This window comes from Vigna radiata, chromosome 5, assembly GCF_000741045.1.
Source record: "Vigna radiata var. radiata cultivar VC1973A chromosome 5, Vradiata_ver6, whole genome shotgun sequence".
In the NCBI taxonomy this organism is placed as follows: domain Eukaryota; kingdom Viridiplantae; phylum Streptophyta; class Magnoliopsida; order Fabales; family Fabaceae; genus Vigna; species Vigna radiata.
The window spans coordinates 16,385,809-16,455,733 of record NC_028355.1 but is presented as its reverse complement, the minus strand read 5'-3'; the positions used below and the strand labels follow the sequence as shown (position 1 = coordinate 16,455,733).

General features: G+C 34.7%; 8 protein-coding genes and 1 long non-coding RNA gene across 22 annotated transcripts in view; 5 read left to right on the top strand and 4 right to left on the bottom strand.

Annotated features, from left to right (window-relative positions):
- LOC106759631 (amino acid permease 8) overlaps positions 1 to 1,276 on the top strand; it is a 3,111-nt gene extending 1,835 nt beyond the window's left edge. Inside the window, exons 6-8 of the mRNA XM_014642907.2 lie at positions 102 to 241; positions 320 to 547; positions 688 to 1,276. Coding sequence (XP_014498393.1) covers positions 102 to 241; positions 320 to 547; positions 688 to 1,110 — 791 coding nt within the window. The 3' untranslated portion in view covers positions 1,111 to 1,276. The remainder of the gene's footprint in view (positions 1 to 101; positions 242 to 319; positions 548 to 687) is intronic.
- A 4,315-nt stretch (positions 1,277 to 5,591) lies between these two features.
- On the top strand, positions 5,592 to 10,279 carry LOC106761264 (amino acid permease 8). The gene is made up of 7 exons (XM_014644795.2): positions 5,592 to 5,920; positions 8,027 to 8,260; positions 8,357 to 8,450; positions 8,548 to 8,765; positions 9,127 to 9,266; positions 9,389 to 9,616; positions 9,723 to 10,279. The coding sequence occupies exons 1-7, from the start codon at positions 5,842 to 5,844 to the stop codon at positions 10,143 to 10,145; spliced, it is 1,416 nt and encodes a 471-aa protein (XP_014500281.1). The 5' UTR covers positions 5,592 to 5,841; the 3' UTR covers positions 10,146 to 10,279.
- Positions 10,280 to 13,387: 3,108 nt separating this feature from the next.
- On the top strand, positions 13,388 to 16,742 carry LOC106762696 (receptor-like protein kinase HSL1). Its single transcript, XM_014646730.2, has 2 exons — positions 13,388 to 16,088; positions 16,177 to 16,742. Exons 1-2 carry the CDS (start codon positions 13,460 to 13,462, stop codon positions 16,602 to 16,604), a joined length of 3,057 nt encoding a protein of 1,018 aa, XP_014502216.1. The 5' UTR covers positions 13,388 to 13,459; the 3' UTR covers positions 16,605 to 16,742.
- Positions 16,743 to 17,027: 285 nt separating this feature from the next.
- On the bottom strand, positions 17,028 to 23,111 carry LOC106761954 (nuclear poly(A) polymerase 4). Of its 12 annotated transcripts, XM_022780768.1 has the most exons (15): positions 22,780 to 23,110; positions 22,594 to 22,671; positions 22,221 to 22,328; positions 21,705 to 21,767; positions 21,457 to 21,618; positions 20,656 to 20,769; positions 20,494 to 20,556; positions 20,066 to 20,395; positions 19,827 to 19,991; positions 18,841 to 19,554; positions 18,548 to 18,754; positions 18,352 to 18,448; positions 17,893 to 17,955; positions 17,737 to 17,781; positions 17,028 to 17,645 (listed from the first exon to the last, which is right to left on the bottom strand). In XM_022780768.1, exons 1-12 carry the CDS (start codon positions 22,915 to 22,917, stop codon positions 18,413 to 18,415), a joined length of 2,178 nt encoding a protein of 725 aa, XP_022636489.1. In that variant the 5' UTR covers positions 22,918 to 23,110; the 3' UTR covers positions 17,028 to 17,645; positions 17,737 to 17,781; positions 17,893 to 17,955; positions 18,352 to 18,412. The 12 variants fall into 12 exon arrangements, with proteins under 12 accessions (XP_022636489.1, XP_022636484.1, XP_022636485.1 ...); XM_022780763.1 differs by lacking the exon at positions 18,352 to 18,448 and having other exon boundaries at positions 22,780 to 23,111; XM_022780764.1 differs by having other exon boundaries at positions 17,737 to 17,955.
- A 2,296-nt stretch (positions 23,112 to 25,407) lies between these two features.
- LOC106762554 (ATP-dependent 6-phosphofructokinase 6) lies at positions 25,408 to 33,699 on the top strand. The gene is made up of 13 exons (XM_014646530.2): positions 25,408 to 25,860; positions 25,973 to 26,019; positions 26,118 to 26,157; positions 26,511 to 26,573; positions 26,663 to 26,800; positions 27,939 to 28,097; positions 28,249 to 28,302; positions 30,191 to 30,259; positions 30,388 to 30,517; positions 30,887 to 31,152; positions 32,326 to 32,374; positions 32,541 to 32,695; positions 33,107 to 33,699. Exons 1-13 carry the CDS (start codon positions 25,756 to 25,758, stop codon positions 33,386 to 33,388), a joined length of 1,557 nt encoding a protein of 518 aa, XP_014502016.1. The 5' UTR covers positions 25,408 to 25,755; the 3' UTR covers positions 33,389 to 33,699.
- LOC111241667 lies at positions 28,609 to 32,318 on the bottom strand. Its single transcript, XR_002667811.1, has 2 exons — positions 31,757 to 32,318; positions 28,609 to 28,798 (listed from the first exon to the last, which is right to left on the bottom strand). It is a non-coding gene; the product is annotated as an uncharacterized LOC111241667 (long non-coding RNA).
- A 545-nt stretch (positions 33,700 to 34,244) lies between the features above and the next one.
- Positions 34,245 to 36,914, bottom strand: LOC106760912 (serine/threonine-protein kinase Aurora-2). Its single transcript, XM_014644357.2, has 9 exons — positions 36,753 to 36,914; positions 36,476 to 36,595; positions 35,857 to 36,003; positions 35,669 to 35,764; positions 35,340 to 35,435; positions 35,158 to 35,254; positions 34,937 to 35,054; positions 34,601 to 34,673; positions 34,245 to 34,514 (listed from the first exon to the last, which is right to left on the bottom strand). Exons 1-9 carry the CDS (start codon positions 36,789 to 36,791, stop codon positions 34,413 to 34,415), a joined length of 888 nt encoding a protein of 295 aa, XP_014499843.1. The 5' UTR covers positions 36,792 to 36,914; the 3' UTR covers positions 34,245 to 34,412.
- A 17,525-nt stretch (positions 36,915 to 54,439) lies between these two features.
- On the top strand, positions 54,440 to 66,981 carry LOC106762021. 3 transcript variants are annotated; one of them, XM_014645698.2, is made up of 19 exons: positions 54,440 to 54,736; positions 54,834 to 54,908; positions 55,112 to 55,231; positions 55,306 to 55,346; positions 56,116 to 56,327; positions 57,036 to 58,903; positions 60,385 to 60,591; positions 60,703 to 61,362; positions 61,466 to 61,701; positions 61,845 to 62,055; positions 62,188 to 62,343; positions 62,755 to 62,912; positions 62,999 to 63,191; positions 63,416 to 63,747; positions 64,074 to 64,254; positions 65,095 to 65,324; positions 65,457 to 66,120; positions 66,396 to 66,465; positions 66,537 to 66,981. In XM_014645698.2, the coding sequence occupies exons 1-19, from the start codon at positions 54,734 to 54,736 to the stop codon at positions 66,755 to 66,757; spliced, it is 5,838 nt and encodes a 1,945-aa protein (XP_014501184.1). In that variant the 5' UTR covers positions 54,440 to 54,733; the 3' UTR covers positions 66,758 to 66,981. The 3 variants fall into 3 exon arrangements, with proteins under 3 accessions (XP_014501184.1, XP_014501183.1, XP_014501185.1); XM_014645697.2 differs by having other exon boundaries at positions 65,457 to 66,129; XM_014645699.2 differs by lacking the exons at positions 54,440 to 54,736; positions 54,834 to 54,908 and having other exon boundaries at positions 55,207 to 55,231; positions 56,243 to 56,327; positions 65,457 to 66,129.
- A 1,841-nt stretch (positions 66,982 to 68,822) lies between these two features.
- Positions 68,823 to 69,925, bottom strand: part of LOC106761987 — a 13,126-nt gene continuing 12,023 nt past the window's right edge. Inside the window, exons 20-22 of the mRNA XM_014645644.2 lie at positions 69,624 to 69,866; positions 69,406 to 69,494; positions 68,823 to 69,324 (exon numbers count right to left, since the gene is read on the bottom strand). Of these exons, the coding sequence (XP_014501130.1) occupies positions 69,177 to 69,324; positions 69,406 to 69,494; positions 69,624 to 69,866 (480 nt within the window). The 3' untranslated portion in view covers positions 68,823 to 69,176. The remainder of the gene's footprint in view (positions 69,325 to 69,405; positions 69,495 to 69,623; positions 69,867 to 69,925) is intronic.

Below are 69,925 nucleotides of genomic sequence, written 5' to 3'. Positions count from 1 at the left end.
AGATTTAAAGTCCATCTCATTATTCTTAACAAAGTAAAGGAGATAGAACCTAGTGCAAACCTGACCCACATTATCTAAGCAAAGTCTGTTTGTGTGAACAGGTAAAGGAGAACCAAGCCGTATATTTGGAAACAAAGTAGGGCCAGCACTATCAGAAGCAGATAAAATTTGGAGGGTTTTCAGTGCTTTGGGAAATATTGCACTTGCTTGCTCGTATGCAACTGTTGTGTATGATATAATGGTAAAAATGCATTATTTTATAGTGTTAAACAAATAGATTTGACTGGTATAATCATTTGATTATTTGTGAATTATATAGGACACTTTGAAGTCATATCCTCCCGAATGCAAACAGATGAAAAAGGCCAATGTGTTAGGAATCACCATAATGACACTACTTTTTCTGCTATGTGGTGGCCTTGGCTATGCTGCTTTTGGGGATCACACTCCTGGAAACATCCTCACTGGCTTTGGATTTTACGAGCCATTCTGGTTGGTTGCTCTTGGCAATGTGTTCATTGTAACCCACATGGTGGGAGCATATCAGGTTCCATTTCTCTTCCTGTGACATTTCTTGAGTATGAAAGGTTCAAAAATAGTGAACTTAAATCATACAACTAACTAAACATAAATGTTTTCAACTTGTATATTTTAAACCATGATGTCTGATTTTACGTGATGGAACAGGTGCTTGCTCAACCACTGTTCCGTATAATTGAGATGGGTGCTAACTTGGTGTGGCCACGTTCAGATTTCATAAACAAAGAATACCCAACAAAAATAGGCTCCTTGACATTCAGTTTCAACCTTTTTAGGCTAATTTGGAGGACAATATTCGTGGCAGTGGCAACAACTATAGCCATGGCCATGCCGTTTTTCAACGAGTTTCTAGCTCTTCTTGGAGCAATTGGGTTTTGGCCTCTCATCGTGTTTTTCCCCATACAGATGCACATTGCACAGAAACAGATCAAAACATTATCATTGAAATGGTGTGTGCTCCAGCTATTGAGCTTTGTGTGCTTCCTTGTTTCAGTAGTCGCCGCAGTTGGTTCCATTCGTGGAATTAGCAAGAACATAAGAAAATACAAACTTTTCATGTATAAACAATAGGCTATATTGCGCATTATTACCACCTGTATCATGTGCATTTAAGATATATGAATGAATATATAGGAACAGCAAATGGAATACGGAACCAGTTATTATTGGGCTGCAAATTATGCAGATGTAACATTATTAAATTGATCAAAATTATAAGAACTTATATTAGATTTTTCTTTTCATAGCAGTAATTCATTGTGTTAAAAAACAGTGGTCGGGTCAATAACAAATACGGTGTCTCAGTATTAGTATCTGGTTAAATGGATTGAAGAAGTTGTAGAGTAATAACTATTGATTAAAAAAGAAATTGCATAACTAATTGCAATCTGAAACTAAATCTAACTAACAATTGTTCCTACCAATTTTGGTTTCCGCTTGGAAGATAATTTGGAAGAAAGAGAGAATCAAAATAAGGCATCACGAAAGAACTGAAAATGAAATATTGCTACTTCAAAAACAAATGTTCATAATAGGATTGACAACTTTTCCTAGTGATTACAGCAAAAGCCAACTAATATATATTGTAATCAAGATTAGGCCTAATCCAATTAATTAATCTTAAGTTTTCCTATTGAATAATTAGTGTGTGTATATATATATATATATATATATATATATATATATATATATATATATGTTTCGGGTGTAAAGTAGTGCCGAGTGGTGACGACCGGATGGACGGAGTTTGGAGCATTCCAAGTGGTGTGAAAGGCCGGACGGTCCGTGAAGGCTGAACGCTTTTCCTGGTGTAGAAGGCTGAACTATGACCGAACGGTAATATCAAGGGATGAGAGTAATACATAATCTGCAGCAAATGCAATATGGTATGAAGACATACCTGATACCTCTATTTATACTAGTTGTAATGTGCTTTTATCTTTCATGGGTCTGACAACGGTCCAATCACACCTTAACCTCCATTAGGGGCTTTAATAAGTTGTTATCATTTATAACATAATCAAATGGTCAGCAGGTCTGATGAATGATAGGCCTTGGATGTCCCGGTTACCTGTCTTAACGAGAACTGTTCGGTCATCGGGAAGAAACCGGCCGGTCGATATCCAGAAAACCGTACGGTACAATATATATATATATATATATATAGTTTTGTTCCTTTCGCTCTCAATAGTTTCAACTCTCACAGATTAATGATTGTCTATATCAAAGCACGTACCATTGAAAGAATCTGTGGTTCATAGTAAGTTCCCCAGCAACACTATATATGTTTCAACATCTTCCACTCAACACTGATCCAAAGTAATTTATAGTATTTTGGAATTGGAAGTGATAGTGAGATAGCATTATAAATTAGTTTAATGAAAGAGAGCTAATAAAACGAATGGATTTGTTTGTATTGTTTTAAATCAATTTTCTATTCAAAATATAAACAAATCAATTAAAATTCTTAAAAAAACTTATATTTTTGTATTTAAATAATTTCTATATATAGCACAGTTCCACAACCATACACGATGTCGATGTTTCATTTTTTTCCCTAATAATGTCTACATTTTTTAGTTATATTGATCACGAAGTATTTAAGTGGAATAGTTTCATTTGGATTTTGAAAATTTTTTAGTGAACCTAAATCAAACCAAATAGTAAAATGTTTCAATTACATGCATTTAGTAACAATAATGGTACTATGAATCTAAATTAAAGCAATTTTTGTACTATTTAATTTATGCATTTAATTGTATTTATTAATAATAATGATACTTTGTATTATTATTTATTGTCATTATTATTAACACATCTTAAAATCATTTATTTGTTGCCACTTTTAAATATTGAATTATTTATCGGTTCATTTAATTAAATATATGCTTTTAAAGGTCAACATTTACAAAATATCGATCCAAGAATATAGAAAACTCAAAAGACTAAGTGAAATTTAGACTTTTATAAATTTAAGAAAGTTTTCTATTTAAAGTAATATCTGGCCTTTTAATATTTACCACAAAAAAGGTTATTGTCCTTTCAATATTCAAAAGGCTACTTAAATTTTCATTAATATAAGTTAAATCAAATTATCTCACTTAAAGACAAACTCTTTCAACATTTACTTTTTTTCGTTTCCGCTATTAAATTCTTTCAAATTTATCTTCAACTAGGATGATGATATTTAGACAACATTTTTTTGACAATATTTGAACATTGATTACGTGTCAATCTGTGATTGGTCGTAAATTACTCCATAGTAGTGTTTATGATTATTATTATTATTGATTATGGAATAATTTACGACCAATCACAGATTGACACGTAATCAATGTTCAAATATTGTCAAAAAAATGTTGTCTAAATATCATTATCCACGTTATTAATTCGTCCGAAGACCGATCACCTGTAAGTGTCAGTGCTTCTCTAATCATTTTTATGCAATTTTGTAATAATTCAACATTTTCTTTTTTACTTGGACAGGTAAAAAATCTAAGTTGAAGAATTAAAATACTTTAGCTACTATGGTTGGTGGGAAATTATTTAGAACTTTTTATTTATTTTGATTTGTGTTAAATTTAGGAAAGTACAGTTTTTCACTTTATTAAACAATAATTGATATTATTTGTAATCATTTTTTTTTACCGAATGTCTTATATTAAAAAGTAAACTTGTGATTTTGATTAGGAAGACAAAACACTTATTACTAAATCAATGATTATTTATATACTTAAAATGCAAATGCAAAAATATAATAATTTCACCTTTATGATTTAATCGTGATTCATTTCATTTCAAATTTAAAACACTTTATGTCATTTATAAACGATTAAAAATATATATTTAAATGTGTAATAATGTGATTAATAACTAATTTCAGACTTGAATATATTTTTTAATCTCTCATCTCAAATTTTGTATTCATCTAACAGTTAATTAATTATTTATTCTTTATCGAACTTGATGGCCTCCTTGCTTTAAACTATTATACATTTTTCAAAGTCTTTAGGACTCAAACATTGATAATTTTTCATATCATAAGTATCAAGACCTTTTGAATAATCAGAATTAGTCAATCACTAAATCATGCTTCCTACACTAAGGGAAAAAGTCTGAATTAACCCTAACAATAACATTATCAAAATTATCAATAACCAATACAATTAATTTTTGTTGGAAACAAACATTCGTCATCTACTTTTGTCAAATACATGATAATAAACAAAAGAAAATATATTTCACCTTTTTCATTAATAAAAAGGTAAATTTTTGACTAAGATCAAGGTTTTCCACCGTACCCAAAAAAAAAAAACAAAGTTTTCAACGCAAAAATGTTAGAATCGTTCTCCTCTCCACACCAAATTTTTCTCCCTTTAGTTTGTTCCTTTTGTTTTATTCTAATCTCTCTCCCACTCACACAGTTCACAGACATTTTATAGTCAGAATTGGATTTGTATTTTTTTTTATATAATTGTTAGAATATTTATTTTATTTATCATTATTATATTGTGTCTAAAATTATCTTATTTATCATCATTATGTTGCGTTTAGAATCATTTTATTTCTCATGTATTTTGTATCAAAACTTTCTTATATAAAGAAAGAGAATAAGACATCTTTCAAACTCTCCAAAATTGTTTTATAGTTTGAATCTCAAATATAATTAATAAAAAAAAGTATAGTTCTAATCTTTTGCGTCAAATAATATTTTTTTTATAAATGATATTTTCTGTAGGGTGTCTTTTAACATACAAAAGATTGGAAATAATTGTCTTAGTCTTATATAAATACAAGTTAAATCTCACATAACAAAACCATAAATCATATATCTAATATTTCAATATTATATATATATATATATATATATATATATATATATATATATATATATATATATATATATATATATATGCATCTGGCACGCGCATTTGATTATGTTCTTTTACAAAATAATGTTTCTATGGTCATGCACTATAGGTGGTGAAAGAATTGTGGGTAATGGAAAATTTCGTCCATAGTCACATAAATTGAACAATGAAGATCAAATCGTTACAATTTTAATTGTTACAAAATTTTCTTTTATTTGAAATTAGTGTCCAATTATAACCTAATGACTTAAATTGGCAGAGATTTGAATTAGTGTGTGATATAATTATTTCTCTAAAATCATGAAGTAATAAGTTTATAGATTTTTTTCATAATCCTATTATTTTTAGTTAATTTAAGATTCAACGTAAGATTTATTTTTAGTTAATATATTTAACGCTAAAATTTATTTTTAGTTAATACAAGATTCGAAGGATGGTTGTTTCTTACTTGTATTTGTTGGATTAGAATTGTATAAGTATCTGATTTGCATATCAATAATGATCGGATCTAATAAGATTGAAGGATCTTGATTATTTCTATATTCGTTTTTAGAAGACTCTAATTACAAACACCAGTGATAGATTTGAAACTGAAATAGTAAAAAGTAAAAAAAATACTGTGACGTGATAAACGTGATGAATTAAAACACGGGACACGTAAGACATGTTTCATTACAATAATTCATCTTTAAAAAAAAATGTTATTATTTGAAGTATGTGTAGTGTTGGAAAAGGGTGAATTAAAAATAAAAAGAGAGCATAAAAATAGGAAGGAGAGTGCAGAGCGATTAAGACAATGAGACAAGTAAACTGAAGCACCAATGTCGCATGCAAAGCCATTTGGCTATCACACCACTTATATAAACTCATTGCCTCTTCTCAAATTCATCTCATTCATCACTTTCATGCTCTAACTTTTCACTGCCCAACCATGGACGTTGAAGCAGCCAAAAACGCTCCCGAGAGAGACTCCTCGAGATTCGATGATGATGGAAGAGCCAAAAGAACCGGTTAGTATATATATATATTTGTTTCTCTCTTTTCTTCTTCATTCAATCTGTTTCACTGAACGCATCTTCCTGTTGTCCATGGATGCCATCTGAAACAGATGTTCCTATAATACGACAAAAACGTCAATTAAAAACCGTCTGTTTCACGCTTGGATCCATTGATACCGTGTTTTTAACATTAATGTCTGTCATAAATATAGAAAACTCCTTTTCATGGACGTTTCTGAAGGCTGATTTGCATGACAGAAGATTTTCATTTATGTATATACTTGGATCAGTACACGCTATTTGAGATATTCCTTTAACGCGTGTTCATGCATGAGTGGGTGAGATTCTTAAAATTGAAGCTAATCTTGTCATGTAAGAAAATGCCACTTTTTGTAGTATTGATTCTGACAGTGAACGTGTACAGACTGTTAAGTGTGACACTGAGGAAAAAATGAGAATGATGTGTAATGGAATTCTTGAATCTAATCAAATCTTAATTCACGCTTTTTTTTTTTTGCTGTTAATTTTCTTTTCAGTTAGCCTCTCCTATCTCTCTGCTATCTCCCTGATTATTCGAATCTATCAAATTTTTTTACTGAGTTTTCTCCTTCTTATAAGGACTCGGTATTCCTTCCGCATATTTCTCATTTCCCTATTTTCATGTATCTATCCTTCTCAGAACATTTCATCTTCTGCTATATTACCTGCATATCTGTCGGCGTTTATCGTCACTCCGAGATTGATTAAAAAACCGGAAGCAAAATTATTTAATTCATGACTAAGACGGCAAATTTGGAATATTGAAATTTTGGGCTGTCTTCTGCGCTCAACCAAGCCTCTTTTTGTTTTGTCGTGTAATGTAATGTAGATATGCCCTTTAGAGCACTGCTCAAGTCCACGAGAAATGAATTCACCTATGTGTTTAATTAATAATTTAGCCCTTTAATTAAAAATGATTTAGATTAATTAAATTTTTAATTAAGAACTTATGTTTTTAATTAATAATTTTTGTTTTTAAATATAATGAATTATATATATTTTGACTGTATTAATTATATTTATAATTAAATTATTAAAAAAAGTGAAGATGTAAGAGGTATACGACTTCAACTATAAAACTCGTATACTCTCTTATATCTTATTTTTTGAATAATTTAATTAATCTAATTTTTTTTTTCTTATATGCCCTTTAGATATGTAGATGTGCCCTTTAGAGCAAGTGTATGTAGATATGCCCTTTAGAGCACTGCTCAAGTTCACGAGAAATGAATTCACCGACAAATGAAACATACTACTAACTGTGTAATATGAGAGTTGAATTGAATTTTACATCTAAGAAACTGGTTGAACGAATAGAGTGTTATTTTATTGGGCTAGCTGGTCCAAAGAGGCAACTGATCAAGTTTCTTAGCAACCATGTGCAAAGTTTCATCCTTTTATAGTTCAGACATCACAGAGTGTGAAGATAAAGATGCTGACACACTTTCAGCAAATGCCAGAAAATCTTCTGGCCATTTTTAACGCACCCTATACAATCAAGACGCGTATTCTTCTGTGTTGCCCAACTCATTCACTCCATTTCCACAGGGAAATGGACAAGTCCCATGATCACGGGATATTTTTACAGTATCTCTTGCTTATCCTGCAAAAGTTTCACGCCTCCCTTCCCCTTTTGAAATGGGTGTCTCTTAGAATATTCATTCTGGAGTGAAAAGAACAAATAATTTTTTTTTTGAAAGACAGAAGTTTAGGTCATAACTTTCTCAATGAACAGTCTTCTTCTAAGTCATGTATTTAATATTTTTAGACACGTGAACTGAAAGAAAAATGGAGTCACGCGTTCGATTTGACCAAAAGTTGGAAAGTTCGTCATAAGTGTTAGTTTCATCCAAATAAAAAAAGTTCGAGCATAAACAACTAGACAACAATTTGTCGAAAGTGATTTTATCTATTGATTGTTTCTTCCAATGTTCAAGCTTAGAGAATGTCCCTTAAAGTAATGATTTTTTTAAAAGAAAATACATTCTTCAAGTAATATAAATGACATTGTTTCATTGTTTCACCTGCACCAGAATAAACTGAAAAAAAGTTTACGTGGGTTGACATGGTTGGTTGCAGGGAACGTGTTCACTGCTACGACGCACATAGTGACGGTGGTGGTCGGAGCAGGAGTGCTGGCTCTGGCATGGGCCATGGCCCAACTTGGATGGCTTGCTGGGATAGGTGTTATGGTCACATTTGCATGCATTTCCATGTACACTTACCATTGCATAGCTGATTGCTACAGATTTCCTGACCCAATCAGTGGCAAGAGAAACTACACTTACATGCAAGCCGTCAATTCATACCTAGGTATCATAATCTACCTCCTTAGCAACTCATGTGCATAAATTCTTCACTTGCCCATTACATGTTTGATGAGTTTCATGTTGCCATTTGATGAATTAGGCGGAACAATGCACCTGTTTTGTGGATCGGTTCTGTACGCGAAGCTCGCTGGGGTTACAGTGGGCTACTGTATAACTAGCTCTATAAGCATGGTGTACGTTTTTGTTTTGTTTTATCACATTCTTCAACTACTTAATTCTATTTGTGTTGGTGAGTGCACATAATGATAGTGCTATGGTTGTGGCATGCAGGGCAATAAAAAAAGCCATTTGCTTTCACAGAGAAGGCCATGATGCTTATTGCAAGTTTTCAAATAATCCCTATATGATTGGTTTTGGGGTCGTGCAACTTTTATTGTCTCAAACCCCAAATTTCCATAAGTTAACGTGGATTTCAACCGTTGCTGCCGCTACCTCTTTTGGTTATGCTTTCATTGGAAGCGGGCTTTCTCTGGCAGTGGTGGTCCAAGGTACTATAGCACTCACCTATATTAATTCCGAGTTTATACTATATATATTTTCAAAGAATGCCGCTAGCTTATTAGACGTTTGCACCCCTGTAAACAAGAGTGTTGTATACAACGATTCTCTGTATGATGCCACTAACATTCTTTCAATTGAGTAAGTTTAACTGCTTATGATAGCGATCCAACCAACGTTACACGACCCAAAAGAACTACCAGGAATCACATCATCCTATGATTACAATGGTTATGCGAATGGGCAGCAGAGAGTTCTTCTAAAAATTAGTCCTAGTACGGAATAGTCATAGTTTTTCAATATAGCAGTGTCCTAACAACTTACGATGGAAACAATTGGGGTTGTGAACAGGTAAAGGACAGCCAACAAGTTTATTTGGAAAAAAAATAGGACCTGACCTATCTGAAGGAGAAAAAGTTTGGAAGGTTTTCAGTGCTTTGGGAAACATTGCACTTGCTTCCTCTTTTGCTACAGTTATTTATGATATAATGGTAAGTGAGCAAGAACACATTATTAAAGTAAGCTAATTATACTAAGAAAATAGTATATAGAAAGAAGTGATTTCATTAAATTTGCTAATATATGGATTTACATGCATGCATATACTATTTAGGACACATTGAAGTCATCTCCACCAGAAAGCGTACAGATGAAAAGGGCCAATATGTTAGGAATCATAGTAATGACAATACTTTTCATCTTATGCGGTGGACTGGGGTATGCTGCTTTCGGAAATGACACACCTGGGAACATCCTCACTGGCTTTGGATTTTATGAGCCATTCTGGTTGGTCGCTCTTGGCAATGTTTTCATTGTAATCCACATGGTGGGAGCATATCAGGTTCGACCCTTTGATTTATTTATTTATCAAGTTTTCAACCTCTCTCTCTCTCTCTGTATGTGTAATCTCTATTCTGCAGTGTGAGATATAACATTATGTGACACAGGTAATGGCTCAACCACTATTTCGTGTAATTGAGATGGGAGCTAATATGGCTTGGCCTCATTCAGATTTCATAAACAAGGGCTACCCAATCAAAATGGGGTTCTTGTCATGTGAAGTCAACTTTTTTAGGCTTGTTTGGAGGACAGCATATGTGATAATAGCCACAGTTCTTGCCATGGCCATGCCATTTTTCAATGAGTTTCTTGGCTTGCTTGGAGCATTTGGGTTCTGGCCTCTCATTGTTTTCTTCCCTATACAAATGCACATTGCACAGAAACAGATCAAAACACGATCATTGAAGTGGTTTATGCTTCAATTATTGAGCCTTATGTGCTTCCTAGTTACAGTTGCTGCTGCAGTTGGATCCATTCGTGGAATTTGCAAGAACATAAACAAATACAAACTTTTCATGTATAAACAATAAGGCCTTTGCTTGCACGTTCAAATGACTTGCATTTGAGATGTGTGAAGATAGCTAGAGATAGGCAGAAAAAGACAATTTATCTGAATAAAGTGGAGTTATATATATATACATAAGCTGCATTATTTCATTTTATACCCTCTGTGAACAGCCTTATTCCAACTAGTAAAAAAACTCTCCTGGTTACATTAAATTATCTTCGTTTTATATTTATTTAATTATCTCTTCTGATTCATATTTTATCTACATTTGTTATGGCATTTAGCTGGTCAGATTCCACTTGTATTTTGTAAATAATTCTTAGATGAAGAAAAATATGAGAACTGCTATGACATCTTGAGATTGCTGCACACAAATTTGGTTTTGCTGTTTCCCTTGGCTTCATAGTTCACACATGCTACAGGTGACAGCTCATTTTTACTTGAATGTGTGTACTATATAATCTTACGGTTTTGCAGAATACAAGAAAACATAAGTTTAAAACATGTACGACATGCCAAACTCTAATAATTTTCAAATACGTCCATTGTCTATCATTGTACTAACATTGCAAAGCATGTTCCAGAGTATGGTATGGGTCAGTTTCACTGAAATCTTTTCAAAATCTTGCTTTTATTCATAAAATAATCAGCGAATAAATTGCCTGCTCTGCTCCAAGTAATTTTCAGATGTTAACCACTGCTGAAATTGTTTTTAATCGATTGTATATTACCATCATATTTTGTGATGTCTAATGTTTAGATGACTCTTCGAAAATTTCGTTTTGATTAAAATTAGTATTGAATTGATTAATTTCAAATATACGATTTATGTTCATTTATATTCTAAAAATAATAATAAATTTACGATTATTTTATATATATTATTAATCTCACTGGCATTTTTAATGTGAAACCATCAATTCCAAGTTTGAATTCGTAAGACTGTCATATCATTAATCTGAAGTAACTTACACATAAAAGGTGCAGGAGCACGCTGACATTGAAAGAACTAATGATATTTTAACACCATTTTTTATTACATCATTTTGACACTGCACAGGTGTTAAAATATGGTTGGATGATTTCAAATTAAAAATAAAACTTTAATTTTTCTCTTTCAAATATACCCTTACCTTAACATTTTTTAATTTAAAATCGTCCAATCACATTTTGACACGTGTGCAGTGTTAAAATGGTGTCAAAAAATGGTGTTAAAATATCATTTTCCATGCTCTTAATATACAATCTTAGACAGAGAAAACCTATATCAGAACAAAACATAATCCATTTCATTCAACAAATAAACATTCGTTAACAAAATCACGTTTTATACGAAGAAAAACCAAACACATTAGGTCAAATTTTAGGTATATTTCTTTTTTATAAACTTAAATTTAATTTGATTTTGACAGAGATAAAATAGGAATAGTTTTGATTTTCCATTTATTTAAGAAAAGTATTATTTTATTTTATTAACACAAGATAGAGATAGATTAGTATATTTTATTTTAAGTTAATTTCTATTTTATTGTCAGTTTTTATTATTTGCATTTGATTTTAAGTTTAATTTATACTTATTTAAAAATTGTCAAAATTCAATAAAAATTGATCACAATGAATTGAAAAGTTCAATTATTTGTAAGGTTGTGGAGATTTAATGAAAATCAACCTATCATAATGAATTGAAGAGTCCAATTAAATGTGTGGTGATGTATTTTTTTAACAATTTTGATGAACGAATATATATGGTGGGCAAGAGCGATGGAAAATGGCATAAGTTGAGTTGGCGGAGGAGTAATAGAAGTGACTGAACAACTGCAATATAAGTTCAGTGGGGCTTTCTTTTGCTTTAGCTACTTTTGGAAATAAGTTATTCTCCATTATACATTAAAACAACTTGCGTGTGCTTGTGTGCATTGCTCTTGAAGAAAACATATCTACAACTTGTGCAAATTCCTGGGTTTATTTTCCTTCTCCAATGTGAAATACTTGTTATTCTGGTCTGTTACAAGTTGCAACTCACCAAATAAAGCATTTTAGCATCTTCTAAGAACTAAAAATAATGAAGTGGGGTTTGGTTCATGGTTGGTTATACCAAACCAATTTGTCAAAATATCAACTTGTAATTCTTGGTATGGTAAGATCAGATCAAATTCTTAAAAGAGTCTTACTAGTTATTATTACTAAGAGAAGTAAATTTAAAATGCAAACCCTCGTTGACTTTTACTACTTCCAACTTAGTACTACATTACAAGACTCTGATGAAAGTACTTGAAAGTGCTCAAATGGTGTAGTGTATGTTGTGTTATCTACATTTTGGTCAAATTCTGCTGTGTGTAAAAAGCTTTTGAAAGGGTGAGATACAAAATACAGGAATCTCAGTGGCGTGTTAGGATGGAAAGGAGGTTAAATAATAGTCATGGGTTATTTCCCATAAATATTGTGCAACCTTATTTTGGAAGTGATCATACTAATTGGAAAGGAATTAATTCAGTTCTGGCCCTATAGCTGACAGATGTATGTTGCAGCTGTGGAGAATGGTTTTCTAAAAGTGCAGGACAAGTGGCATTGTGAATCTTTTTGGTAAAATTAACTTAGATTCCTTTGTATATGGGTCTTCTTGTACCAATTGTTTCTATACTCCATACAATATGAGTAAAAGGGTTGAAATTAGTTTCAAAAGGGTATTTAAAAATTAAAAAAAAAATTCAATTTTTGGTTTATATGATATTAGGTTACCTTTGTCCCATTTTATTGGAAAGAAAAATGGTGGTTTGAGGTAGAAAGTATGAAGGTAGCGTGCTTCAGTGTAGTAACATAAAGATATTCACTTCAGCACTGTTGACTAGCTTTCTCCTTTCCTTAATCCATGCGTTTGTGGCCCAATGAAACAATTTAAGCCAAATCAATTTGCCAGAGAATAAATATTGATGGTAGAAAATGGAACCAAAACAAGAAAAAGAAAAGAGAAAAGAAAAAACAATGATGAGATGTCCTTTCAATTGTGTAGTTTTAACTAACCAAAGATATCCACTGAAAAAAAATCCAAGAAATGCCACACAATATCTTAATCAGTCGTGTTTGAACGAAACTCTAACATAGCCAAACATCACTTTCCTCTTGCTTCCATCATTTTCAGCATCGCCCGTGTAATTAAAGTTCATTGCTAGTGCTTATATTATTTTTCCCGTGATTATTTTCAATATATAATAAACTCATTCACACACATCGCAATACATCAAACACATAACAGAGTAAAGACAGACACAACAAAACCTCATGTTCGAATTTTGATAGTCACATTTTCCCGGCAAAATCCCTAACTGAAACTGCGAAATGTCCAAAGTGCCCCTCTTTATTTCATTTCATTTCTTTCTGTTATTCAGCGTCGCTGTACCCTCTCGGGTAATTTCAGAAACTGAACAAACAATTTTACTCACTCTCAAACGTGAACTGGGAGACCCACCGTCGCTCCGATCATGGAAACCGTCTCCTTCTGCGCCGTGCGAGTGGGCGGAGATTGGATGCAGCAGCGGCGGCGCCGTCACGAAGCTAGTCCTCTCCAGCAAAGGCATCACCACCACCAAGAGCCTTCCTTCCACAATCTGCAACCTCAAACACCTACTTGAGCTTAACCTCTTCAACAACTCCATTTCCGGCGAGTTTCCGACAACCTTGTACGAATGCTCCAACCTCCGGTACCTCAACCTGTCGCAGAACTACCTCGCTGGAGCGATCCCCGCCGACGTGGACCGCCTCAAAACCCTCACTTTCCTGGACCTCAGCGCCAACTCCTTCTCCGGAGAGATCCCGGCCGCGATTGGGAACCTGTCAGAACTGCAAACGCTGTATCTGTCCGCAAACAACTTCGAGGGAACTGTCCCCAGGGAAATCGGAAACTTGTTGAACCTCGAATTTTTGGGTTTGGCTTATAATCTCAAACTCGCGCCGTGGGAGTTCCCGTTGGAGTTTAGGAAATTAAAAAATTTGAGGTCTATGTATATGCCGCAGTGTAACTTGATCGGAGAGATTCCAGAATATTTCGGGGATATTTTCACGAACCTCGAACGGTTGGATTTGGGGAAGAACAAGTTATCAGGGAGCATTCCGAGGAATTTGTTCTCGCTGAGGAAGTTGAGGTTCTTGTACCTGTTCAGTAACAGATTGTCGGGTGTGATTCCTAGTACTACGATGCAGTGTTTGGAATTAATCGAGCTTGATTTCGCGAAGAATAATTTGACGGGTTCCATACCCCCAGAGTTTGGAAAGTTAAAGAACTTGAGTACCTTGCACTTGTACGAAAATCACTTGGTCGGTGAGATTCCCGTAAGTTTAAGCCAAATTCCTAGTCTCGTCTATTTCAGGGTTTTCAGCAATAACTTGAGTGGAACACTGCCTCCAGAACTAGGCTTGCATTCCAAGCTTACAGTGTTTGAGGTTTCTGAGAACCAGCTCAGTGGTGGGTTGCCGGAACATTTATGTGCAGGTGGTGCCCTTATTGGTGTGGTTGCATTTTCCAACAATTTTAGTGGGGTTTTGCCTGAGTGGATTGGGAATTGTCCTTCTCTAGCCACGGTTCAGCTTTATAATAACAAGTTTTCGGGTGAGGTTCCTTTGGGTTTGTGGACTATGAATAACCTTTCGTCCTTGATTTTGAGCAACAACTCTTTTTCTGGGTCTCTTCCGAGTCAAGTGTTTTGGAATATGACGAGGATTGAAATCGCCAACAACAACTTCTCGGGTGGGATATCTGTTGGGATTACTTCAGCTAAAAATCTGATGTTTCTTGATGCCAGAAACAACATGCTTTTGGGTGAAATTCCAAGGGAATTGACTCAACTTTCACAGCTTACAGCTCTCATGCTGGATGGTAACCAACTTTCGGGTGCACTTCCATCTGAGATTATTTCGTGGCAATCACTGAACATTTTGACACTATCAGGAAACAAACTTTCTGGCCAGATTCCCACGGCTATTACTGCTCTTCCCCGCCTGGCTTACCTGGACTTGTCTCAAAACGACATATCAGGTGAAATACCTCCTCAGTTTGATAGGTTGCGGTTTGTTTTCCTCAACTTGTCCTCCAACCGGCTATCTGGGAAAATTCCTGATGAGTTCAATAACCTCGCATTTGAAAACAGTTTCTTGAACAATCCTCATCTATGTGCTTACAATCCAAACGTCCACCTTGACAACTGCTTGACCAAAACCGCGTCAGCGGCACCACAGTCGAGCAATTCGTCTTCGAAATCAGTGGCCCTGGTTCTGGCTGCCACTGCGGTTGTGTTAGCGGCAATAGCTTCCTTGGTCTACTATATGTTGAAAACGCAATGGGGCAAAAAGCACTGCGGGCATAAAAATAAGGTTGCAACGTGGAGGCTCACTTCATTCCAGAAGCTTGATCTCACGGAAATAAACTTCCTCTCGAGTTTGACAGACAATAACCTCATAGGGAGTGGAGGGTTTGGGAAAGTTTACCGGATTGCTTCAAATCGTCCAGGTGAGTATGTTGCGGTGAAGCGGATCTGGAATCGCGAGAATGTGGATGACAAGTTGGAGAAAGAGTTCCAGACTGAGGTTGAGATCCTGGGCAACATTCGCCACTCGAATATAGTGAAGCTTTTGTGCTGCTATGCAAGTGAGAATTCCAAACTTCTTGTTTATGAATACATGGAAAATCAGAGCCTGGACAAATGGCTTCATGCAGAGGAAAAAACATCGCCTCCTGGGTTGAGTTGGCCAACGAGGTTGAATATTGCCATTGGGACTGCACAAGGCCTGTGTTACATGCACCATGAATGCTCACCCCCCGTCATCCACCGAGACGTCAAATCTAGCAATATACTGTTGGACTCAGAGTTCAGAGCTAAAATAGCAGATTTTGGGCTCGCCAAGATGTTGGCAAAGCCCGGTGAACTAAACACCATGTCTGCACTAGCAGGCTCTTTTGGCTACATTCCACCAGGTAAATGATGCTAAATTGCCATCTACAGAACTTTTTACATTGATACTGAAGTGAGCTGATCTGATAATGTGCTTCACTTGCGTTGCAGAATATGCTTACTCAACTAAGATTAACGAGAAAGTTGATGTTTATAGCTTTGGTGTTGTGCTCTTAGAGCTTGTTACGGGAAGGAAGCCTAATATAAGCGGCGAGCGTGCATGCAGCTTAGTTGAATGGGCGTGGGAGCATTTTAATGAAGCCAAGAGCCTTACTGATGCATTCGATGAGAATGTCAAAGAACCACGTTATGCGCAAGAGATGGCTAATGTCTTCAAATTGGGCCTCCTTTGCACAAGCTCCTTGCCCTCAACCAGACCTTCCACGAAGGAGATTTTGCAAGTACTTCGGTGTTGTCATTCAGGTTCTACACGTAGAAAAATGGGAAATGAGTTTGATATCGCTCCTCTACTTGGGGACACAAGGTACGTTTGTAGTTACAAGGAGAGTAATGCTGCAACCAATAACTCATCTTGGTGATACAGGGTACATTTCTAGTTGCAAGAGAATGTTGTAAGCAAAAATTAAGCAAGCTGTTGGTACGGCATGTAAAGATAGTATTATGCACGAATGTGAATAACTAATGTTTTCTCATTAAAAGAGTATTATTTTGAAAAACATAGTATACTCCCACGTAAGTTTTTTTCATACCTACAACGTATTCGATGAATGTGAGGCAAAAATGCAGACGAGATATACATACGACCAAAATAAGAGTTCCAAGAACAATGCGAAGTTTTGGATGTGATTAACGTGTAAGCACCACAATTTGTTAACTATGTTTACATACGATTGTCTCAAGTGATCAGCGCGAAATTCAGAATAATCCTGCTTCATTGGTCTTTTCACTAGAAGGAAAATGAATATCAAGCAAATTAAGTGCAAAAACATAAAAGAAAGCCATGAAAGAGCACTAATGAAAGAAACTATTTTCACAAGATAAAGTGTTTCACTAAATTGAAAGACCAACGAAACCCAATAAACAGAAGGAACCTCCCACCGAAACTTCCGAAGAAAGGATAAACAAGAAAGACTACCCCATTCTGCCGCCAATATATTTTTGTTTTACCACTTTCTCTTCTAAATAACCTAGCCGAAGCAGCCATTTTTTACATTTACATAACGTATCGATCACATCTACGTCACAAGCAAAATACAAAGTTCCCACTCCTTTAAAATCCAAGTAGATATGTTAAGGTTTATGAGACAATTCAGAGCTCTGAAGATGAGATGAGCGCATGTTTCACACAACAGGACGAGACCACAATTTAAGCGTCTCCGTCATGCTGTTCATCTATGTACACAAACGATCATCGCAATGCCATATACCCCAAACCCCAATCTCTTTCACTGCCATCATTTGTTGTATCTTTTCTCACTGTTCTATTACAACAGCCTTAGTCCCGCTCACAGGATCTCAGCACAGCAACGGCCACCAACAATGCACAGGGTAGCAGCGTGACAGGAAAATCAGCCATTAACCCTCTCAAACATCATGGGATTCAGTCCAAACTCGTCCACCTACAAAACCAAAAGCAAAGACCACAGTATAAAAACAATCTTTAAGAGAGTTGACAAACATGTTTTTCAAAAGTTCCGCAGAGATTCTGACCTAGCCCATCTTCAATTTTACAACACTTCTGAGTCTGAAATCTGGCTATACACAATATAGAAAATAGAAAGAATAATAACAATTAGGGAAAAATGTATTAAACAAAAAAATTTAAATGAAACAATAGGAAGGTCTGGTCTCTGAGTCTCTCTATACACAAAACAAGTTAGGTTCTTAAGCACAGTTACTGGAAACATAGCACGTATAGTGGTGCAGGACCTGCGACCACACATTCACCAGTCAGAAAACTAAGAAATTAAATTACCATGGAAATTGACAGTCAAATTATCTTGAAAGAAACAGGAAAATATACAACATTAAAACAGTTGTTCATAGAAATAAGACCCAAAAAGATGGGAAGAGAGAAGGGGCAGGCCATACTCTAAATTTGGCTATAAATATGCAAACAAATCTAAAATCAAACAAAAAAGAATCAAATCAGACCAAAAAAAAAAAACAAGATTAGACTTCTTATTCTGAAAACTCATGAAATATAAATTTTTGGTAACTTCCATGAAAGAACGAAGCAAAGGATGAGGTGAACTGAATAGTATCATTGTAAGATCAGACAGGCCTCTATTACCGAGAAAACAAATAGGTTAGAAAATTCAAAACCTTATATTCTTGAGCCCTGATATTTTGAAATACTCTATTTCCAAGAAAACACCCACTCTCTTCAGAACTGATCTGGATCAGCCACACAAACATCACCCTGCACAGATCCCTGACTCACTATCTCCCAGACTTCCAGTTTTTTCACTGCCATCCACAATAGTCCTAATCCAAAAAGTCCTCAAACGAAATAACTCACCTCGCAACTGAGGTTCTGGGAGCTGGCATTTGGTACATAATCTGAGCATTCATCCCTTGTGATGAAATTACATGCTTTGTCTAGTTGCTGATCCATATCGACGACACCCGCTTTACAGTTTGAAAAGTTGTTAGTCGATTCAGTTTCTTCACTTTCCAAGCAATCTAAAGCCAGATCCTGAGCTTTGTCCCCAACGACAACTCCATTCTGAAATGCATCACCAACGTCTAATTAAGGAAGTTCACATGAACCAAACAACTTCCAAAGGTTCCACCACTGATTCAGCAGCTTACCTCATTAGGAACTTCTACACTCCTCGGTTTCAACATATCATGTGTGGTGTCAACAAAGCCTGGTTCACTTATCTGCATGTCAGCTACGACAGAGCTTAGTCCACTTCCTGGGAGCACATCAGATGACTTAATTTCACAATTGCTGTTAGCATACTTGGCCGTTGAACCAGCTACCCAAACCCCTTCCATACTATCAACACTCATTTGAGCTGTACCACCTAATTTACTAGTACAACTTTCAGGAGAAACACTTTCTAACCTCTGTGGGCTAATAGATGCCCGTTTATCTGGTTTGTCTGGCTTCTTTTCCATCATTTCAGGGTAACTTTTCCTCTTGGTGCATCTTTCAGATGGCCCAGATCCAGAGTAGCACTTTGTGGCATCATCACCTGTTTTTTCAGTCGGATGGCTTATGTGTCTTGGCATTCTAGTGCGTTTGTAACCATCAGGAAAAACAAATGCAGGAAGTTGCTTTCGACGAACATGAGAAACAAAAATTTCCATTCCAGGCTTCCAGTAGATATACATATTTATTTCTTGTCTAAATTCATCAACCGTTCCACGTATATCAAATTGCTGTCCCTCTTGACCTCTTACTCCCTCTTTCCTTTGCAAGCCCATGAAAAATGCAGAATGTGCACATGGCTTAGATGTGTCTATATACTCATGTGGGTAAGGATGGCACTGCAGCATCCCATTTGTATCTCGCTCTATCTACTCAAATAATTGAAAACCATATTGTCAATGTTTAATGCATGGGAAGGAAAGAATATACATATATGTTCAACAATTAAATATTTTCAATGAATAAAAAAATAGAACTGGAATGATCCCAGGTTCAATAAAGCTTGTACGTACATGACAAACCTATACTACCAAGAAAAGAATTTACGAAACGTTTAGAGATTAATTTTTTTCAACGGAGAACAGAATTCAATTAAACCCAATACAGGAAAGTCTTGTACTAAACTATGACAAGACTGTACCTTTAGGGTAAGCAGCCTCAATCGAGATTCTACCCAGCCCTTCCACGCTAGTAAGTCATCAGTGTCCGATGCAACTATGTCCACTTGTAAATAGTTTTTGTACGCCTCAAAAAAGATATAAGGCTGAAAAAGTGCGCTCCACTGGGCTTTATTGAGGTCAATTTCCTAACAGTAGAAGTATCAATCAAATAAAGACAGTCACAAATAAAATATACCAAGAAATAATAGACTTATCTTACATCACAAATCTTATTGCCATAGCGGAACTGTTCCATCATGACACGAAGAGTACTTGCTGAGACATTGTAACTTGAATTCATGCAAGGGTATGCAGGAGTAATTATTGGCATAGTGTGAAATCTATCTCGGGGATTTCTACGAGGATCCCATATAGGGAATCCCAGTTCATTCTCTTCTATAGAGCATAGCATTACAGGGTTTGGCCATCGCCACTGTGTATAGACCCTGAAGAACCGGGAAACCAACATACTAGGGATTGCATTAGGGTAAAGCTGGCATATTCGAGCAACTAAAATAGCCCAATTTACACCACCAAGGAATCCAGTAACCTAAGCACACCAAAAAACAGTATTTAAAATCATTATAAAAGAAAATACCATTGGTGTTGAAATAAAATACAACCAAAGAATGTCGGGGCAGCTCTTACATTTGAATAAACACCACGTCTTTTAGCCCAAAACTTCAAGCATCTCAGTGTAGTTCGAAAGTGCTATCATTATCAAGGGTTAATGGACTATCAAATTAATAAGATGAACAACCATTAAATATAATATCTCATTTAATCAAACAAAAGAACATATATATTAACCTCAATATTTGGAACAAGTTTAAGAATTTGATCTGCCACACGGCAGCCATTAAGACTTCGAACAGTTGGTTCATCAACATCATACAGGACTGAACCATGAGAGATATCCAGGTCCTGTAGATAAGTATGTTAGAAAACCGAATCAAATTAAAGGCAAGTTTAAATAAACTAGATTCTATGGTGGAAGACTGAGAAAGTACAATGGAAAGAAACATGTTCTCTGTGTTTATCTGTGTTTTCTTTCCTTCCTATTTGCTTTCCACCCAATCAAACACACAAAATTAGAATGCAAGAAGGAAACAGGAAATGGATACATGGTGACAGGTTATAAATACAATACAGTTTGCCAACCTAACGAATATAATGTATCAAAGTCAATAAACCACAAGTAAATTTAGATCAACAATAAAAACGTGCATTCAGCAAAACTAACATGTTACATGAAGGTCAATAATCAGCATACTAATATAATATCTTCCGTCTCAAATCAAAACAACAAAAACATCTACCCCATATAATTGCAATAGTACTCCGTGGAACGTGGGTAAAAAGACAAAAATCCTACCTCCAAACCAAACATGATAAAATCACAAAAGAAAGATAAACAACAAAGAGATAGCAGTACTTATATACGACACGTGATTGGTCTAAACTGTAAAAGATTTGTGAAGGACAGTGTGCTTAAGTGAGGGAAATCTCAAATTCTCAACCTACGAGAATGCAGTTTTAATAAAATTGTCCCCCACGAAAGTGTGCACTCAGAAGATACAAAGACCCTGATGAATGAATAACCAAACTTACTTCTGGCACAACCAAAAGTGATATACTTGCATACAGCAAATCTATAGATATTCCCTGGAATTTGAATTTCATTACTGGAACATGTGCATCAGGAACTGGTTGAAGTTCAGAAACTTCTTCCATTTCAGCCAGAATGTTATGCAAAATGATGAAGAAATCTTCCTGCAAAAGAGAGAAATTGGCTAAAATATAACCAATGTCAGGGATTTTACTAAATTGAGGAGAAATAACCAGCAGAAGTGTGTCACCTCTCGGTTCACATAAGAAGGACCAATGCACAAAGTGTCAATGTCAACTCCAGGTCCATGAACCTGCAAATTATTGAAATATTAATATTGTTACAAACAAAAGGCTTGGAACTACAGCATTCCCGAGTCGAGGAGAATTAAACGTGTACATTAACATAATCTCAGCAGAAAACGTTTAACATCATCAGGGATCTCTTTCTTTAAGCAGCTATAAAAAGTTAAGTATAGAGGATCCACCAGACTAAGCATTCTCGGACTTTTAGCTATTCGCAGATCCTAATAACAATAAATGCATTCCTGCTCATAAAATTAATTCTCCTTCGAATCTTTTTCTACTTCAAGATTTAATTTCCTTCTTCTACTGACAACTCATAACTTGCTAATTTCTATGGTGAATCTAAACAACACAAGCATTCTCTGGATAAATTATCAGACATAAACTACTACAAAGCAAGCCTCTAATGTAAACCCCCACAATCCAAACAAGTATGAATATTTTCACAATGTCATACGCACCCCAAGTCGGTAAGAACCAAAAGTGAAAATAACTGCGTTTGCATCCTCAACCATCTGATCTGTGTAGCCACGTTGGCGCGTCAACTGCTTCACCCAGCTCTTCACAATCTACATTGCAAGCTAACTTGGTCATTACAAAAAATCAAAACCAAAGGACAGTGAAAAACCTCAATCACAAAAAGAAAGGGCACCATCCGAAAGCCCTGGTGAACCCTAGACAAGCATAAAGGTTTCAATTCAAATCATGTTCCTCAACATGAAACAAATTCCACAATACTGTTCACAGAAGCTGAACAGGCAAATAAACAGAACACCGACGCAGTAATCAACGCGCTCAAATAACAACAAAAGCGAGATCGAAGAGACAGTTAACCTGATCGAGGCGGTGAAGAACCTCCTTCCTCGCGGCGGACTCATCATTGCTCTCGTAGAGCCCCGAATCGAGCAAGAACTGAAGCAAAAGAAAACAAATTTGAGGTTTAGGTTTCACACGAAAGCGAGAATGCGAAGGCGCGGGGCCCTAAACAATCGAAGATGAGACGAATCACAGTCTACTTACCCTCTCCAACTCGTTGTTACGGTGGAGATCAGCGTCGGTGGGACCCGCGAGAGAGAGAGGCTTCGTGAAACCGTACTTGTTGGCTTGTTCCTGTTGAGGCGGCGTGGAGGCACCGCTTGGACTATCGGAAACCGCCATTTGGAAGAGCGAAACGCACTACGCAGCTTCTTCACTGTGTATCGCTCAAATCGCTGGCATCTGATTTTTCCAGTTCAGAGATGCCCCTGATTCGAACGTGGAATAGGACGGTTTCGGATTTGGGGTTTGGGTTGGGTGGGTTAAGGGAGCGTTTGGTGTTGATGCGCAATCGCAAATGGAACTTTAAAAAATGATTTTTATTACGCGGACCGGACTCGTGTTGTGTTAACGTCGTTGTATCCACTCGGAACGTTCCACCTGTACTTTTTCTCTTTTTCTTTTTTTTTAATTCATCTCTCGCCTCAAATGTTTGAAGTTTGAGATTTTTACTTTTTTTTGGAAGAGAGAGACAATAATTTTGTCTTCTTCAGGACTAGAACTTTCACTTTTGTATCTCTTATCCATCATGTTGCTTTCTAGATCCTTTCTTTTCTTTCATATTTCTCTTCAAATCAAAACTTTTGAAGCTAAATACTATATGTTTCGGTAGTGAGGTCGGACCACATTAAAATCTATACAATTTGTTTTTTGAATATTCGGCGCACCTCCCATTTCTTCGTATGCTTCTGTATGTTCGGTCCGTAATCTTTCCGTCATAATACGTTTCAGCTGGGTACCTGCCAAAGGTTTTCTGACATTCAAGTCAGTGTATGAATCACTTATAAAGATAGAGAGAGAAAGAGAGAGAACCAGAGTAAATGCGCAGCAAATGTAACCTATTACCCCTTACCTTTGACCTCTATTTTTAGTTTTTGCCATAGGCCTATGATTAAGAAAACCTTAATCACGGTCCAATTGTTGGCCCAATACCCTTAATCGTGTTTTATCTTAATTTTGTCTTAACGATGCCTTTCGATCTGCGTTGGACGGTTTACCTAGCACGGTCGTTCCTTCGTTAACCTTATGGTTGAGACAGTGTAACATGTCATTGATAAACCGGGCGTTGCGCTCGCGTCGATTATCTTGGACGACCTGACTTAAACAAGATCTGCTCCATAGGCTCGTACTTCTGTATCCTTAAGTTGACCTGGTGGACGGATGTTGCGCCCGTACTGAACACGTTGTCCAGACGTCTTTCATATATCGCTCGGTCCCTATGGTACACAACCCCCCAAGCCCTAAGCAACGTAGTGGCTGTAGGGTTTGAAGAGAGGTCTGGGTCCTTGGGTTGGACTACTGACCTTTCACCTATGACGTAGGAACGTTTGGGCGGGAAAAGACATGTGTCATTAGTAGGGGGATTGTCCATTCCTGGCAGTTGTAACATCCACGGATCTGGGCTGTTGAACGTGGTGGTTTTGAACGATGATGATGTGTTGCAGTTTTTCAAAAAATTTCTATAAATATGGCGCTTGGTTCAGTCATTGTCACGTCTTCTCAACTTTTTTTCCTTTCAAGCTTCCGCATTCGTTTTCCCTCAAGTAATAAATTGACTATCGTTGACGTTGAGTCTTCACTAGAGTCATCAGGTCGGGGCGGTGGTGGTGCAGGGAGCAACGACGGTGGCACGTGCAGTGGCCACGTTCATTTGAGTCAAAGCTGATTTAACACGTTAGCACGCACACAATTAAATCCATTTGGTTATATTTAATGGAAGGGACGAATTTGACCCAAAATTTTAAAAGTGGGGACCCATTTCAAACACTTTTAAAACGAATGACTAAATTGAGATTTGTCAACAAAACTATGAACAAAATTGGCTATCAAAACCTATCAAATAATACAATAAAAAGTCATCAGATGACTCTAATTTTTAAATTAACATTACATTGTCACGAAGAAAATTCTGGTTTTAGTCATTTTTACCAAATTTTTTAACTTTATTTGCTATTTCAAGTAAGTTTCATTATAGCATTTAGAACGTGCTTGAAACAGCAACTAAAGTTAAAAAAATTTGGTAAAATTGACTAAAACCAGAATTTTCTAAAGTTAAAAGACTAAATTGTACCTATTTTGAAAGAGAGATCAAAACCAAAATCACCCCAAGGGACTAAAAACATATTTAACCTATATTTATATTAAACACAATCTTATAATCAAATAATCAAATTCAATTAAAATTAAATAAATTACATTTGAAAATATGCATCTTTATTTTAACATATTACATTATTAAATATAAAAATATAAATATTAAATTAAATTAATAATTTACATTTTTTAATTATTTTATTTTGAAATAGAATCATTTAAAAATCACTTTTTAAAGTAACATTTAATTAGATTTATTTTATTACATCAGTCATATTTATTACAAACTTTCATCACATTTTTCACCCTCTTTCTCTTATTTCCAACAGCATAACTTTTTACTTTCTTGGTCTTTACTTCTTTCCTTTTTTATTTCTTCAAATCCAGGTTTAATTAACTTGTTATAACACAATCTTGCAAAAGCAATAAATACCGCTCCTACAAGTAAAAAAGAAGTTCAACACAGAGATCGTACAACTTATTTTTGTTTAAATTGAACAGTAACCGGTAAAACTGCGCCACCAGTTTTCTGCGACCACCGCATCTGGGTAAAACCGAGTCTTTAGATTCCAGAAACACTTTTCGCGCACTCTCAGCTCTTCACTACTATCAGATTCGATCTTGATCGTCCATCTCCACCACGATCACGATGATGGCACACACGCACGGTTCATATCCATTGTGACCTGTCAGGACTTAGATTCTCGTTGAAACTAAACAAATCCGCGCACAACCAAGTTCAGTGTTCTTTCTCTTTTCACACTCTTTCCACCTCTTTTTACTTCGTCGTTCGCCCACTCCACAGTCCGAAACAAAATCTGCAAAAAAAAAAACAGATAAACAACGAAGATTCCGTAGGGAAGAACAATGGCGTCCAGCGATTCCGATTCGCAGTTGAAGATCGTCCATGGCGACGCTGGTTACATTCTCGAAGACGTTCCTCATTTCACCGATTACATTCTAAATCTTCCCGTATCTCTCTCTCCCTCTCTCTCTAGGATTTACTCGATTACATTTGCGAACTGCGTCACATTGACGCATTAACTCGCGGCTTGTATGTGTAATGCTTTTTTGCTTTCTGCAGACTTATCCGAATCCGCTTCGGTCCAATCCTGCTTACTCGGTTGTTAAGTAAGTGAATCGCCTTGCTTCGTGCTGTGATTGTGATTTGAGAATGGAATGTATTCTGTTCGAAACCTTGATTCGCTATTTTTTTTTCACCTGTTCAGGCAGTATTTCGTGCATATGGACGACACTGTGCCTCAGAAGGTTCTATCTGTTTTTATTTGCGACGGCGACCTGTTTGTTCATTTTTTTCTCCGTTTCATCCATCTTAAACACTTCTGCTATGTATTATTTTTGCGTTGCCTGGCCTATTAAGTATCAACAACGACTTTGCGATTGAATTAATGTTTATCGCTCAGTTCGATGGTTGGCGGAACAAGAAACTCTTTACATCGGTTACTGATACTTGATCAATTATCATTAACAAAAACACTGAATGAACCTCTTTCTTTTCAACGGTGAAGATGGAAAATAAATGGAATCGTGGATTTATTTATTGTACATCAGCATTACCAAGAAGCATTGTTGTTTATGCTTTTATTTGGCCTTTTTGATAGGTTGTTGTTCACAAGGATGGTCCAAGAGGTGTACATTTTAGACGTGCAGGCCCTCGACAAAAGGTAATTTCACTTGGTTGTTTGCATATATTAAGAATATTTTAGAATGAATAATCTATTCCGTTTCAACTCACCGACACCTAATCTAATAGGTATACTTTAGATCGGATGATGTGCACGCATGCATTGTCACTTGCGGCGGACTTTGCCCTGGCCTCAACACTGTCATAAGGGAAATTGTCTGTGGTCTTTCTTACATGTATGGTGTTAACAAAGTCCTTGGCATAGATGTGAGTGACAAAATTCTCTTTTGTTGTATGTTCATCATATTATCTGTTGCTGTGGATTGTATATCCTGTGATTTGCATTAGGTAAGAAAGCTTACACCGCTATGATGTGCTTCTCTGTCCCTTCTTTGTGTTTGTAAATCTTATTTCATCCTTGTAAATCAAATTGCATGGATAGTTTACTGGACAATTAATCAAACAGACTCTGATTTCGTACAAACTCTTGGTTTGGATTTATTCCTTATTTTCCTCTTTTAGGGACATTCTTGATAAAGTTAAATGTAGTCTAAGTTGCAACTTTTGACTTAAATCTCAGTTTGGTTTAGCTTCCAGCTTATGAGAGATTTTGTTAAACATTTTCTAGGTAAAAATACCAAACTCTGTTTATTTAATAATTGCTCATGGAGAAGTTAAAAGAAAAGGCTTTAGAAAAAGGTTAAGGTTTCATGAATTAATTTAAACTCAGCAAGAAGTTAGATTCAGCTTATCTCCTTAATTCATTCTATTTTCTTCTTCCATAAATGTTTATCAGGAAGTGTATACAAACTAGCTGTCATTATATGTTTTTCGACACGTCTAGTTGTCTTTGTGATCATTTTAATGTTTGTATCAAGCAAGTTCTCTCTCATAGTTGTTTTTTCTTCACTGCATTAGATTTGGGAATTTTTGTTTTGTTGTTAGTGAACCAGTTTGGAACTTGTTTTTTTTTCTTTTTGTTTAGTTTGGAACCTTTATGAAACAAATCATGAGCCTTTTTTCTTAAATACTTCTTGCCATGATGATAAACATATGTGAATAAAACATTAGTAACGATGGTAAGCTGACTAGCTGCTATGAAACCTTTCAATAACTGGTAGTTTAAGGAATCCTACATTTTGTTATTATTGTCAAAAGACAGCATATTGAATACGAAGTGTGATGTAGTATTTACATGAGATATGTGCATGTCATTGTTTTTGCAAGTTCTGGCAAATTAATGCACGTGTTTATTGAGAATTTCCCACATATACTTGACTGAACAAACTTTTGGGTTTCATGGAGACAATTTACCATCCACATTTTTTTTTCCTGTTCTTTTAACCTCAGTCACACTTATTGATCCATTGTCTTCACCACTATATTGTATCCAAACTTTATACAGGGAGGTTATAGAGGTTTTTATTCCAAGAACACCATTACTTTAACACCTAAGGTGGTCAATGACATCCATAAGCGTGGAGGTACAATTCTTGGGACGTCACGAGGGGGGCATGATACCAGCAAGATAGTTGACAGCATCCAGGATCGAGGAATTAATCAGGTTTACCATGTGTCAACTGTATTATAATGAAGTATCTAATGACGATGAATGCCGTTATTACAAATTCAGAGTTTAGTTATATCGATGTGCTTGAAACCTGAGTAGGTTATTGTCATTGCATGGGTTTTCATTGTTCTGATTCTTGTTACAGGTTTATATTATTGGAGGAGATGGTACACAGAGAGGAGCTACTGTGATTTATGAGGTAGGTATTGAAATTCAAAGTTCTTAAAAATGTAATGTTTCTATTTTTTATCTACGATAAGAAAAATAATAATATCATTTCATTGAAAAAGAAATATGTTTAATATATACCTTTTTAAGATTATGAGTGGCATATTTGTGTACTTTATTTGGTTTATTTGTTGATTTTCTTGATTTTGTTCAATGAAGGCGGATGCTTAGGCATTCCAAGTTTAATTTGCTTTTTCAATCTTAGTTGACATCTCATAAACTTACTTATGTTCACTCTATTTGCTGATGACATTAAGAGAAGATAGTACAGATAAAATAATTTCGAATGAAAAATCATAGATTATTAATAATTAATGATGTTCTTACAAGGACTGAAATAGCCATATAAGACCAAGATGCCTTCTTCAACTTGCTCTCTTGTGCTTGCTTGCTTGCATGTGTTTTCGGGTCTCAGACTGTGTCGGCTTGTCTCCTTTGCATTTCTCTAATTGAGAGAAATGATATTTCTACAAAAAAAAAACACTTCAACAGTCAAATCACCAAATCATATTAAAAGCATAATAAATGCACAATCAATGAATAGTGTATACTTAAGAAATGTGGACCTATTTATAATATTTGAATGGACTTTTGCTTGGATGAGCCTAGATTAATTCAATCCAATAGCCTAAACACCTGATTAGTTCCTTATTGAATATTTTGTTGCTTAATGGTGTTTATTCCACTAATATAAGCTGATGTTGGTGTCATGACCAACATAAGCACCAAGTAGTACATTGGCCCTAGGCTCGAGAGGTGATTGAGAGGCTAATGAAGGAAAGAAAATTTCCATTTCTTTAGTGGTTGAGATCTTTTTGTCTATCACAATATATTGGCCCCTCAAGCCCTTTTCGTATGTCCTTTTCTTGATGGGTGTTGTCTTGACTTGGACCTTGTTGCAAAAGTCTTTTAAGTTCTTCTAACTACATGAACATAGCTGCTAGATGTCTTAATTCTTCTCGATCGGCTGTGGGTTTGTTCCGCAAACTGTCAGCAAAGGAGCCTAGTCTTAGAATGGTGATCATGTGGTATAAGGCTACCTTGGGATGTTTCGTATGTTTAACACCACCTTGCCAAAGCGCTCCATAAAGGTTCATAGTGATTTCCCTTTCTGTTGCTTGCTTGTAAGGATGTCTCCTTCACGCTTCTCTGACTAAGAGGGATGGTGTGCTAACAAAGACACTCTAACGCCTTGACTCAACAAAACATATTAAAACTCTAATAATTATGCAATCGATTTACAATGTATACCACATAAACGTGAATCTATTTATAATGTTTTAATAGACTTCTACCTGGGTGAACCTATATTAACTTAATCAACTAGCCTTAATAACTAATTAGTGCCTCTTTTAATATTTAGTCACGTAATGGTGTTTATTCACCTAATTTGAGCTGATGTTGGTGTTGGTGACCGTCATCATCTCAACACCAAGTAGTACAACTGACAAGTCTCACATTCATCCCTTCTATTTGCCCAAGGTGGGAACTGTATTTTTGGTAATTTATGCATATTTCCGCTCTTATATTCGAGCCCTTTCCGTTTTATTCCAATAAATAGCACAATGATGATAGTATATATCTTATGTAGATGTAGTTTCAGTGGCAAAGTTGACCCAGGTCCTTAAGTGCAAATTAAATAGAGTCTTAACTCCTTAAACTATGCTAGTTTGCAAATATAATGCAGTCTTTTCTTGTAGGTCAAGTTTCATGGTAGTTTCAAGGGATTGTTAAGAGCATGTGATTTTACTAAAAGAAATTTGGTAGCATAAAATGTATAGCTGCCTGTCCTGATTGACCTGAAATCAATCTTTTAATATATGAATTAAGGATTCTGAACAGATGTTGGTATTGTACAGGAAGTTAGACGGCGGGGCCTGAAAGTAGCAATTGCTGGAATTCCCAAAACCATAGATAATGACATCCCGGTACGCTTGTTTCAAATGTTATGTTATTTTGTTTTTCTAGAACTATAGTTTTACTATTATATGCATCTGAAGTGTTGGTTATCTATGTTTGAGAAAACTTCATGTGGAATTGTCTTGTTTTTCTTTAGGTTATTGACAAATCGTTTGGTTTTGATACTGCGGTCGAGGAGGCTCAACGTGCCATCAATGCAGCACATGTTGAAGCTGAAAGTATTGAGAATGGCATTGGTGTTGTAAAGCTAATGGGACGTTATAGTGGTATGATTACGTTGCATTTGTTTGTTATGTTTTAGGCATCTAATTCAGATTATTTAAGCCCTGGTTGGTTTCCCAATCGGCTCAGTCAGACTTGTGTTTTTTGGAGCTGCTTCCTCTAAAGTGCACGAAGTGCAATTTAGAGGATAAAGGCACTAATAACTGTTAATTATAAAGAAAAAAATAAGATTGACATTGTTACCAACTTTGAAACTTTTTATACATTTATTTGATTTTATCATAATCCTCAACTGTTTATTTTTTAATCAACATGTGTAATTGCATTTTATCCTCTAAAGTGGACCAGTTGTTTGAAGGAGCTGGATCTATTTGCTTTCCTTTTCCTGTGTTTAATGGGTACTGTGACTGCAGGCTTTATTGCTATGTATGCTACTCTTGCTAGCAGAGATGTGGACTGTTGCTTGATTCCAGAGTCACCCTTCTACCTTGAAGGAAAGGGTGGACTTTTTGAATTTATTGAGAAAAGGCTGAAAGAAAATGGGCATATGGTCATAGTCATAGCTGAGGGAGCAGGACAAGATCTTCTTACTGAAAGCATGCAAGACATGGACCAGAAAGATGCTTCTGGAAACAAACTACTTCAAGATGTTGGTTTATGGATATCTCATAAGATCAAGGTATTGTTATACATAAGATGGTTTTTAAAACATAATTCTTTTTCCTTGGAATTTTTGTAGTATAATTCTACTATCGCTGAGGAATTAATTACTTGGGGAGATCTTTCCAATTACTATTAATTGGTTGGACTATATTTGATAGAAGCTGAATTAGAATTATATTATATAAAATCAATGAATGGAATACTCAAGGTATGCAAGAGATCCTGTTATCTCCCCATTCTCTAATTATATTCCTCCATCTGTGTTCCCTCGTCTTACCTATCGGAAACTTCCCTTGATGCTTCTAATTATCTCCACTCAACTAACTTTTTAGGCTAACTACTGATATGTTGAATTAACTAGTAAAGTGGTTACCTAACAATATTCTTTTGATTAATTTCAATCTTAATGGATTGTATTTCACTCCCTTAAATAATAATTTAATCTTTGCCTTGCCGAGCTCTAAAAACATTTTTGGATTCTTGAACTGTTAAAAACTACAAAAGTAGATTGAAATTTTTTATGCGTCATTTGGCAAAACCTTTTGAGTTGAGTTTTTCATGATTTTGCTTACTCTGCACTATGACTACTGTTTATCATTGCATATCAGTAAAAAGCTCACCATTTATCATACTCCTCTCTATCTCAGCCAATAGCTAGATGGCATACGTGTATGTAGATGTGTGTGTGTGTGTGTCTGTACTGTTCTTGCAAGGGCTGAGATGTCTGCTTCAACTTGCTCTCTGGTGCGTTGTTTTGCTTGCGTCTTCAGGTTTTAGGACATGCCAGGATGTCTCCTTCGCACTTCTCTGATTGAGAGGGATGGTGTATCTACAAAGACACTCTGCAACTTAATTCAGCAAAGCATATTTTAAACATAACAAATAAGCAGTCAATAAACAATGTATACCTCGTAAATGGAAACCTATTTATAATATTTTAATGGATTTCTATTTGAGTGAGTCTAAATTAACTTGATTCAATAGCCTTAATACCTCATTAGTGCCTTATCGAGTATTTAGTTGCGTTCATTCAGCTACTCTGAGCTGATGTCCGTGTAGGTGACTGACATCATCCCGGCATCAAGTAGTGCATTTACAAGTCAGTGTTTTAGGGTTTTCTAATTAAAAAAAATCAACTGTACAATTCTCTTTCTTTCCCTTTTAAAAAACATTTGTCATTTTCTAACAGGACCACTTTGCAAGGAAGGATAAGATTGCCATCAATCTTAAATATATAGGTCAGTTTCTCTTACATTATTTTCTTCTTTTTTGACCAATTCTTTGTAGCTTCTTTAGTCTTCCATTTTATTTGGAATTTGAAAGGTTTCTTAAAATTCGAATTTGGCAACCATTTAATTCTTTAGTGGAATAAGGCTTTGTTGTTGTTGTTGTTGTATGTGCCAGATCCAACCTACATGATCCGAGCAATTCCAAGCAATGCATCAGATAATGTCTACTGTACACTTCTTGCTCAGAGTGCAGTGCATGGTGCAATGGCAGGGTATACCGGATTTACGTCTGGACTGGTCAATGGAAGACATACTTATATCCCATTCAATGTGAGTTACTACATACCCTTACCCAAATTTTGGACTGTTTCATAATGTTTTCCTCTCTTTTTTTTTTTGGTTGGGCACAATAATTTTCTACTGGTGCTTAATATCAAGCGGTGGTTGGCTTAAGAGGTTGGATTGAGTTCTATTTTTGAGTGTGCCGGACTTGAACTGGACTCTTTTCAATGGAAAATTCCTGTGGTCAAGGAAAAAAACCAGAGATTTTCGCTAGTTAGCTACTATCATTGTGACGGAAGAATGATGTTTAAAATATACAGAGTTTGTTATATGTTTTGCCACACCGTGTACATATGAACATGGCTAGCTGTTTTCTATTGCTTCTCCAATTTTACATTGATGGTTTATATTCAGAATTCTTTATACAACGGAGAATTTATGTTCAAATTTTGATCCCAGAGAATCATTGAGAGGCAGAACAAAGTTGTGATTACTGACAGAATGTGGGCAAGACTCCTTTCTTCCACCAACCAGCCAAGCTTTTTGAGCCCGAAAGATTTAGATGAAGCCAAGAAAGCAGAACAACCTCCGAGTCAATTCTTAGAAGGGAGCAGTTGCAATGATATTGGTGAAGCTGAGAAAAAAGAAAACACGTTCAGTCAATTGTTAGAAGGGGACAATTTCAAAGATCAACAACAATTTGAAAACCATGCAGACAATGGTATCGAGACGATAAATTAGATATAGATTTGTTTACCTACAAGTGTATTTGGTGACATGTTGTATCATTTTTACCCAATGCTTACAACCTCCAAAAGCCTGGAGTACTGGGAGCAGTTCTTTTTATCCTTTTCCATGTTTTGAAAGTTGGTACGTCTTGCTTTACTTGATCGTTATACTAAGGAGATTTTGTTGAGCTTTTAACCTAGAATTGATCAGAATTATTCTATCAGGGGCTTGAAGGGACTAGTTTATTTGCCTTTTGTTGTTCTCTCTCTTTTGGTTTTATAAACAGTTTTACTGGAACGAGGTATAAACAGACGCTTTTTTCATTCTTTTTTTCCCTTTAATCTTACGTTTGTTGTGATAACGATTTTTTCTTGAGCTGACATGGTTATTGTAGAGTGTTTAAATGACAATACTAAATATTAATGTTTTTAGTTAAATGTTTACCTGTTTATTTAGTGGAAAAAATGTTAATTTTTAATGTTTGAAATTTTTTATTTATTCTATTTCAGTTCTTATTTCTAGTTATGGTTGATTTGACAAAAATACGCATAATTAATATAACAAAAAGTATTGTAAACTAAGATAGTTCGAACTTTTTGGTATCTAAACCATTCAAGTCAATTATTATAGGTATCTAAGTCAGTTATTATTATATTAATATGTAAACCATTTAAGTCAGTTATTATTATATTAACTTTAAATTATGTAAAGATTAAAACAAAAAAAAGTAAAAGACTTAACTTTATTTTAATTATTTAATTATAAAAATATACATTTTTAATTTATTATTTATTTAGAAATAAATGTATTGCTAATGATATATTAAAATATTTTACAATCATTCAATATTATAATATCAAAATTAATATATAGAAAAAGATACCTTTATATATTTAGGGTTACAACAATAAAAAGAAAAACAATTGATGAGTTATTCTTTATCATAGGTTTTACAAACAAATGACAAGCTTCGATTCTTTCATCTCTAGGTGATTTTCCTGATTAAGAAAATACCAAAAAAGAATGATAAGGTTCACTAGCCCCTATATACACCAGAAGGCTCTGCATTCTGAACAATCCAAGGGTGATCAAGGAGTTTGTGCAATGGTAACCGTTGCGAGGAATCCTTGACAAGCATCTGTCAATAAAACAAAAAAAAAATAGAGGAAAGAGTTACTAAGGCAAATAACGTTTGAACAAATATATAAACATTGAGTAACAAACCTGACTGATAAGATCCTTTGCACCAGAGGATACAATTGGTTTAGGAGGGAACTTAAGATCCACGTGTACTATCCTGTAAATAAGGTTTTCAAAAGGGAACATAAGATCCACTTGCACTGCAATTTAAATTGATTTAGTGTTTACAAAGCAGTCTATAAAAAGAGACCAAAGTGGACAGCAGCATGAAACTCGGTAGATTCAGTAGCAAAAGCACCCTAGTTGGTTAAATCTTAGTCCCCTCAGCGGGAATAATAATAAAAAAGTAGTTAGGACAATAAAAAACCAGTCTGAGCATGATGCTGATGCTAAATTATATCCAACTGATTGGTACTTTACCTCCTGTAAGTATCTGAGTGTTCTTTAGCCTCAAAGGGAGGGACCCCATAAAGAAACTCATAACACAGCACACCAAGGCTCCATATATCCACACTCGCATCATGTTCTACACTCTCCACTGTTGAAACATAAAGTATTAAACAATAAATATAGTGCAGCACCATTTATGAAAAAAGTAACAAAAAAAATATTTGTCCACTGTTCATGTGGCATAAGCATACCCATCTCGGGAGGAAGGTAATCCAGTGTGCCACACATTGTCCGCCTGCGATTAAATGTGTGCACTGACCACCCAAAGTCCGCTATTTTTAGCTCACCCTGAGATGAAAAAAATGTTAACATAAGTAACGAGGACAACAAAAAGAGCCACATAAGAAACAGAAGCCTGAGTTTAGTAGATCACCTGTGCACCAACAAGAAGGTTTTCTGGTTTAATATCCCTGTGGATTACGTGTTTTCCATGGCAATATATTAGGGCCCGAGCCAATGACGCAACATACTGCTCTCAAACACAAGATAAACATTTCGTCCATGTCAGAAGAATGTAGACTGCCAACCACGTATCTAAGCAATCGCACTCTAAGTGAAATATTATGTCAAATGTTCCAGTATTTACTTGCTTCTTAATACATTAAGACACTAATGTGGAAGAAAACACTTGAGTCAATCTTTTGTATCACACAAATAACAGTACACGAGGGGAGAGGAAAAAACAATAGCCGCTATACTTACAGTAGCTGCACGCCTTTCACTGAAATACTTGCATTTTTGCAATTCCTTGTAAAGTTCACCTTTGGGTGCATACTCTAAAATCAAATACACTCTTTTCTGCAGTTGTGTTATTTCACATAAAATGTTAATAGCAGAGCATTTTAAACCTCTTCGACAATATCAGCATAAAAAGTAAAAAACAAACGTACCTGGTCATAAAAGTATCCATAGAGGCGCAAGATGTGGGGATGTCGGAGATGACTTTGAATCTCAACTTCTCGCCGAAGTTGATGCACAACTTGGGATTGCTGCAATTGGCTCTTAAAGAGTACTTTCAAAGCAACAATATGATTACTCTGTACCAAAACCACATATCAGTCTCACACTAAAATTAACTTCTGAAAACAAAAAAGTAAAGAGAAACATCCTGTACAAATTGGCACAATACATCACAGTCATCTCATACAAATACAATGGTCAATGGTTCGTGTGCAATGTAACAGCTCTGATCTTAAACCAACAATTCCAAAAAACCTGTTATCAGTGTTACGTGAGACATTTTAGATGCTTCATATTACATCCCATCTCATCAAAAGACTATAACAACAAGTAGTCACAATCCAACAACAGTAAAAACTCGAGTAGCTACACCTATGCACATAGCTACACCTATGCACAGCTAATCGTTCAAACCCTCGATTTGAAATTAAGAGAACAAAAGAAAATACGAAAAACCAATGAAATAATCCATAGAAATTAGCATAATCACGAGTCATCATCAGAAGAATACAATATCAACAGCAGAAACCCTAACAAAATAAAACTCACACTCTTCTCTCTTGCCAAATAGACGTGGCCGAATTTCCCCCTTCCAAGAGGCTTTCCAACCTCGAAATCGTTCAGCGTCCACCTCCTCTCCGCAGCTGAACCCGACACCTCGAAAGAATCCTGACAAAACGAAACACCACAGAATCAGCAACGAGACCTTGTTGCCGATTAATTCCGCAAAGCAAAATAATAATAATAAATGGTCTGATTTGGAGGAACGAAAACCCTAGATTTGTGTGCGTGAGAGAGAGAGAAGAAAAGAGAACAGAAGAGAGACCTTGTGTTGTTGAGGCTGAGTCTCTGTTGCGATGGCCATGATTATGGAAGCGCAATTGCAAGAATGATGGACAGAGAGAGAGAAATTGAGAGAGTGATTTTAATGGACACAGAGGCTGTGCTGTGTTGTGTTGTGTTGGGTTGTGTTTGCATTAACACACAGCACAACAACAGCTTTCTTCCTGCAACGGTCGAATAACGGATAGCAAGCCACGTGTTTCAATCCCGCTTTCTAAGCTTTTCAAATATCTCCTTTCCATTTTGTCTTTTTTTTTTTTTTTTTCTACGTAGGAAGAGGAGCGTCCTTTCTACAACGTTATATGTCCAGAAAAAAACAAATATTTTTCATAAATAAATAAACGATTACTGTTCTTTTAAATAATTGAACAAAATAATGTTTTTATGGAATTTGTTATAACTTTTTTTAATTATAAGATTGTGTTAAAATCAGTGCTCGACTCACCCTTTATTTATTTTTCTTTATTCCAATATGTAACATTTGATAATAAAACATTTTTCAAAAAATCACTCATTTAAAAAATAGATGGAATTTTCTTCTTAAAACATAGAAAAATTACTTGTTTTTAGAATAAGAAAACTAAGGAAAAAAACTATTTTATTTTATTAAGAAATATATTAAATAATAATTTTAAACGAATTGATGATGATATGAAAAAAAATGATATGTGATAAATATTCAAGTTATAATAAATATTTTTGTTATATGTAATAGTGAAACATATGTGTTTAGATGTATTTGTATCAAATTTTTTATTATGATCATAAAAAATAGGAAAGTTAATTTTGATCATAATTATTAAAATAAATAATATTAGTATATTTTAATAAAATATATTTGTAAATTTAAATAAAAAATAAACAATTTTATTATAATTAATTAATTTAATTTAAAAATAATTATAAAATTTAAAAGGTAAACAAATAAAATAGACATATGTACCACAGTTATAAATTATTTGACAATGTATTATTTTTTTAATGGGAAAAACAACTTTAAATTGATTTTACATAAAATTTTTTCATCAATTCAAATATAATCTTGTTTTTATGAGTCTGATTGAAACAAGTGAGATGTTTAAGAATTGAGTTGTTGACTATTATGAGAAAACTTTGAATTTCGAATAGAAACAAATCTTTAAATTTCGAAGAGAAACAAATGAATATAAAAAAAAAAAAAAAAAAAACTTTGAACTTCGAAGAGAACCAAATGAAAAATTAAATACTCTTACACAGATGAAAAACTGTTCGTTTTAAAAAAAAAATATTATTGGTAAGCAGGGAGTGAAAAGATCTGAATGGAATCTAATGCCTTCTTTACTTCAAGGGATTTGGAGAACGTGGAAAAGATTTGGATATGATTTTTTTTTTTATTTGAGTGGATTTGAAGATAAGTGAAAATGAATTATTTATCTCTAAATCTATTCAAATAAATAAAAAAAAATTATGTTCAAATCTATTTAATTATTCTTCCCTAAATTCACTGAAAAATTATGTTTTCATAAATTCATTTATGAAAATTACACTTTTTTATTTGCCTTTTTAATAATAATAAAATTGTTATTATTATATCTCATTTCTATGTATATCCCTTGTAACATTCCAATAAATATAACTTGAAAACTATCATTTATTTTAGGAGTATACATAAACAATAATAAAGAACAGTAGGAGATAAGTACATTGGAGTAGAATATGAGATTTCACATAGAATTTAAAGCTGAACATGATAGTTGTCTTATATTGGGCCTGTTTTGGAAGCCTGGCCCACTTCCCTTAGCTTTTTATTTTATCTTTGGTTTACTTTCTCTGTAACACTTTTTACAATTTCTCGTTGTTGCTTCTTCTCTGGAACATTCAAGATTGTCGAAAGGGGCTTTTCCCTGAACCAATATACTGTTCACTTTTCTTCTTGCACGAGTAAGATTTTAAATCTCTCCTTCTCTGCTTCTTCTTGTTCAATCATCTGCATATTCTTAGTCATGGATCATATTGCATTTACCTTGAATGTGCATCTTTTTACCAACTGCATATATCATTCTAATATGGTATCAGAACTCTTCCTTTGAAGGGCTCTGCTACGCGTTCTCTGTTCTTTTTCTTTTTCTCTTCCTTTTCTTTCTTTCTCCTTGTTCTCTTTGCAATGGCAGAAACCAACAGATACCTCTACATTCATCCAAGTGAAAATCCGGCCACTGCTCTTGTCTCACCCGTTCTTGATGATACCAACTACCATTCTTGGAGTCGCTCAATGTTGATTGCTCTCAGTGCCAAAAACAAGATTGAGTTTGTTCTTGACAATCTTCGTCCACTTGCTGCCGATAAGCCCGAACACGTTGCCTGGATTCGAGGGAATAACATGGTTGTGTCGTGGCTTGTCCATTTTGTTTCTACTAACATTCGCCAGAGTATAATATGGATTAACAAGGCTTCAGAAATCTGGATTGATCTAAAGAACAGGTTTTCTCAAGGAAGCTTATCTCGCATTTCAAGTCTTCAACATGATATCGCTACCCTTCATCAAACATCTGTTCAAGAAGACAATGGAAATACTAAAGACAACAATTCTGACAATACAGAATCCATTCGTCTTACATCACAACAGTTTCAAATACTGGCTAATCTCTTTAAAAACCACAATCTGAACGACTCTTCTACTTCTGCCCAAGTTCATCACATTGGCTCTGTTTCTGCTAACCAAGCTTTTTCAGGTAATATCAGTCCTACTCTTATCTCTAAATCCTTTAAAAATAAATGGATTCTCGATTCTGGAGCTACAGACCATATAAGTGTTTCTTTAAAAAGCTTTTCTTCTTATAAAAGAATTAAACCCATTCAAATTGCTTTACCCAATGGTGTTATTGTCTATTCTGAGTATTCTGGAACTGTTAACCTCAACCGTAAGATCCAACTCTTTGATGTTCTCTATGTCCCACAATTTTCGTTTAACCTTATTTCAATATCCAAACTGATATATTCCAAAAATTGTGAATTGACATTTTCTTTACATGGTTGTACTATACAGGACATTCATACCAAAGAGAAGATTTCTATAGTTAAACTCACTGATGGCCTATATGTTTCAGATTTTTCCTCAAATATGCCCACTGTATGTTCTGTTAACAATACTGTAAATGATACTGGCCTATGGCATCTAAGATTAGGACATCCTTCTGATATCAGATTACATACTCTCAAACTTAAATACCCTTTCATTGTTCATCATCCTACATACATGTGTGATACTTGTCATCGTGCTAAACAAAAAAAGTTACCTTTTCATGATAGCAACTCTAATACAATGAACATTTTTTATCTTATTCATGTTGATATATGGGGTCCTTGTAATATTATTTCTATGCGTGGTTTTAAGTATTTTTTTACTATTGTGGATGATTTCTCCCGATACATTTGGTTGATACCCATGTAATAAATCTGTTGGTAGAAAAACCATTATTGATTTTATTACTAATGTAGAAAATCAGTTTTCAACAACATTTAAAGTTATACGTACTGATAATGGAATTGAATTTGTCATGCATAATTTCTTTTCACTTAAAGGCATTAACCATCAAACCACTTGTAATGAAACCCCACAACAAAATGGTATTGTTGAGCGAAAACACCAACATCTGTTGAATGTTACTCGTTCTCTCCTATTTTAAGCTAATTTGCCTACTTTTTTTGGTGTTTTGCTGCTGAACATGCTACCTTATTGATAAATTGCATGCATACTCCTTTACTTAACCATGCTACTCCCTATGAAAAATTAAATGGCAAGCTTTATGATATATCTGCTTTACGTGTGTTTGGCTGTCTATGTTATGTCTTCACCTTAGCTGCTAACAGGAAGAAACTTGATGCAAGGGTTGTTCCTGGTGTTTTCCTTGACTTCAAACAGCATACAAAAGGTTATCAGTTTCTTAACTTACAAAATCATAAGATAGATATTTCTCGTAATGTGTTGTTTCATGAAAATTGTTTTCCATATACTTCCTCTCACAATAATACTCATGACTCTAACTCTCTTTCTCTGCCTATTCCTCACAATTATCATCATGATTATGACAATGTTAACTTTCCTAATAATCGTTCTCTTGTGCCCACTCCCAATGATCATGTCACCAACACTAATGAGGACAACATGGACGTCCACCAGACTTCTGATCCTGATCCACCAACTGCCTTCAATGATGATGTCACTAATGTTCAAGAACAGAATGATATTATCAGACGCTTAACCCGTTCCAAACGTCCTCCCGCATACCTCACGAATTTCCAAACTCACAATATCACCAGATATCCTATTACTGATTTTATTTCTTACAACAAGCTTTCTTCTGATTTCAGGCACACAATTCTATCTATTTCCTCCACAGTTGAACCTCGTATTTACAAGGAAGCGTCTAAAATTCCCCAATGGACCCAAGCCATGCATGATGAACTCAAAGCTTTAAAAATCAATAAAACTTGGATCATTACTGATCTTCCTCCAGGAAAAAACCCTATTGGATGTTGTTGGATATACAAAATAAAACACAAGTCCGATGGGTCTATTGACAGATTCAAAGCCTGTCTTGTTGCTAAGGGCTACACTCAGCTTGAAGGCCTTGACTACCTTGAAACCTTTGCCCCCGTTGCCAAATTAACTACTTTACGCCTTCTCCTTGCCATTGCTGCCTCTAATCAATGGATCTTAAAGCAACTTGATGTCAACAATGCCTTTTTGCATGGTGACTTACATGAAGAAGTCTACATGCAGCCTCCTCCTGGCCTTCTTATCCAAAAGCCAAATCAAGTGTGCAAACTACAAAGATCTTTATATGGGTTGAAACAAGCTGGCCGTCAATGGTATGATAAACTTTCTACTTTTCTTTTGTCAAATAATTATATACGTTCCAATGTTGATCACTCTTTTTTTCTGAAACATGATAATTGTCACACTACCGCCATCTTAATCTACGTGGATGACATTGTTCTTTCGGGCAACAACGCCACCGAGATACAACACATCACCATTTCTCTTGACAATCTCTTCCATATAAAAAATCTGGGTGATCTTACTTTCTTGGTTTGGAAGTCGCTCGAAATAGTTCTGGCATTCACCTTAGTCAAAGAAAATACACCCTTGATCTCCTTACAGAAGCTGGAATGCTTAATTGTGCTCCTATGCCCACACCAATGGCACATTCCTCTCGGTTAACTACTGAAGGAGACCTCCTCAATGATGAAGACGCCTCTTCCTATCGTAGACTCATCGGACGCCTTATATATCTCACCAACACCAGACCTGACATCACTTTTTCTGTCAACAATCTCAGTCAATTTGTCTCCGCTCCTACCACCATACACCAACAAGCTGCAAACCGCATCCCTCGTTATCTAAAAGGCAGTCCTGGTAACGACATCTTCCTCCAAAATAATAGCATCCATCAGTTGAAAGCTTATAGTGATTCCGACTGGACTACCTGTCCTGAATCCAGAAAATCCATTACTGGTTATTCCATCTACTTCGGTAATTCTATAATCTCTTGGAAATCAAAAAAGCAACAAACTGTCTTTAGAAGTTCCTCTGAAGCTGAGTATCGGGCTCTAGCTAATGTTACTTGTGAAATACAATGGTTGACTTACATCCTTCAAGACCTTTGCATATCCATTGTCCAACCTGCTATTGTTTATTGCGACAATAGTTCAGCTATTCAGATTGCCACCAATCAAGTGTTCCATGAACGCATCAAACATATAGAAATTGACTGCCACATTGTAAGGGAAAAGATCAACAATGGTCTTTTAAAGTTGCTTCCCATCTCAACAAATGAGCAAGTTGCTGACCTCTTTACCAAGCCTCTCGTTCCATCTACTTTTAAATATCTCAAATCCAAGCTCGGTATGACTGATATCTATTCCCAACTTGAAGGGGGATGATAGTTGTCTTATATTGGGCCTGTTTTGGAAGCCTGGCCCACTTCCCTTAGCTTTTTATTTTATCTTTGGTTTACTTTCTCTGTAACACACTTTTTACAATTTATCGTTGTTGCTTCTTCTCTGGAACATTCAAGATTGTCGAAAGGGGCATTTCCCTGAACCAATATATTGTTCACTTTTCTTCTTGCACGAGTAAGATTCTAAATCTCTCCTTCTCTGCTTCTTCTTGTTCAATCATCTGCATATTCTTAGTCATGGATCATATTGCGTTTACCTTGATTGTGCATCTTTTTACCAACTGCATATACCATTCTAATAGAACACAACATAGAAGTCTGATAGCATTTACAATTTAAGGCCGAACAGTCATATGACAAGTTCCAGACCGAATGATACATTAAAGGGATATCTAGGCCGAACGGTTCTTACAAAACCTGAACCATACGGTTACATACTCTAAGCAAAAGTAAAATCGAATCTAAAGATCGGACGGTCCTGCACAATTTTCCGGCATCACATCCAAGGGTTGTTCTGTTTGCAGGGCATCTTCCAAAGTATCTTCAAGAGCACCCTCTGCTCACACCCAAACGGATGATCATTGCAGTGAAGAGAACAAATCGGACGGTCAAATACCGAACGACAACATAGACAAGACAGAACAGATAAGGGTAAGCTTATGTAAATTTAATTAATCATTTCCAATATATTTTCAAAACATACACATAAATCACATACATCAATATCAAATAATAAATCATAAGTTAAGTATTTCCATTTAAGAATCGAACGGGAATCATCATCATAACCAATTCCTCTAGACACTGTCCGGATGGTATGACCATGTATGCTCGCCGTTCTCTGCACCCGGGTGGACCTGGCTGGGATACACTCCAGACCGCCACCCGAGGTTAGTCCAGTGGAATCACCTCTGTATAGAAATACTAAGCTAAAGGACCTCCTGCCATTCCCACGCATGAGTTACCCTTTTCTACCTGAGAAGGCGTAATCACGGAATATCAGGATAAAGTCAAAACCTGAGCCTTTGGCCACAATCATACTTTACCAATCCAATTCCAATCATGAGATATTCCTCCCTGGAATACTCTTAAATCATAATAAACTCATTCATCATTTACTTCTTTTTCTTATAAATAGTACGAATACAAACTGACCCAACTGTGATAAGGAAACAAAGTATCAAAGGGATTCAATAAGTGACCAAACGGTCAAAGAACAAGAGACTGAATAAAACAAGGAAGTTTAATAGGTTACCGAATGGTCTAGCATAGAATAAAACCGAACCCTTTTGAAAACAATACAGGTAGACTTATTCATGAAGAAGAATGAATGCTAAACAACATAAGTCATTCTTGGAAGGAAACGAATACCAAGTTTATGACTTTAGCCAAATGCCTTTACGACTAGCAGAAGTTCTCTTCAATAAAACGAGTGTCAGTGCAAAACCGAACACTCTGAGAGGAATCATGTGTCAGTGTAAGACCGAACACTTTTCAAATAAGTAATATTATAAACCAGACGTTTTTTTCTAAGAAGGATAATTAATATCAAACCGAGTACTTAGTCTATGACTAAATGCTCAAACATAATATCATATTTGTGAAACCGAACGCTTGGTTTATGACCGAACGTTCTTAAATAATTAATAGCAATAATATGAAGCCAAATGCTTCAGAAATAAAGTGTCAGTCTAATACTAAACACTTGTATGACCGAACGTATAGTTTATGATCGGGCGTTCTTAGAATTCAAGTACTGGTATAAGACCTAGCACTTTTAAATAAACAACCTTAATATAGACCGAACGCTCAGTGTATTACTGAACGTTCTAAATGGTTAATATGAAACCAAATACTCAGTTTATGACCAAGTACTTCGAGACCGGACGTCCTTTAATGGTTAATTCCGAACAGATAACCAAACAAGATATTTAAGTTTCAACACAAAGATACCATATCAATTGTTTTAAGAGGAAACCGAACGGTCCTAATGACCCTTCAATTACAGATTCATATTATCACTAAGTTTTATAACTCTATGACATATTTCATACCAAAAATCAAACATGCATTTCTCAACAACAAGATCATAAATTCAGCAAGCATAACTCAAAATCATGCATACAAAATAATCATAATTAAATTTATAAGCTTCCCTTACCTCTATTTCCAGCTAGGCCTCTAAGGTTCCTTTGGCAGTGACTACCTCTTCTAATGTTCCCAAGGTCTAGAGTCAAATTACAAGACAACAGGTTTTAGAGAAACGGTTTAACAATCACCTGCAAGCTTAAAGGGTGCTTGCATGCAAGAATACCAAGAAGCTTCAACGGCCAGAAACACTTATCGGTTCAGAACGGAAATCGGACCGGTGCAAAGTGAAGGTCTTGACACCAAGAGTATTTATTTTAAAAGAAAGTTGATGATCGGAGGAAAGGAAATGGTCGGAATCTTAGAGAAAAGGTGGAGGTTTTAGAGAGAAGGAGGAGAAAATGGAGTTCTGAAGTTTTGGAGAAGAAGATCGCAGGCAGTGAAAATGATGCCAGATTTAAAACTCCAGCTTTTATACCACCTCCAAAAACCGAACGGTCGAGTCCCATGCTACCACATGTTTTCCACTTTCTGAATTTCTGCACTCCATGAGCTGCCACTTAGATTCCACTTACTGCACATCTCACCTCCTTTTACTGCCGCACGATTTCCAATAGTTGAGAAATTAAATGCAAATATATTTTGTCTTCCACTGTCATGGGAAGCTTGGAAGAATGTGACATGTGTTTCCCACTAAGGAATTTATGGGATATGACATCCCTCCTTTACTCTCAAATACATAATTGGAAGCAAACAAATCAATAATTTGTAAAAAATATTATTATAATAGTTAATAAGAGAATGTGAAAAGTGACTATGTACTCTAATATTCTTTTCACAACATTTTTATTTTCTTTAAAATATAAATAAATAGAATGTAAATAAACTAATTTTATTCATATAATTTGTAATTTGTGAGTTATCTTTTATATCTTAATACGCTTATGTTTATTTAACACATCATTATGTTATTGAGCTGTAATGTGTTCAATTGAACAAAATTACTATTGAAATTCAATTGTATATCTTATTTTATGTGAAAATAAATAATTGTATCAAAGTATTATTATTTTTTATAAAATATAAATTTGGAAAAGAACCAAAATTTTGGAATGTACTCGGAACAATTTAATATTTTTCTTTTGATTTTCATTCAATCTAAATATTTTTATTTTTTTTATATTTATAACAAGAGTAACTTCTGTTATATAATTCTTGCTAAAAATATTATTTATTCTATTAAATAAGCCTTTTTTTATATATATTTTAATTAAAAGATATTAATATGTTTTTATTTACTTGAAATAGAGATTTATATTAAGAGATATATGAATCTTTCTTATTTGCATAATGCATAATTATAGAATAAAAGATTGTATTGATATTGTTTTCTAATTTTTTTAATGTGATTTCTTGGTGTTATTTGTAAAGAATTCATTGATTTTTTTTTCATATGAATTTATTTGTTTAAATTTTTATTTTGAGTTATACATTTAGTGATTTTATTTCTATATTTTTGTATATTAATTTGAATGAAGTACTATTAGATAAGTTATATTGGTAATAATAATTTTTTAACCAATTCATCTATTGATTTAGTTTAAAGTTTATCAGGTTTTTTTTTTAAATGAATTATTCCTTCTGCTAAAAAAAAGTTTATTTTAATTTTAAAAAATTGACAAAAAAGATACGTCAAAATAATGAAAAACAAAATATAAAAATATAAAAATTAGGTCCAAATTTTGGCATAAGATATTTCATTGTTTGTACAATTCAAATGGGATTAGAAGACTGATTTGTGAAAAAAATAATAAAAAACAAAATAAAAATATATAAAAATTGAGATAACGTATTTTTTATTTTCTCACTTCATATACTCTAACGTCCCAAAAATATTGTTATAAACTATATTTAAGAGTCTTTTCATTTATAATATTATAGAACAAAAAATAAAATTAATTTACACTTATCCTAAAATAACCATAAATTTAAAACTTTGTTGAAAACATGATACAATTACAAGTACAAACCGAACAGTAATACAAGTAATGTATTAGACCGAACAATCCTAAACTTTGTCAGAAAACTGTCTTCTTCACTGCTCAGCGCTTGCTCCAACGTACCTTCAGCACACTCTGCTCACACTCCCAGGGTGATCATTATAGTGACAAGGACGACCGAACGAACATGACAAAACAGGAAAATAAGAGTAAGCTAATGTAATTTAATTAATCATGTTAATATACAATTTTAAACAAACATAATATTTTTCATAAATGTACAATTATCACATAAACGTGACCAACCATTTTACTCTGACTGTCAGAACAAGTGTGTCATTCGTGCACTCGTGGGAGGTAATCTGGAAAATCATCATGATTATCGTAACATGGGAAACCCTTTAGCTGCCACACAAAGTTAGCCCATTATACCTCACCTTATGAACTAGACCGAATGAGAGAACACTCCTTATATGTGAACATGACCGAACGGTCGTTTAAAGAACAAGGCTCGAGCATGAGCCGAACATTATTTTGGGTTGAACACTAAAACACCCGAATACTAAAGTTAAATTGAATATTTGACTCTTAGACCGAATGCTATTGACTTGAGCCAAACACCATTAACTTAGGCCGAACACTTAGGGCTTAGGCTGAACACTTTAAGGCTTAGGCCAAACACTATTGGTTTAGGCCGAACACTACTGACTTAGACCGAACACTATTGACTTGATCCGAACTATTGAGTTAGGCCGAACACTTAATGCTCAGGTTGAACACTATTGAGTTGGGTCGAACACTATTAGTTTAGACCGAACACTAGTAATACCGTAACATAAGTGTATGACTGAGTAATACAATGAGACCGAGTGCTTGGTACAAGACCAAACACTGCTAAGACCGAGTACTTAGTACATGACCAAACACTCTAAACTTATAAAAATATATATGTAAGTCCGACAATGAAAATAGCATAACATCTATTTATATATTGAAAACGAGTGTAATATCGAATATTTAAATTCTATTGAATGCCTTAACTAGGTCGGCTACTAAGTGAAAATATACAAATATATTTAGATCGAACGCTATTTTCCATTCTAACAATGTAAGACCGATTGGTCATTAACTGAGATACTCTGCAGAAGAAGAATCTAGTTAAGGCCGAACACACCAAGAGAAAAACCGAATGGTCACGAATGACTCTCAGCTACAATTAAAGAATTATGCAGAATACTGTAGACTTAAGTTCAACCCTATTTCTACCCAGTTCATGTCATTTATCAATCACCATCACATACAAACAAACATGCGGTAACATCAATATTTCATATCCACCAAATAACCAAACAAAGCATCATTCAAACATGCAACCATTTCAAAACAGAAAATTATTATTAAATTACAAGCTTCCCTTACCTCAAAACCCATGAACTGTTATATTTCTACAGTATTGCCTACACCACAAGTAACTTCTATGTCTTCCTACAAACTTCTGATTGGTGAAAAGAACCCAATCATGGAATCAAGGACAAAAAAATACCTAGAAAAGGACTAGATGAACACATGCAAGCCAAACAATACTTGGATGAAGTTCAATTTCTTGGCCATGTGATTTCTGCTCAAGGGATTTCAGTTGATCCAGCCAAGGTAGAAGTAGTGTTAAAATGGGAGCGCCCTATGTCGGTGACTGAAGTAAGGAGTTTTGTTGGCCTAGCAGGTTACTACCGAAGATTTATTAATGGATTTTCTAAGATAGTGGGCCCTTTAACTCAATTGACCCGAAAGGATCAGCCGTTTGTTTGGACAGATCAATGTGAGGCTAGCTTCGAAGAGATGAAGAAAAGATTGACAACTGCGCCGGTGCTAATTATTCCATACTCGGACAAGGCTTTTGAAGTATATTGTGATGCATCGTACCAAGGTTTGGGTTGTGTGTTGATCCAAAATCAGAGACCAGTGGCATATGCATCTCGTCAACTGAAGACGCATGAAAGAAACTATCCGACTCATGATATAGAGTTGGCAGCGGTGGTGTTTGCTTTGAAGACTTGGAGACATTATCTTTATGGAGCGAGATTTCAAGTTTTTAGCGACCACAAAAGTCTAAAATACTTGTTTGACCAAAAGGAATTAAACATGCGGCAACGGAGGTGGATGGAATATCTGAAGGACTATGACTTTGAATTACAATATCATCCAGGTAAAGCAAATGTTGTGGCAGATGCTTTGAGTAGAAAGCGGGTGCAGATGTCTGCTTTGATGATCAAGGAGTTGGAGCTGATAGAAAAGTTGCGAGACATGAACCTCGATGTGCAGTTGGGACGAGGTCATATCTGGTGTAGTCATTTGATGATCACGAGTGGCTTCTTAGAGCAGGTAAAGGCAGAGCAAGGGATAGATCAAGAACTGCAAGGTGTTATTACAACATTAGGATCTGAGAATGTCAAGGATTTTACTTTGGACAATGATGACATTCTTCGTTTTCGAGGAAGAGTTTGTGTTCCGAATAAAGTCGAGCTGAGAAGAATGATATTGGAGGAAGGTCATAAGAGTAATCTTAGTATACATCCGGGGATGACTAAGATGTATAAGGACTTGAAAGAATCCTTTTGGTGGAAGAGATTGAAGAAGGATGTGGCTGAGTTTGTAGCTTCTTGCTTGGTGTGTCAGAAGGCAAAAATGGAACATCAAAGGTCGGGCGGACTATTGCAACAGTTGGATATTCCTTAGTGGAAATGGGATAGCATATCGATGGATTTCGTAACTCATTTACCGAGATCATCGAAGGGTCATGATTCCATTTGGGTGATAGTTGATCGACTGACGAAGAGCGCTCACTTTTTGTCAATCAACCAAACGATGTCCATGGAAAAATTGACAAAGTTGTACATTCGAGAAATTGTGAGACTGCATGGTGTACCTAATAGCATTCTTTCGGATCGGGACCCAAGGTTTACCTCAAGGTTTTGGCAAAAGTTGCAGGAGGCTTTAGGATTGAGGTTGAGGATGAGTTCAGCATATCACCCTCAAACAGATGGTCAGACTGAGAGGACTATTCAGTCATTAGAAGACTTGTTAAGAACCTGTGTCTTGGAGTTAGATAACATACAAGTTCGTGAAGATCTCACGATTGAAGCTGGACCAGTAAGAGTGTTGGATGTTCAAATGAAGAATCTACAAGGAAAGGAAATTCATACAGTGAAGGTACTTTGGAGCGAGAAAACCCAAGAGATGACTTGGGAATTAGAGGAACTTATGAGAAAGGAATATCCATACTTGTTCAATTAATAGTACAATTTTCGAGGACGAAAATTTTTGGAGTTTGGGAGAATGTAAAACTCGTATAAAATAAAAATATCTTTTTATTTTATTATTATATTTTATAGTATGAAATAATTGATTATGGTGTGTATCAATTTGAAGAAAGTGTTAAGTTGTGAGTAGTGATTAATTAATATTATTATTTCTGTTTAATAATTTCATAGATGAAAATTGATGAATTGGTTGATATGTATGTGCATGAAAGGGGTGTTGAGATGTCCTCAAGTACATATTATTTCTTTTAATTTTATTTTTCTATTTTATTTTCCAATTGGTGGGAGTAGGACCCACGTGATCTAAGAGAGAGAATATCTTATACTTGGCTAAAGTGTTTCACGTAAATATGAGAAAAAGAGAAAGAGCCCTTTTTATTTGCTTCTTATTAAATGCTTTTGATGTGAGAGAAGGTATTTGGTATTTTTTTTTTAGTCAAGTAAATATGCATCAAAGGTGGTCTCCTTATTTTGATTGCATTTTATTTATTTTTCCCTTTTTGCATGTATGAAGAGAGAGGAATCGTGGGATTAGTGATAAGGAGAATATCTTCTATATTCTAGGAACACTTTTTGGACGGTTTTGTGTGGTGGTTAGGGAAGACTTATAGGTTATATTTAGGGTAAGCAGAGAGGGGAGGATAACAGGGAAGTGAACGAGAAAAAAAGAAGAAGAAGAAAGGCAACCCTTATTTTCTAGAGTAATAGTGTACAAGTGAAAACCAGTGTGCAAGTTAGAGGCGAGGAGTCGCGGTTGCTGTTACCAAGTAGCAAGCGTTGTGGACTTTATCTGTAATTCTAGAGCATTCAGATCTTCCTGAAATCCAGGTAAGGGGAGGAACCGGATTTCTCATGTTGTGTATATGTGTTCTCCATTGTATCATTGGTTTTGATGAGTGTTTTGTGTCGTAAGGGGAGTAACTCAGTTTTATCCTTGTGCATGGTGGGTTTACCACAATGGTATGTGATGTGATGACTGTTTTGTTAAGAATTTTGAATCTTCCCGTGATCGGAAACATTTCTAGGGGAAGGGTGTAACCTTGGGGAGACATGTAAGTGCATGTTGAGAATGGTGTATTCCGTGGGGTTGAATTTAGATATAGGGTGACGTTTTTGTAGAGAAGTGAGTGAAAGATACGAGAGTATAAAGAAGTGGAGAGATAATTAGAATTATAAAGAATGTTTATGGGGTTTTGTAATGATAAGAAAAAGGATGTTTTCTGTATGGGAAGAATGAAATAGTTAGGACGGAAAGGAAGAAAAGTGTTATGAGTGAGGAAACCAGGGAGTTTAAATAAGAAGAAAAATGAATGGAAAAAGGGGGTGTGATTTTCAGTGAAGAGAAAATGAAAGGGAAATAGCTTAGGTAGTAGCAGATGAAGGGATAGAGTGGGTGAGTATCGAGAATAAAATGTTGGCAGTGGAATGATTGGGTGTGGAAGACATTAACGAAGTTTTTCAGTAAAACAGTGAGTGTGGAGTTGGAGTTTGACAGTTTAATGTATAAGCGGGTATGTGTTTGTAAGAGATAGTAGAAACTTGGAATTTGGGTGATGTGATAATTTTTAAATATTATCAAAAGTATTTGCATGTGATGGTAGTATGATGTACAGGTAAATTATTATTTTACTGGTGAACAATATTTTGGGTAGCTTGGTAAAAGTATAAAACTTGTTTTATTAGTTTAGGAAGTACATTTGTTTGGTGTAGGAAACAATTCCAGTGATCAGGATTGTCTGGTGTTTAATTCCCATAATAAAATGAAGAGAATTTAAGTATTATTGTGGGATCCGCTTTATGAAGGTTGTTTTGACAGAAGAATAAATTTTGACACCGAAAAGAAATTTTAAAATATATAACTTTAATCATGTACGTAAGTTTATATATGACATTAATATAATATATATATATATATATATATATATATATATATATATATATATATATATATTCATATAAGAAAAATACGAATTACTTAAGGTATAGATTATATTGTTATAATATAGATTTTATATATATTGGTATGTTAAGTGCCTGAGGTACTAAGTGCAGGGGAAGGTTTATAGGTTTTTGTTTTGTAATTATATTTGGGAATGTATATAAATAGGAGAAGGTTCTACTTTAAGTGAAATAAAAATGAATATAAATTAATGAAGAGTGTTGATTTACGTGTTTTGCTATTGTGCTATACTGAACCAGTGGGTTGGTTAATTAAATTAGAATTGTGAACGCTTGGGTATTGTAGAAGAGGAGTAGCGCATCCCTTGTTTAGGTGTGAAGAATGAGGTAGTGGTGTGTGAGTTCTTTTCCTATATTAGTTAACTGACCGAGTAAAATATATGATTGGGTTTGACGTGTTATGGTTTCTCTTGGTAGAATTTTATTAAATTAAATATTTACCATGGTGTTATAATTTTGTATTGGATGAGTTATACATGTTGTTGAGACTATGTATGTTCTGAGAATAGTGAGATAAATCTTATGATTTGTGGAAAAACCTATGATAATAAGAATGTCTATGAAATGGTGATATGAACATGAAACTGTTATTTTCTTCATACTGTTGTCGTTTGTGTGAGCCTTTCGTATTGCGATACGATAAGGATGTTGGGTCTCGTATAGAGACAGAGATTCGAGTGTCACTTCCTTTTGCGAAAGGAGGTGAATGTCTCGCCCAAAGGGCTTTTCGATAAGTCGGGGAGATAGGTCTGAAGTTGCGATGGAGGACGACTCGAATCGTCCTGTTTTGCGAAACAGGTTGGGATGACAAAGTACAAGGAAACGACATTGGTTTATGAATGAATTGATTGTGATATTTTATTTGGAATGGAAATGTGTTGTTTTGACTTGTTATCATTTATACTTAATTTTGGTTTACTGTGTTATAAGTTATGATGATATTTCTAGTTACTCACCCTGAAAGTTTGTGGTTGTGGTTTCCACCTGCAATGATCGTACTTGTCTGGGAGCAGATGGCGTTGCAGATGATGCTGGAATGCAGTAATTTGATGAGAGGGGGAAATTAGTTCTTTTGGGATTTTATTGATTTCGTTATTTAAATTTTCTTTTCAGACTTGATGTTTCGGTAAAGGGTATGCTTGAATTTTTTTGTATTTTGTAAGAACAACGTTTATGATTTGTGATTTTGGATTTCCGCGATATTATTGAAATAAAGTTTTTTTTTTATCCGAAAACATCGATTTTATAGTAAACTATGTAAGGATGCTATTATTCTAATTTTAAAGTGACATCCAGTTAGGGGTGTTACAAAGAAAAATTGAAAATTTGTAGAGAGAAGGAAGAAAAAAAAAAAACTCAAAATTTGGGAGAGAAAGAATCCATGCAGAGAATGGTACGAAAGCTAAAAGCTTTAATTATATACTACCTCTGAAAGCTATGGATCCACTCAAAAAAACATACACCTGTCTTCTCCCCTCCACTCGTGATTTCCAGAAACTGACATATGCAAAGAAAAAAAAAGGAAAAGTTGAAAAATAAAATGTAAACTTCGACAAAATAATTATGTATTAATATTTTTATTATATTTAATTAATTAATCTTATTATTTAATTTTAAAGTAAGATGCAATATATAATAATTAAATATATATTTTTATTATAATAAAATAAACAATTCAAATAATTAATAAATATATATGATACTTCATTAACATATTTTATATCACAATAAATAATTAATTAAAATTAAAATATGTTTAAAAATATAATTTTTAAAATAATATATACCAAAATATTTTTGAAAATTAATTTTACAATTTGATCATTTTACAATTTTGTTTATTAAAATAATTATTTTTATCATCCATGAATTAAACGAACAAGTACGTTTCATATTTTTTTTTCACCATTTTCTCTTAATCCAAATAATCTTATTTAATTTTTTTTCTTTTCAAATCCATTTTCATATTAATTTAGTTATTCCTAAGGAGAAAAAGAAAAGTATGTCTTTTATTTTTCTCATATTTTCAATTTGTAGTATTGAATTGAACTTTATTGAATTGTATTAATGATTCTAAGCTTAACCAAGCGTCCAACACCATTGTAGCAGAGAATAATTTTTTTGTCCGTGTTAATTTATTTTATAATTTAATTTATTGATCAATTTAGAAAAAAAACATAATAACAAATTAAGATAAAAAAAAATATTTAAGAAAGTCTTCTAAAAACTTAATATAATGATTTTCTAATTAAAATATATAAATTTATTGTATTCTCAAAATTTAATTAAAAAAAATTAAGGATTTTTTTTTCTAAAGACAAAATAAGAATAAAGCGATGCATACGTTATTGCTGAATCAAACATTCCATCAACTAATGCAATTGCAACGTCGGAAACTGAACCACAGTGCGGCAGAGAAGAGAGACGCTTTGTTCCAGTTGTATGCTCAAAGTTAAAGATAGCAGAGAAGCCTCTAGTACGACGTCGTTTGTTAAATGGTTAAAGGGCTTTCTCAGAGCGCGTTCGCTTGCTATAGCTTAAGTGCTTGTCAAAATAAAGCTCGTCGCAACTGAAACGTTTTGAAGCCAAAATCCGAAGGAGATTGGAACCCTAAATTGCCGAATCTACGGGGTAGCAATACCGTTGTGAAGTCCGAATATGGTACGATACTAATTATTTGTTCTACGAATCTTCGTCTCATCGTCGTTACTCGTTGAATTATTCATTCTGATAAATGGCTTTGGTTTTGCCTTTTCAGTTCTCAATTGCAGCTATCAATGACACTGACTCCAAAACTAAGTGGGAGCCACTAGCTCCGACGAAAGAAGCCCAGGTACGTTTCTTTCTCTCCGTATTCCTGTTTGAGCATAATTGAAAATGTCAAGCGCTTCTGAGAGCTTTGCTTACGCTATAAAGATTAGATTCTTGGAACTCTTAATAGCTTTTTTATTCTTATATGTGCTGGTAATTTTTTATTTTTTTTAATACAAATTCAAGTTTGGCATTACCGTTATTGATTCCATTTCTTTTTTTCAGGAATTTCATCTTTCTCAAACTTATCATGACGGGCTTCTCAAGTTACAAGCAAAAGAGTACGAGAAGTCTCGCGAACTCTTGGAATCTGTTCTTAAAGACCCTCTCATTGCTAATGCTCAGGTTTTGTTTCTTGTGTCATGCATAATTTGTTCAATCATTTTAGATTGGTGGTTTGATGTGTTTTCTGTTATCAGGTGAATAGCACTGCCAGTGATGGTCATCTATTGCAACTCAGGTTTTGATCTGTGCTATACTACATTTTATCTATCAAGATATCAACTGTTCTGTCATCATTGTTTGCTCATGGTTGTTTCTTTAATTGATCGATTATTGACGAGCTTAGTACCTAAAGGCATGACCAATTTAAAACCCGGTATTAATTAAAATAACTAGGACGTCTGTGTTAAATTTTGTGCTTGTTTGCTCTAGTTATTTACTTATTTTAATATTTTTGCTGAGCCTTTGATTGATACCGTGCTCATGCAAGAATTTCTCTCTTTCAAATTCTAGTCTACCAAGGTAACATTTCACATGAATATGTTGCAATAAATTCCTTTCTCCTTAAGTTTTAGGGCGCTTGGTTCTCATACAAAGACAATTCTGTCAATATTTTTAATTTTCGTGAAGCACATCACTGGTGAAGTTAGTTTTAAAGCTATCCTTCTGGGTGCAAATCTTAGTTAAACAAAATTGATCTTAGTTTGTTATTTGGTATCAAGTAAAACCTACGTACGCTTTTCTCGTACTTGTTGCATCTATGCATTCTTCTATCTGCATAAGATGTACCTTTGCTTTCAATGCTTCTGATTCTAGACTGGGTCCAGTCAATATCAGTTAGCATTGTTGAGTGCTTTCGGTAGGGGATAAATTAGGTTTAGTAACAAAGTTTTGATCTCTTTACCTGTTGGATATGAAAGTTCCTTGAATGCATTGAGTATTTGGTATTTTTCTTTAATGTTTATCTCTTTATGAGTGTTTCATAGTACTTACAAATGCTTCTACAGATTTTTGGCATTGAAAAACCTTGCTGTTGTATTTCTTAAGCAAGGCTCCACATTTTATGAGAATGCTTTACGCTGTTATCTTCAAGCTGTGGAGATCGATTCTAAAGATTCTGTTGTTTGGAACCAGCTTGGTACATTATCATGCTCAATGGGCTCGCTGAGTATTTCACGTTGGGCATTTGAGCAAGGCCTGTTGTGTAGCCCTAATAACTGTAAGCACCTTAGATCTTAACAAATATTTTTTTTTTCTAATGGCTCTCTAATGGAGTGCTTCTTAGTTTTTCTTGGATGTGAAACTCATTTTTTCTTTTACCTCTTTTGGTTATCTTTATCCTTCATGTATAAGAGTTGGGTGTCTTTGAACGAACTGTTTATCAATCTCTTCATGTGTGTATGAGCTTGGAAATAAAAGTGAGGAATGACTTCAGCGCTGTGCAAATTACTCTGGACTGGAGAATTACTTTTGGCATTTTTCAATTTTGTTACAAAAGTAAAATTTATATCTTGAGCAGTGTGAACTGCCATTCTGTCAGAAATTATATTTTGTTGATTATGGCTGAGTGAATGGTCTTTCAGAAAGGATTGATTTTGATGTACACATATGTTGTCATTCATAGCATTTCAATGCTAATTTAAGATTTGAATTTGTTGTCGAGCTCCTCTTTCAAAAGTAATTTTCAAAACACATCTACCTGTTTCCCATATGAGCATTGGGACCTGAGTTTGTAATCTACTGTAACAATGCTCATCCTTATCCACACAAGACTAGTTTTGTTTTTCTAAATCACTTTAAACAATAAAGTTCACCTTTTGAATGTTTTTTTCAAAATACCTTCATTTCAATATTGATTCTATGCCAGCTCTGCAAAATACTCATATATTATGTATTTATGCTAATGTGATCCCTACTGCGTCTACAGGGAATTGCATGGAGAAGCTTTTGGAAGTTCTTATTGCAATTGGTGACGAGGTTGCTTGCCTTTCTGTTGCTGAATTGATTTTGAGGCACTGGCCATCACATGCTCGTGCTTTGTATGTTAAAAGTACCATTGAAGAATCAGAAATTTTACCATTTGCTCCAAGAGGCATAGACAAATTGGAGCCTAAACATGTGCGACTCAAATTTCCTAACAAGAGAAAAACTTCTAATGACAATGCAGATGAGGATGTTGTATTCAAAAAGCTTAAACAGAATAAAGAACTTCACCTGACAGAAGTTTCCTGGGTGGCTCTTGCTGATGCACTCCTGGAAATCTTATCACCACAAAGTGAGATAGATCCTGAAAAGGCGTTAACTTCTCCTGATATTAAGCTAAGCATAATCTTACCACATAGCTCAGAAGCTGTTTTGAACACTGTGGAAATGAAAGGGTCCAATGGTGATAATAGTGTTTTTGGTGATGGTAACATAGAACAATCAAGTGCTCTTAAAGAGAAAGAAGCAAACACTCAAGAAGAACAGCCACATGAAAGGAGAAGTTCTCGACTTGAAAGGCTCCGAAGTCGTAAACCAGGGAAAGAAGAATCTGATTCTTCTTATGGCAAGGACCCTACTAAGGTTGTCATTCAATATCTAGAGCCATTTATTGCAGGTGGATTGGAGGGTCAAAATACAATCGATAGAGAGACCACAAGTCTACCTTGTTTAGGAAATTCTGAATATTATAATGTTTCTGCATTTGTAAGAGAGACCTCAAACAATTATGGTGCTTATCATATGGGGCACTTGCTTTTAGAAGAGGTTGCAAAACAAGGTCTCACATACCAGGATGCTTTTGTCAAATTTCTGGAGTTGGAAAAGTTGACTAGGCATTGGGGAAAAGAGAGAACTGCTGAATGTAATGTTTTCCTTGCTGAGTTGTATTATGATTTTGGATCATGCTCTCCCATTGGTTCTAATCAGTCAGAATTTATTTCTGAGACATCTTACCATCTTTGTAAGATCATAGAATCTGTAGCTTTAGATTACCCTTTTCACTTTACTAATGCCTTGAATGAAGGTTGTTTTTTGATTGATAGCATCCAGGAGACCAGTGTAAAAACAATAGATACCTCAATGACAAGCAATTTAAATTTAGACAGCTCACTTTTGATGAAAAACAGTTCTCTTTGGGCTCGATTTTTCTGGCTAAGTGGGAGATTGTCTATTGTTGATGGCAACATGGCAAAAGCTTGTGAAGAGTTCTGTATTGCTTTGTCACTTTTGGCCAAGAGAGAAAATGTGGAAGATTCCCTCTGTTCAGTCTCCCGTCCACATTGCAAGGCTGTAAAAGAACTAAACTTTGATAGAGTTCTTGATGAAATTAATATATTGAAGGTCAACTTCTTGATGGAGAATTCTGTCATTAAGATGATGGAGCATGAAAAGTATTTGGAGTGTGTATCCCTGCTTTCTCCACTTCTATTCTGCATGCGGGATGTCTATCCTGATTCATTCCCTTTATCCATGGCAGATAAAAAGGATGAAAAGATAACTTCCACTGAGCTCATGGCTGTAGACGTTCTAATGGAAGCATGCCAAAAGACAAAGCCAATGGATGTGGAGATGTATTTCAATTGTCATTATAGGAAGCTGAAAATACTTATGACAAAGATGGGTTTAAGTACATGTATTAAATCATTCAAATCCTCTGATCAAGCACCTCATTTAAATGCATCTCCTAATTTTGATATTGATTCAAGGGAAAGTCCTAGTAAGCACTGTAGTCACTGGGTTGTGGATGAAGTGAAAGCACTTTCTGACTGTATCTCACAAGTGAAGAAAATTATTGATCAACGTGGAGATTCTGTAAGCAAATACCATTTCAGTAGTTTTGGATTCTGTGATGTTATAGCGCATATTAATAAAAAAAATACTTTCCTGTTCATCCAAGAAGTTCAGGAACTATATGTCATTCTCCTTCCTGAAACACACGAGACAATTAGAACTTACCTAATAGTTATCTATTATTAGCCTAGTAATGAGCATCTAGAATAGTATTAATTACTCCTTCTTGAATAAAGGTGATTGTGCCATCAACTTGATAAACTAATTTTCTGTTATATTATAATTGAAAAAGTCACATCCTCATTACTTGTTCTGTTTGCTTGTGAATATTTTTGGCTCAGATTTCTCATAGAAATACAGGAACTTGATGGGCTCTATCTATTTGATTAGTTGTTTTGGCTTTTTTTCCTGATTTTACTCTCCTATGTTTTTGAGTGTAGTATTTTAAGAACCCACTGAAACTCTTCTTTTTCTGCCAGGCAGAAAAAAAGAAAGGAACCAAAATAATTGTATTTTAATTGGAACTCCATTCTCGTGTTATCTTGTTTTCTTCATTACTGTTTCATTGATTGCACTAAACGATAGTCATGTCTTTGATCTGTATACATTTTACTGGAATCCTTTTGAATTGGGAAGGCCTTTTCAAGCATAGCTTAGCCTTCATGATTATCAGTTATACAAATTATGATATTACTTTTCACTGAATGTGTATGGGGCTGATAAGAATTGAATTTATTGTTATTTTCAAACTGATTTTTTTTTTGACCTGGTTTAGTTGATACGGAAACTAATTTTTTGAACTTTGTTCTTCAAAGTGAAACTTGTGTGCTTGTTCTGTACAGAAGTAGTGCAGTACTCTCTATCAGTAATATTAATGCCTTTTTCTTGATTAGTTATCCTCACGTGGACTCTTTTTCGTTGATATTTATGTGATCTGCAACTTAAGTGTGGAGACAAGGGATCAATGATTTATTCGTTGTTGTGTGGCTCTTTTCCTTAAGAATAGATGGTTTGGCATGCTGGGTCAATCTTAAAAACATTTCACTCTGAAACAATTTCTATGATTCGTTTTAAAGTTATTCAAAGACTAAGGCCTGGTGGCAATTTTTTCTATCCAATTATGTATTGGGTTGAGTGGAAAACTCAATTTTTAAAGAACCAGATTGCCACTTGATATGCTTTGATTTGGGTTGCAATTGTGGCTTCTCTCTTGTTCACTCATGGTTGTTTCAAGGGAATTAGCCTTTAGAGGCCTTGTTGCCTCTGCAGCATTCTTTGATAGTCTTTCTTGCTATGTCATTATTTTCTATCTCGGTTTTGAAATATAGATCGTTTTTCTTGTTGGTACTTTCCTCTCAATATTTTTTACAGTTAAAAGTGGATATAATTTATGATTGCTTACGCTGGTCTGTGTAACTTGTTTACTTATAGCATCTTTAGTTTCGTTGGTATTTCAATATAGAATGTTATTGTGGTGAAAGCATGTGTTCTTATACTTGCAGGGTGGCCTTTCTGTTCCAAAAAGTAGCATTTCTCAAATGCAATCTCTGCTGTTGTTAATCATTAGCTATGTTGCCAGCATACTGGTCTTCAATAAAGCTTCAGCAGAAGAACTTTCAGATCAGGCTGAAAGCAGATGTTTTGTTGATGCAGTTGTTGTTTTCTGCAAACTCCAGCATCTTAGCCCAACCACACCAATCAAAACTCAAGTTAGCTATCTTATTCTTGGAATAGTTGTACTTTTAAGTGATTTGGTTGTTTTAGTGATTGATTTTTTTAATTGAAAACTTCTACTATTCTTTTCTGCATTCTTAACTCAGGTTGATTTAATTGTTGCAACACATGACCTGCTTGCTGAATATGGGCTTTGCTGTTTGGGTGAAGGTGGAAAAGGTGAAGAAGGAACATTTCTTAGATTTGCAATAAAGCATCTTTTGGCCTTGGACATGAAGCTTAAATCTAGCTTTAGCCATAAAGAATCAATGCAATGTGAAGAAGTGTCCAAAAATAGTCTTGTCAATGTGTCTCTGGAAGAATCAAAATCAGACACATTAGGCATCCAGATGGACTGGACCAAAATTGATGAAATTAATTCAGTTAAAAAGGATGTTTCTGAAGGAGTAATATCCGAAGATATATTCTCATGCAGAATTCATGATAAAGACAGCAAGGAAGTAGAGTGTGAAAATCATGGAGGTGCTGGCACTGACAGTAAGTTAATTATGGTTGAAAATTCAAGCAATCAATCAATTGAATGTGGAAATGAACTTTCTGAAGATGAACGGGAGGAACTTGAGTCTAAAATTGATTGTGCTTTAGATCAGTGCTTTTTCTGTTTATATGGATTACATCTAAGATCGGATTCATCGTATGAGGATGATCTAGTCATGCACAAAAACACAAGCCGAGGAGATTATCAAACTAAAGAACAATGTGCTGATGTTTTTAAGTATGTTCTTCCATATGCAAAGTCATCCTCTGTGAGTTTTCTCAATCCATAACTTGTAGTACAACATGTCCATGGAATATTGTACATAAAGTTTCATTTGTGATTTTTTTTTTTTCTAAAAAATTATGTGTTAGAGGACGGGACTGGTCAAACTTCGTAGAGTTTTAAGAGCTATCAGGAAACACTTTCTGCAGCCACCTGAGGACCTCTTGGAAGGAAACCCTATAGATAAGTTCCTAGATGATCCTAATCTATGTGAGGAAAAGCTCTCAGAGGAGGCTGGATCTGATGGATTTCTTGATTCTATTACGGAGAGAATGTTTCCTGATGTGGGTGGCATTGTTCAGTATAATGGAACATTGTTGAGAAGGTATACATTCTACAGTAGTTTACGTGCTTCTTTATTAATTTATTTTATAACATTCTGATTTAAATTTAATGGCTACAATATATCCGTGATATTAATTGTTTTTTAGCATCTTAAGGTTATCTCGAAGTGCATTTGACTTTCAGGTCTGAGCCATATTTGGAGGTCTACTGCAACTTGTATTATTTCTTAGCTCTGTCTGAGGAAATGAGTGCAACAGATAAGTGGCCTGGATTTGTTCTGACCAAGGAAGGGGAAGAATTTGTTCAACAAAATGCAAAGCTCTTCAAATATGATCTCATTTACAATCCTCTGCGCTTTGAAAGCTGGCAGAGACTTGGAAATATTTATGATGAGGTGAGTTAGAAATGTTATTTGGCTTATTAAAACCCTGATTACTCTGAATTTACTAATAAACATTGTTGTCTTCATCTCTAAGTACGCTGCCCTATATAGTTTTATAAATGTTCCTTTGTTGCACGGAGCCAGGAAGTAGATTTGTTGCTAAATGATGGTAGCAAGCATGTTAATGTAGTTGGCTGGAGGAAGAATGCTACTTTGTCCGAGAGAGTGGAAACAAGTAGAAGGAGGAGTAGACGTTGCCTACTAATGAGTTTAGCTTTGGCAAAGACATCTGCCCAACAGGTTTACCTCTATTTATATATTTACTGCTTTTAAAATTTCCCTTTATTTACAATATCTGGGTTTAACTAAGTTGAATTCCATCAGAGTGGGAATTTAACTTGAAATTCTGTGTTTATACCTGCAAATGCTATCTGCATTGACACTGACATTCTTTGTTTAGGCTAGCTACTTGGTTGCGGTAAATGTCTGACAATATTTTTTCAAGACTAATTAAAATGTGCAGTAAAAAGCTATATGATGCTTTGATTTTTAATTTTAATGTTATGGATTTGTAACTATATATGCTTAAAACATTCACTCGAATGCATTCACGTTCTTTAAGAATCTTGGTAATATCATTATTGCGATGGTAGAGGAATATTGTTTTTTTTATATATATTTAACTTTTTATTGCTTTTGTTGTATTTCCAGTGTGAGATACATGAGTTATTGGCGTTGGTATACTATGACAGTCTTCAAAATGTAGTCCCATTTTATGATCAGAGATCTGTTTTGCCCTTAAAGGATGCAGCGTGGATGACATTTTGTGAGAATTCAATGAAACATTTTAAGAAAGCCTTCACACTTAAGTATATCCTTTTTCTCTGTATATTGTTATTTTCTGCACTTCTCTAGGTTTAAAGTGATGTTTATAAACTACTTGATTCTTTTGCAGGCAAGATTGGTTGCATGCCTTTTACTTGGGTAAACTCAGCGAAAAACTTGGATATTCACATGAAATTGCCATATCATATTACAATAAAGCTATTGGTTTGAACATATCAGCGGTTGATCCTGTCTATAGGATGCATGCCTCACGCTTGAAATTATTATTTAAGCATGGAAAGCAGAATTTTGAGATTTTGAAGGTTTTCCCTCCCTTTTCTGATCACTGAACTCTATTTTGGTTTATTTATTTGTCTTTGACATTGTTCATTTATTCTGATTGCATTTTTAATTGTCATATGCTCTTTTTCTGTCCTTTACAGTTCTAGTTAATTTAATTCAAATGTTAACATTCAATTTTTTAATTGACTGGGTAATTTGGGCACTTGATCTTTTATATCTTTTTCTATTGTTTGTTCTTAAGCAGGTTCTATCAGCAAACTCCTTTAATCAATCTGTAAAAGAAGCTGTAACAAGTATTCTTAGTGGTGTGGAAACAAACCATGAAGATTTGCTCAAATTGGATACTGTATGGTCTATGCTTTACAATGATTGCCTTTCTGCTCTTGAAATGTGTGTGGAGGGGGATCTCAAACATTTTCATAAGGCTAGATACATGCTGGCACAAGGGCTATACAAAAGAGGTGAGAGTGGTGATATAGAGAGGGCAAAGGATCATCTATCTTTCTGCTTCAAATCTTCACGCTCGTCGTTTACAATAAATATGTGGGAAATTGATAGCATGGTGAAAAAAGGAAGGTATGATTCTTATTATCCTTTTATTTTTAAGTTTTTGTTAATTTGATAAATGAAATGGCATTTCGTCACTAACAATTGATTTGGCCATTTCGAAGGATGCTTGACTAATACGTTGGTAATGTTAATTAGTGTCCTTACAGATCACTTGGAACCTTTTCTTTCTGTCTCAATGAAAATAAATTTTGCCCAAACTGCCTTGTGTAACTGGAGGGATTCCTTATCAAAATATTGTACATTTAATGGAATTTTTATCCATGCTATGCAAGACGAAGGAAACAGCATTAAGTCCCCAACCTAGGACTAACCTATTTTGCATTTAATATCAGGCGGAAGACACCAGGTTCTGCTGGCAACAAAAAGGCCCTTGAGGTTAACTTACCAGAAAGTTCTCGAAAATTTATTACTTGCATTAGGAAGTATTTGGTGTTTTATCTCAAACTATTGGAGGAAACTGGAGATAGATGTATTCTTGAACGTTCGTATACTGCTCTTCGGGCAGATAAACGGGTAAAATTCTAGAGTCCTGATTTACTGCTTAAGTTACACGCCAGTAAATAATAACTGCTACAGTTTATGCTTAATTTGTTCTCATGGAAGAACTTTTATTATAGCTGTTTCTTGCACTTGATTAATGCAAATTGTTTGATGATTTGGCTTGTTGCCTTTAAGATAGTATTACTAAGATTGGTTTAGTTAAATTAGGTGATAAGAATTTACTGCTAAAGACATAGATTTACAGTTTATATGAGCACAAGTCAAGGAAACCCCTTCACGACCAGAGCAAAAGCTGGTCCTGAATTTGAAGAATCTGGCATCTGATTTATCAAGGGGGGAAAAAATTCTAATCCAGGACTTTGATTTATTTTCCTTGTTTTCTGTTTTGTACTTTGACTCGGCTGGATTCCTAGTCCTCCTTTCTCTTTTCAATTTTCATTTCTTTTATATTAGCATTTCTAAACCTAGGTGGATCAGTTTTACGTCTATTAAAACATGGAAGTTCTTGTTGCCAATTATAGCTAGTAGTAGGTATTCGTCAAAAATAATAGAATGAATTTCACGAATTATTCATTTTTTTTGCTTCAGACTCTCCTAGACCCTTCAAATGTGTTTCTTAAGCAGCCTTGGAGGCTTAACTATTTTTGTTTTATTTGTTTGTTCTATGCATCACCACTTTCCTTGCCTAGTAAACATTTCTATTTTGTCTAGAATCCTTTAATATTATATATTATTAGTCACCCGTCAACTATGACCTGCTTCATTTCTTTTGCCATTTTTGCCTATCTGGTTCTCTAGTTTGATTGTATTGTAACATTATTTGTTTGTCTTTCATTTCTACCACAAGTGCAGTTTTCATTATGCATTGAAGATCTTATACCAGTGGCTATCGGTAGATATCTAAAGGCTCTGATTTCAACTATCCGCCATTCTCAGACTGCTGCCTCTGGTTCAGTGACCAGTTATGACAATGTGCTGGAGAGAATGTTTGCATTGTTCATGGAACAAGGGAGCCTATGGCCAGAGATATGCAGCTTGACTGAAATTGAAGGCTCGGATATGTCAGAGAGTATCATATATGGGTAATAAGATTTAAAGTAATATATGACTTTTTGAACAAATTATGTTCACTGAGTTTCTTCCGATTGAAGTACAATATGTTTGCTATCTGTTTTTCAATTGTATTAACTAATTTAGTTCTCAAATCTTTGCAGATATCTTCATGACTATATTGTATTATTGGAGAAAAATGGAAAACTGGAAACTCTTGAAACAATAAATGAGAAGATTCGGAAGCGTTCTAAGAATCCAAAGTTCTCTGACAGTAATTCTGCAGAAATTGGCAGGCATGCTTCTGTCGCTTGGTGCCGATCTCTTATATATAATTTGGCACAAATAACTCCATTATCATGTGCATTCTCAAATGGGATTCCGGCCCATAGTTTGATGGAAAGTGGGATGGATAATAGCCAGTTGCTCTGCATTGATTTGCAGCCAAATGAATTATGGAGTACAGCTTTTCAAGATCCAGCTCCTTTGGAAAAGATTGAAACAAGATGGAGCTCCGTTTTAGGAAAAATAAAAAATATCATCATTAACAAAGCCTCTGAGGAGAATTTGGAAACTGCAAACACTTTGCTCAGAGCATGCTATAATTTTTATCGGGAGAGTTCTTCAGTAGTGCTTACCTCCGGACTCAACTTTTATTTGATTCCATCACAATTAATTACACATATATCATTCAACCCAAGTACAGCTGGGATTGATGCACTTGATCTGAGCATACCAAGGAAGCTTCTCTTGTGGGCCTATGTTTTATCGCATGGACGATGTTCAAGTATCTCAATTGTTGTGAAGCATTGTGAAGAAATTTCGAAGGTATGTATGGTAAACACCCTACTGAATCTCTTTACTTAGCTGCACATATCTTTTAGCCAAATCAAACCCCCTCATAGCATCTTTGTGAAGGGTGCTTGACATTCAAATCATCACATGACAATTGAATTGCGAACTACAAGTTAAGATTACTACTGTACATGACAATTGCAACATTTGTACAATTTATTACATAGTTAAAATTGAGTGAGTGATGCTTCTTCCTTTTATAAGCTGGTCGTTAATCCACATTACTTACGGCAAGTTTTGCTTTGCAGTCAAAGATGAAAAGAGGAAGTGGAACGTCACCTGCGTTATCAAACACATCTCCTGCCCCTAATCTTTCAGGTTATATTTCCCTCCTAATAGGTTTTATTTTGAAAGAAAGAGTTATGTCTAACAATGCTTGCTGGTTATAGGTAGCGGTAAAAACGGACCAATTTCTGGCGGAGGCATTGACTTTGATTCTCCGCATGTTGCAACAGTGCCTAGCGGCAATACCACTAATCTTGTGAATTCACATTCCTCCGATGACGTTCAGAGGAATCTCTTTGCTTCTCCCCAGTTGCATCAATGCACCACTAACGACGCAGAAAGAAGCAATTTGATAGCACATGAAGGAGATGCAGAGGGAGATTGACTTCTTGCTCCTCCCACCAATTTTATTACTGCACCATCTTCAATCGTATGTATTTTCAACTTGTAAATCCCATTTTAGTGATAAAAAATGTAAATAAGGTTTTATTTGCTAAGATTTTTTTCATCGCATGATGGCTGTAGATAGTGCCTCTGCCTTTAAAGCGAGAGATGATGAATTTTAACACAATTTAACATTAATGTATATATTTTCTGTAATTTCTAAAACCAGGAGCTACAAACTTCTAATTTTATTTTATTCTCAATTATTAGACAACTATAGATGTCAAATGGTGTAAAGATATTATTTTCAAAGTTTTAAATTTGTGCAGACATTATACTGACCAATCACTAACTAATTATATTAGGGTTTACGTTTAAATAAAGTATTAAAGTGAACAACGCTATGTTCTATATATTTTCTCGTAGTTTCGTCACGCGAGCCAATTATCTGTAATAAATATTTGAACAGAACTTGACATCTGCATCGATTCAATTTAAACTAAATAACGAAAATGCAGACTAATTAATGTGTTTTACAGAATAAAAAACTACAATAGGGATTCCTATAATATTTTTCTTCTTTCTTACTCAATAAAGGTATATTCTAAATAATAATAATGATGATAATTTTCTAAATTCTAAAATGATAAATTAAAGGGAACAATTAAGATTTTGGAATTGAGACAAAAAAAAGGAATGGAAGCAACAGTTAGCAAACAAAAGATATTTGTTATTTCAAATGTGGTTGGATATTTATTTATTACAATAAGTAAGCCTTAAACAAAATTAAACGATTTTTACCAAATACTTGTTAAAGCAAAACCTCCAATGCTCCGAAAAGTGGGCGAGGTTGAAAAGATAATTTGGAGGGTCCACAATAATTAAAAAATAGCTATGTATAAGTTAAAAAAACCAAAAAAAAAAACATACGAATAATTTTGCTATTTAATGATGTAATATTAATTATATCTTTTATTAATTTTTATATAATCTTTTTTACTTCTTTATAACATAAATACTTTTATTTTAAGACTTTTAGGTATTTGTTTATTAAATAAAAAAAAATGGTACATATTTTAGTGCAAAGAGTTGGAAACGCTAGGATAGGTGTGTAATCCGGAAACTATTTGTGCAACCTTCATGGGACTGAGACTGTCGCCGCCGCTGAGGACCACCGTAGTTGCTCTGAAGTGTACCGTCAACGGTAAAGGTAAGTTCATTCGCTCTCCGTTATATTCGACAAATTAGCTACAAGTTATATTCCGTTATCATCCAGAGTAGTCGATTTATTCATTTTGGTGTTGTTTTTGTACAATTTCTTTTATTTAGTCTTTTCATTATTAATAATTCCAATCTAATACCTCCATCTTTAAGTTCGCATCAATTTGGGATTTTTAGATTGACGCAAACAAATTCATTATGCATATGCGTTTGATACAAAGCAGAAATTTAACAATTCGACGGAAAGACAATAAATTATGGACTCATCCAATTGAATAAATTGTCTAAATAAAGAAAATAAATAATCAAAACAATTGTTAAAAAAAGCATGTTTTATTTTATTTTCAAAATTTAATTCGCCGTAACCATGTACAAGGATTATGACTATCATTTAAAAAAAAATAAAGACTGCATCACTTAATTGACGAACTCAATAAAAAATTCTAATAATATAAGAACTAAATTAAATAAAGGACATAAATATAGAGACGAAATAAATAATATAACGTTTAAATGTTTAGAAACTTCATTGGAAACTGAGAATCCAAATTGAACACAAATAAACCAATCACAAATCTTAAAAAGCAGGCAAGTACCTTCTGTAATAATTTCAAAGTGATCGAACACATGCTGTTACTGTCAAGAAAATTTTAGAATAGGATTTTAAGAAGTCTGATGGCAACAAGGTAACTATTTCATGAAACATTTACTAACTTGATTCCAAAAAATAAATAAATACAAGGGTTTTAGAGGGTGAGGAAAATATAACGCGCTTCAACAACAATTCTTATCCCTAGAACCCCACATTATTTGCCGATTCTAATCAACTTGATGCCGTTGGCCAATTGAACATAAAAAAAAAAAAAAGCAGTCCACTTCTACAACATAAATGTTCTTAGTTACTTGATATTTACACAGTAGGAAGAATGAAGGTGAAAATGATTTAATTTTTTTTTTTAAAAAAGAACTATTGAACATTAGATGTTACAGTAATGAATGCCTCTACAACTTCTACTTTGGATTTCTGTAGTTCTGTTTCTCCCACCTCGAGTTTATCTAAAATACTACCATCTCTATGTCAATCAATCTTTGATCTATCGTATATTACCGAACTGAGAACATGTGATGGATCGAACGAGAGAGGAGGAGGGAAATGGGGGTAAAAAGTTAATGTTAAATTATATGCTGTGAACATACCATCATGACTGCCAGAACAGCTCAAAATCGTTACTATACAAGGACCGGTCTTGAATTTCCAGATTGGCAACATGCCAATTAATGAGTTGAGACTGGAACAACTTACACAAAACCAATCCAGCTGGGAAAATCCACCATTCACTTTCATCCCTGCATGCATGCATCCCCAGACAGAGAGTAAGATTTTCCCAAATAAGCAGCCTCTTAACCAAAGTTAAACCAGACACTTACGTGATACTCCATGGCTGAATGCTTGGGTGTTTTTTACTGGAAGACGATTGAGAGTTGTAGTGTATATATCCACAAAGAAATGCAACAACCTAGTTCCAAATAACACAAGATCCCAATTAAAACCAGTGAAAAAAAAGGAAAGGTTTGTTGGCCCCACAAATAAACAATAGATTGAAGGATCAAATATCCCCCAACCAGCTGAAATTCGATTTACTCACAACATTTATGAAGGATGTAAGATTCCACAGAGCATAAAGACGTGCAAGGCCTGCAGAACGCCTTGGCCCATGACTAAAGAGAGCATTAATTCCGACAGGAAATGGGAGAAGAACGCCGAAAGGTAATATAAACAACACAAAGAAGACATCCACCAAAGAAATTGAATACAGCTGAAGCAGAGTAAGTAATACTAAACTAAAATCTCCTAGAAGCAACATTGAGATTACTAAACCAACAAGGTCCTGCAGTCAACAGGAGCAAAAAGAAAGAAATCAGTAATCAGATTAGTCAGCCAAAAATT

Excerpts from the sequence above, each read along its gene's own strand:
- LOC106761954 (XM_022780763.1), bottom strand. The coding sequence starts at position 22,917 with ATGGCGGTTTCCGATAGTCCAAGCGGTGCCTCCACGCCGCCTCAACAG. Across the intron at positions 20,770-21,456 it reads CACTTTTGGTTGTGCCAGAA|GACCTGGATATCTCTCATGG; the intron begins GTAAGTTTGGTT and ends ACTTATCTACAG. Across the intron at positions 18,755-18,840 it reads GTGTAGAAGTTCCTAATGAG|AATGGAGTTGTCGTTGGGGA; the intron begins GTAAGCTGCTGA and ends GATGCATTTCAG.
- LOC106762554 (XM_014646530.2), top strand. The coding sequence starts at position 25,756 with ATGGCGTCCAGCGATTCCGATTCGCAGTTGAAGATCGTCCATGGCGAC. Across the intron at positions 26,158-26,510 it reads ACGACACTGTGCCTCAGAAG|GTTGTTGTTCACAAGGATGG; the intron begins GTTCTATCTGTT and ends CCTTTTTGATAG. Across the intron at positions 30,260-30,387 it reads CCATAGATAATGACATCCCG|GTTATTGACAAATCGTTTGG; the intron begins GTACGCTTGTTT and ends GTTTTTCTTTAG.
- LOC106760912 (XM_014644357.2), bottom strand. The coding sequence starts at position 36,791 with ATGGCCATCGCAACAGAGACTCAGCCTCAACAACACAAG. Across the intron at positions 35,436-35,668 it reads GTGAAAGGCGTGCAGCTACT|TATGTTGCGTCATTGGCTCG; the intron begins GTAAGTATAGCG and ends GTTTGAGAGCAG. Across the intron at positions 34,674-34,936 it reads CACTCAGATACTTACAGGAG|GATAGTACACGTGGATCTTA; the intron begins GTAAAGTACCAA and ends CCTTATTTACAG.
- LOC106762696 (XM_014646730.2), top strand. The coding sequence starts at position 13,460 with ATGTCCAAAGTGCCCCTCTTTATTTCATTTCATTTCTTTCTGTTATTC. Across the intron at positions 16,089-16,176 it reads TTTTGGCTACATTCCACCAG|AATATGCTTACTCAACTAAG; the intron begins GTAAATGATGCT and ends CTTGCGTTGCAG.
- LOC106762021 (XM_014645697.2), top strand. Across the intron at positions 56,328-57,035 it reads GTTGTGTAGCCCTAATAACT|GGAATTGCATGGAGAAGCTT; the intron begins GTAAGCACCTTA and ends CTGCGTCTACAG. Across the intron at positions 63,192-63,415 it reads AGAATTTTGAGATTTTGAAG|GTTCTATCAGCAAACTCCTT; the intron begins GTTTTCCCTCCC and ends GTTCTTAAGCAG.
- LOC106761264 (XM_014644795.2), top strand. The coding sequence starts at position 5,842 with ATGGACGTTGAAGCAGCCAAAAACGCTCCCGAGAGAGACTCCTCGAGA. Across the intron at positions 8,261-8,356 it reads AGCCGTCAATTCATACCTAG|GCGGAACAATGCACCTGTTT; the intron begins GTATCATAATCT and ends TTGATGAATTAG. Across the intron at positions 8,451-8,547 it reads ACTAGCTCTATAAGCATGGT|GGCAATAAAAAAAGCCATTT; the intron begins GTACGTTTTTGT and ends TGTGGCATGCAG.